This window comes from Panicum virgatum, chromosome 4K (assembly GCF_016808335.1).
Source record: "Panicum virgatum strain AP13 chromosome 4K, P.virgatum_v5, whole genome shotgun sequence".
NCBI lineage: Eukaryota > Viridiplantae > Streptophyta > Magnoliopsida > Poales > Poaceae > Panicum > Panicum virgatum.
Window position 1 is genome coordinate 23,057,958 of NC_053139.1, and position 60,948 is coordinate 23,118,905.

At 51.2% G+C, this 60,948-nt stretch overlaps 1 protein-coding gene and 1 pseudogene across 1 annotated transcript; one reads left to right on the top strand and one right to left on the bottom strand.

Moving 5' to 3' along the window:
• Positions 1–35,674: 35,674 nt before the first annotated feature.
• Positions 35,675–55,825, top strand: LOC120703488 (annotated as a pseudogene).
• A 3,469-nt stretch (positions 55,826–59,294) lies between these two features.
• Positions 59,295–60,565, bottom strand: LOC120705136 (late embryogenesis abundant protein D-34-like). The gene is made up of 2 exons (XM_039989642.1): positions 59,767–60,565; positions 59,295–59,664 (listed from the first exon to the last, which is right to left on the bottom strand). Exons 1-2 carry the CDS (start codon positions 60,448–60,450, stop codon positions 59,491–59,493), a joined length of 858 nt encoding a protein of 285 aa, XP_039845576.1. The 5' UTR covers positions 60,451–60,565; the 3' UTR covers positions 59,295–59,490.
• Between the last annotated feature and the right edge of the window lie 383 nt (positions 60,566–60,948).

Sequence of the window (60,948 nt, forward strand, 5' to 3'; positions counted from 1 at the left end):
ATTGTTGAGTTTCCTATAGTCAATACACATCCTCCATCTAGAAGGGAGACATTGAGCGATCAGCTCAATCTTGTCATTAGGAACAAATGTCATCCCTCCCTTTTTAGGCACTACCTGAACGGGACTAACCCACTCACTATGCGGCACGGGGTAGATAATCCTAGCATCTAGGAGTTTCAGGACCTCCTTCTTGACAACCTCCCTCATCGCATTATTCAAACTCCTCTGAGGTTCCCTCGAAGGTGTGATGGTGGAATCCAAGGGAATGCGATGGGTACAAAGAGTTGGGCTAATTCCCTTGAGATCTCTAAGGGAATATCCCAAAACGGTTCGGTGTTTCTCTAGGACGGTGATGAGTCTCGCGGAGTCTTCTTCCGAGAGTTTGTCACTAATGATTACGGGAGACTCGGTATCACCGTGGAGGAAGGCATAACGGAGGCCTGTGGGTAAGGGCTTTAACTCGATCGAAGGTTTACGGGGAGTCTCGTACTTGGATAAATCTATGGGTTCGACGGAATCATCCTCCTCCTCGACAAATTTTTCAGCGTCTTTTTCAAGGAGGGATTCCGGTGAGTCAATTGGGAAAACTCCCTTTACTTCTTCGATCGGTTCACAATCTAGGGATGAATCTGCCATGGAATTCGCGGCCCTAGTGATTTGGACAGAAAATGTATCCTTCCCTAAATGGACATCGATCTTACCCTGAGTCGGAGCATCCATGAGTAATTTCTCGATGGGGTGCCTGATCAAGAGATCGAAGTCTCGGACATCGAAGATGTGAAAGTCAAGGACTACGTCGATGTCCTCGTGCCTAATTGACACGTTCTGCAGAATCCCACCTCCTTTTAGGATTTCTCCAGAAGAAGTCCGAAAGGTTTTGTCGGTACGAACCAATGGTACATCTTTCAAAAGGTAGAATGCACATTCCTCAGAGATGATGTTGGCTCTGACTGTGGGACTATAGAGGGTGTCTACCGGGAATCCTCTTATGATGCAAGGAATAGTTGAAGGAGGAGAGCTGATCCGAAGAATTTCTGGGGACAGCTCAAGCTCTCTTGACCACTCACTGCTCATAATGGTCGTCAGCTTCTTAACATTTTCTCTATGGAAGGCGGCTTCCATAGGATCTGTGGAGGCAACGTGAACCGGTGGTTTCCTCTTGCAGAAATAATTCGAGGTGTTTCTGAAGTCTTCAAAAAGATCATCCTCAAATTTGAAAGGGGGTTCCAGAGGTTGAATTTCTTCATCCTCTGAAACTCCTGATTCGGGAGAGGATTCTGGAGCTGAATCTGAGGTTGTGGCATGTGGAAGATCGGATTCGGCTACTAGATTATCCTTATGGCTTGATAAATGCTCTTTTCGGGAGGGTCTAGACTTCGATACGAAGGAATTGTTTTCGGTGATATGATCTAAGATTCCCATGCCTTTGATCGGAGTCTTATGGGAAAAAGACCCTCCAGCACTTGCATCAAGATGATTGGTGGATTCCTTGTCGAGTCCCGAGTAAAAGTGTTGAAGCAACACATGATCGGGTATCGACAGGACAGGGCCGGATTTTACTAAGAGTGAAAATCTAGCCCAAGCCTCACCTATGGTTTCCTCCTCAATCTGCTGAAAGCAGAGGATATCCTTTCGTAGAGCGACGATATGGGACTCAGGAAAAAATCTAAGACAGAACTTGTCTCTGAGTTTACTCTAGCTTCCATTCACACTCTCTACGTCTTTGGTGTACCATTGTCTAGCCTCATCTACGAGAGAAAAGGGGAACAACTTCCACCGAAGGGTATCATGTGTCATGCCCACAAGGGCATAGCATGAACACATCTGCTCAAACTCTCGCAGATGATGGTATGGTTTCTCGCCATCTAACCCAGAGAAGGAAAACTCCCGAAACATAGCGATAAGATTGGGACAAAGTTCATAGCCGGATGAAAAGGATTGGATGCTCAGATGGTGGTGGCTCGAGGAACTCGGCCCTAGGAGCAGAAAGGTCTTGAATAGAAGGTTGCTCCATGATAGCGGGGGTAAAGATAGCAGAAAGAAATTGAAAAATGATACGAGAAGCTTTTAAAGGATAGCTTCTTTATGGATAGCGGGGGTCAAGGTAGAAGAAAGGAAGAGCAAAGGATACGAGGACGACTAGATTTGAAGAAAGATATAGCAACCGTTCCCCGGCAATGGCGCCAGAAAATTTGTTGGGTATTTTAGCGTCACGAATAAATCCGCAAGCTCATGGATACCATTGTAGCTTTCACCTCAAAGTATTCCAAGGGTTATCAAATCCACAGGGAACGTGTGTGCACTCTCTTTTATTCTAATCGGTCCAAGGACACACCAAGATAGGTAGAGGGATAGAGAGAATTCCTAAGATAGTGCTACTGCTGAGTTAAAGGTCGATCTCTCGGGCACAATACTGGCTTCGGGCACCGGCTTACAACTGGTCTGCCAGTCGACTCCGGCCAATAGCTCTATGCTATATCCGAACGTGGAGGATTATGAAGGACCGATAGGGCTGTCACCACCTACGGCCTACCTCTAACAAACCGTGCGATATAAGGCAAATGAAGGATAACCCTTAGCCTAGACACCACGTCTACGCTATTGATTACTGCTGTAGTCTAACTACGTATGGATCCCTGTAGCAAACACAACACTCTGTACGAATACAGAGCGACGAACCCGCGAGTAAGAGAACTGATCTCACTCGACTACAAGCACTACTAGCATCTACTATAGCAAGTAAAATACTAGAGAAAGGAACCACGAATACTTACTAAATACCGAAGAATGTAGCAGCATCCACAGAGGTCCGGTGACGCCACGTGTCCCAGAGACGGAAATGCTCAGCACCTGTGGCCGAGGACCCGGACCCTCGCAGATGGGTCCGGGACCTCCACGTACCTATCCGGACCCCCGTGAGCTCACGACTCAGCTAGCTGCTCGGGAGGGGTCCGGAGCCGCCACGTGTCATCCGGACGCGGGCGCGGGCACAAGCCTTCCGCTGGAAGCTCCCTCACCCACCCGTATTAAGTGCGAGTGGTTGAGGCGTGCTCTTCTGACGCCGGGCAAAACCAACCCTCAGCAGAAAGGACAAACGGCCCTTTCGTTCACCCGCCCGCCATACGAAGGCATTAATGCCAACCACTCCTCCACAGCGCCCGGGTCAGACGACGTCAGGCCGCCATCCCCCACAGTGGCTGTGACCGGAATCTTGTCCACCAACTCCGGTCATTCCTCCGCCATTCCGAACGCTGTGGTGACGCTGTGGGAACCTACGGCGCAGTGCAAGACATGCTCGGCACTGCTCCAACTACTATGCTGCCAACTCCCCATGCCTCTTTCGTACTTTCCCTTCCGCGGAACCCCCGAACGGCATGGGCGCAACTCTCGGAAGCGACTCCGGCCTTGACCAGCTTGCAGGACCCTCGGAATGCCACCACGCCGCCCGCTAGAGCCGCCAGGACGCCGGTGTGATCTCCGCAAGACCAAGGACGATGCCCAGGACGACTGCCATGCCCGGTGCCATACCACACAGTGTACTTCCCACAGTGTTCGACCACTGCACCCCCGCGATTCGGGGAAAAGACGATGATTTTCATGACCCCCTGTGCATGTACACCATCCCTCCTTGTGTCTATAAAAGGAGGAGGCGGACGTTCCCTTAGAGGGGTCGGCCCATTCGGTAGAACACCACGCTTCTCACTAATAGCAGAGCACACACGCTCCTCAGAACCCCGATATTGGCACTCGCCTCAATCAACTCCTCCTCTAGCAGAGACTTGGGAGCTTCCCTCCCTCTCTCGCCTCGCCTGTACCCCCTACTACAGGCACTCCCGGTGCAAGATAGTACAGTGCTCTCGCACACCCATTTGCTGGACGTACGGCCCCACGGCCGGAAACAGGATAAACCCGTGCGTTACTGTATTACCTCTTGCATCAACATCTGGGACGAGGACCACGCAACATCATCACTAGTTGGGTCGGACTGCCGGGTCAGGACACCGACAGTTGGCGCGCCAGGTAGGGGACGCGCTGCATGACATTTCTCTTTTGTTCCCATTTGATCTCCAAGGATGGCGAGCAGATCCAACCCATTCCCCATGGGCATCTCAGATCTGCTCCCAGCAGGATACGTGATCTGGTTTGGGAGTCTTGAGTTCAGAGCAACTGGTAACGGTTACCTCATGGAGCTCCTCTCGCCCAGAAGCAACCCTGACACTCCGACTTCACCAGCCCGGCGCAACAGGCGCTCGGGCCAGCACTCGCGACAAGTGCGCGTGGAGCAGCGCCGGGCGACACGCCTCAACTCCCCCACGTGGGTTGAGGTTGTCATGTCACAGCTCAGCGTCGCGGCCGATGGGGCCACCGCTTCATCATCACGTGCCTCGGCGTCACCTACGCCGGCACCATCATTGACTGCAGCCCCAGTGCCTCTCAGGGGGGCGCGAACACACCGTCGCCCTTCCCTTTCAGGATGCGCAACGCTGCCTCCTACGCCTCTTCGTCCAGCACCGACTTCTCCGAGTACGAGGATATGCCGGGTCATCACCTCCTGTCGATCCGCAACCTCATCGCATCGTCTCCTAATGACTCCTACCCCGAGACGGCGAGCTCGATCGCCGATGACATCAACTTCTTCATGGACAACTTCACGGCCGAGGAGACCGAGGACTACTCCAGGGTTTTCGCTCGTTCCAGCTCGCGACGGCTTACTACCTCACCTGCTTCATGGTCCAGCTCGCAGACGGGCAAGAGGACAACGCTCCGAGTGATGACGGGAACGGCGGGGCAGACGCGTAGGCAAACCAACCGGTGGTGCCGGCTGCGGCCCCTTCTTCTTCGTCAAGTTCGGCGGCGCGGCAGGCCCAGCTGGCGCAGCTCAAGGAGCTTCAAGCCAAGCTCTACGAGTAGCGTCGGCAGACTCAGGAACTGCGCACCGCACTCGAGCAGCAGCGCACCGCGTGTGGTGCACATGCCCAGGCGGCGGCACGCGTTGCCCGAAAGCGGACCCTAGCCGACGACAACATCGACAAACCTCCGGAACTGAAAACGGCCAGCGAAAAATTCGTCGCTGCGGCCTACCTACTCCAAGCAATGACCGAGCCATCGATGACTTCGGGTCGCAACCTGCGCCGCGAGGCACAAGCGCTCATCGAGCAAGCTATTGTATAGCAGGCCGAGAGCTATGCGTATCGCATGCGCTCGATAGTCCCGAAGCAGCACGGTGGGACTGCACGGCTGGACCACGAGGTTTTGGTGCACACTCCACCAGGAGGGAACGGAAAGGCAGCCGCAACACATGATGCGAAGGCACCCTCGGTGCAGGACCGCATTGGAAACACTCCCGCAAGGGAGCGACTCCACAACACGCGCGGACATGCCGGCATACAGAGGGAGGTCGCCGAGCACTCCCTTGATATCCAACCCAACTCCAAGCCGGTGAAGCAGCGCTTGCGACTCCACGACACGCTAAAGATGCCGGGTCCAAGGGGTGTCATCACCGTCGGCTCCTCTTTCGAGCACGCCTACGATTGCGACGTCGAGTGTGTTGAGCACACGGAGGCTCAAGCGGAGGACGAGGCCCTCGCAGCCACTCTCGACAAGATGGCAAGCGAGGCCTTGAACTCCACGCACCGACACGCGGCAGCTTCGAACCCGCCGAAGGTATCAAGAAGGTGCCCCTCGACCCGAATCACCCCGACGACAAGGTGTTGCAGGTCAGCGCCACCCTCAACAGCAAATAGGAAGTGGTGCTCATCGACTTTCTCCGTGCCAACACAGACATCTTTGCGTGGAGTCCCACGGACATGCCTGGCATACAGAGGGAGGTCGCCGAGCACTCCCTTGATATCCGACCCAACTCCAAGCCGGTGAAGCAGCGCTTGCGACGCTTCGACGAGCTCAAACGCCGGGCGATCGGCGAGGAGCTACAGAAACTTCTGATGGCCTGATTCATCAAGGAAGTATTCCATCCCGAGTGGCTAGCTAATCCTGTATTAGTAAAGAAAAAGAATGGGAGTTGGAGGATGTGCGTAGACTATACTAGTTTAAATAAAGCATGTCCGAAGGTTCCCTTTCCTTTGCCACGTATCGATCAAATTGTATATTCAACTGCGGGATGTTAACTTTTATCCTTTCTTGATGCTTATTCCGGTTACCATCAAATCAAGATGAGAGAGTCCGACAAGCTCGCGACTTCTTTTATCACACCTTTCGGCATGTACTGCTACATCACGATGCCCTTTGGCCTCAGAAACGCCGGAGCTACATATCAGCGGTGTATGCTCCACATATTCAGGGACCATCTTGGGCGGAACGTAGAAGCATATGTCGATGACATCGTCATAAAATCCAGCAAGGCGGACGACCTAGTAGCCGATCTCAGGATCGCATTCGATTGCCTAAGGGCCAAAGGGGTAAAACTCAACCCCGAGAAGTGCGTGTTCGGAGTCCCTCGAGGCATGCGCTTCGGCTTCATTGTCTCCCAGCGGGGCATCGAACCCAACCCTGAGAAAGTCTCGGCCATCACTCGGATGGGACCGATCTGGGACCTAAAGGGGGTACAGAGGGTGCCTAGCGTCTCTTAGCCGATTCATCTCGCGTCTCGGCGAGAATGGCTTGCCCCTGTATCAACTCCTGAGGAAAACCGAGCGCTTCACGTGGACCCCCGAGGCTCAAGAAGCCCTCGACAGGCTGAAGGCATCGCTCACTCACGCCCCCATTCTCACACCACCCATGGATGGCGAACCCCTCTATCTGTACGTAGCTGCGACGACCCAAGTGGTCAGCGTGGTGGTCGTTGTCGAAAGACAAGAGGAGGGCCATGCTCTGCCTATCCAACGGCCGGTGTACTATATCAACGAGGTGTCGTCTGAAACCAAGACACGCTATCCGCAGATTCAGAAGCTGCTATACGCAATGGTTTTGGCTCGGTGCAAGCTGCACCACTACTTCGAGGCCCATCCCGTCACCGCGGTCTCATCTTTCCCTCTGGGAGAGATAGTCCGCAACAGGGAAGCCGAGGGTAGAATTGCCAAGTGGTCCGTGGAGCCCCCCGCAAAGCGATTAAGTCCCAAGTCTTGGCTGACTTCGTCGCTGAGTGGATGGACACTCAGCTACTCCCACCACAAATCCAAGCTGAATGCTGGACCATGTACTTCGACGGGTCGGTGATGAAAACCGGCGCCGGCGCTGGCCTCCTCTTCATCTCACCCCTCGGAGATCACATGCGATACATAATACGCTTGCACTTCCCTGCGTCTAACAATATGGCGGAGTATGAGGCCCTCCTCAGTGGCCTCTGCATCGCCATCGAGCTTGGTGTCAAGCGCGTCGACGTACGCGGTGACTCTCAACTCGTCATCGACCAAGTGATGAAGGAGTCTAGCTGCCATGACCCGAAGATGGAGGCATACTGCAATGCAGTACGCCGCCTCGAAGACAAGTTCGACGGCCTAGAACTCAATCATGTCCCACGCAAGTACAACAAGGATGCCGACGAACTAGCCAAGATCGCGTCAGGGCGGACCACCGTCCCCCCAAACATCTTCGCTCGTGACATCACCAAGCCCTCCATCAAATTCAAGGATCCGGCGGAACCGGGCCTCTCGAACGCCGGGCCCTCCGGCGGGAACCCCTCGGCGGACGAGGCCGAGCCCATGGACATTGACTTCGAGACCTCCTCCCTAGACGAGGCCGAAGCAATGGAGATCGACGAGGCCCCAACTTCGCAAGATTGGCGCACCCAGTACCTCGACTGGATGATTCGAGGGATCCTACCCTCGGACCGCGCTCAGGCGTGGCACCTCGCTAGGCGGTCCAAGTCCTTTGTCCTAATCGACGACGAGCTGTACAAGCACAGTCCCTCGGGCATCTTGCAGCGATGCAACCCCATCCACGAGGGCAAGGAGCTGATCCGTGACATCCACACTGACACCTGCAGTCATCACGCCACGCCGCGCACCCTCGTGGGTAACGCGTTTCGACAAGGCTTTCACTGGCCCACCGCGGTCGCCGACGCCACCGACGTCGTGCGGACCTGTGAGGGTTGCCAGTTCTATGCTCGAAAGACACACCTCCCGGCCCATGCTCTGCAAACCATGTGGGGGCTGGACCTCGTCGGCCCGCTGCAGAAGGCGCCCGGGGGCTTCAACCACTTGTTGGTGGCAATCGACAAATTCTCCAAGTGGATCGAGTCCCGACCCATCGGCAAGATTAGATCCGAGCAAGCCGTTCTGTTCTTTACTAACGTTATCTTCAGGTTCGGGGTCCCGAACTCGATCATCACCGACAACGGCACCCAGTTCACAGGCAAGAAATTCTTGGCATTCTGCGACAGCTACCACATACGCGTGGACTGGTCGGCTGTGGCGCACCCACAGACGAACGGGCAAGTGAAGCATGGCAATGGCATGATCCTCCAAGGACTGAAGCCAAGGATCTTCAACAAGCTGAACAAATTTGGCCGGAGGTGGCTCACAGAGCTACACTCGGTTATTTGGAGCCTGAGGACGACCCCAAGCAGAGCCACGGGCTTTACCCCTGTGGCAGAACCACCTGAATTATCCCGGCTCAAGTGTGTAGGCCATCACCATAAAGGCAACACCGGCTCAAACGCACTTCAAACGGAACAATTCTTGGTCTGTCGGGTAACGTCCCGATACAACCACCGGTTCTCGGATCGAACAAGCATACCCCGCACGAAGGCGAGTCCAGAGATATTACAACCACAATTTTACAACACAGGCAAAGTAGTGATTACAACATGTTTCAAAGTGCTTATTACAAAACCAAACTTTGTAAAACAGATATACAAGCCATAAGTGTAAAGGTTCAAAGTTTAAACAGCGGAAGATAACACACAACGGCTACAACACGTCGCAAAAGTATACCAGGCTAGCCCAAGCATGGTATCATTCGTCAGGGTCATTGCCGGCCGAAGACGTATCCCACTCTATGGACCAGCCAGGAGGCAAGGAGCAGGGCCAAGACAAACTAGCGACCTGGTCCTCAAAACTCATACCTGAAAAAGAGTTTCAACTGCAAGGCTGAGTATTCTAATACTCAGCAAGACTTAACCATCAACGGGTATACGTAGCCCACCTAACTAGACTATGCAGGGTTTTGTGAGGCTCTGGTTTTCCTTTTTGCTGAAAAGCAATAAAGAGTAGGTCCTTACTTTCAAATTTTAGCTTCCAAGATTCTAGTTGACTACCATTCTATGTAAGCAACTACTATTCAATCATGGTAGATCTTTAAGCAAACATCAAAATTGAATATCATAATGTTGCCCTTGTTACACTGTGTGGCAAAGGGATCAAGCAGTCCCAAACTGTGAGAAGCAGATGATTAGAATCGAATTTGTTAACCTGGCCAGGCAGACCTAACACACACGTTTGGAACACCGTCGGGTCGTTCCCAAACAACCGCTGACCTTTCTTTCCGGCTTGTGGATAGGTTCACTCTCCCCGACTACAGGGCTCCAAGGTCCAACCTTGTCCCTCGAAGTCGCATTGTTGCGCAACATAAAAATAAAACCTATCCCTAAGAGAGAGTGAAAGGTATATCCACTCCCCGGTCCAATCGGCTACTAGGCTTACCGCGTACCATATTTACGGCACGTGGCTAGTACTTTCAAAAACTTAACCACCGCTACCAAACACTGTGACCTTAGCAAGTTCATCAACACAGACGGGGTCTCACACAAGGTCATGATATCGAACACAACCCCGTCCGTCGTCCTTATATTGATAACAGAAAGTAAACGAGCAATTCCTATAGAGCTCGCGAGTGACAGGCAATCACTCGACTTTTACCGGTCCTATAAGCTTAGCAAATATTCGAACTCAAGTCTAGTGTTCAGTACATAGGTTCCTAGGATCATGCATCTAGGGTTTCAATTCAAATCCTAAGAACTGTAAATGCACAATTAAGTAATAACAGTAATTGGTAATAATTTAAAATATAGGTTATGTCTGGGGCTTGCCTTCTCGGTAGTCACTAACTATTTCAGCACTGGGCTCTTCCGAACTTTGGTCCGGGGCTTCAGTTAGTACAGCAGTGTTCACTTGAGCTTCAAGATCACCTCCTTCGGAATCCGGGATCAGCTCGTACGTCCCGTCCAATAGAGCAGACGTATCTATATGTGATGCAAAAGATGAAATTATAAACACGCTCACGATGTGGTGAAGCTAAGCAAACAAAATTAATACACACATGGGCAATCGTTTATAGAGTAGTAACTCAACATATCTAACTACACAAGGCATCATGATCAACGGCACAAAAAAAGTTTACTAACTTCATAAAGTAAGTTGTAATGGTTTCCTATAACAAGTAAACTATGTTTTGCTAATAAATAAACAACTCAGAGCACAAACAGTAATAAATTTATAAAAAATTACACTAAACATAATATGAACAGAGTAAGCTATCCTGTAAATTTCATGCGAAAACATGTAGTGATTTATTCAGAACAATTCATTCATTCAGACAACACCTAGACAAAGATTGAATTATACAGGTTAAACCAGAGCAAAACAGAAGCTCAAAATTTAACAGTAGGTCTACACAGGGATGAATTAGCTACTGTGAATTTTTCACGATTTTATTTAGACATAAGTAATTCAGAGAAAATAAACAAAACAGACATCAATTTAAAAAGATTCATTTTTAACTTCTGTTCTAGTCATGAACTGGTGGTAAAAATTTACATGCATGAAGAAAAGTCTCAAAAAAAGCTCACCAAAAATTATCAAGATTTTTTAAACAAGGAAACTATTTATCATGATTAAAGCTCACTTAACGAGCATTAAATCAAAGAAATAGCTAAACAGAAGGAATGACCACGAAATTTTTATAGAAATACTAGAGTCACATTAACATCTCACCATAAAAATTTCACTGCAAGACATGGCTTCAAGCAATAGTTAAGAAAAAGATAAAACAACTAGCCTTTATGCACCTAGTAACATAAATCTAATTTTCTAGCAAAAAGTTTCAACTAACACCCAGCATATTATGATTCTACTACACAGAGCTACTCTCAAGGATTCCAAAACAACTGGATTTGCTATTTTACGAATTTTCTACGAATTTCTATTGAATTTCAAAGTTTACAGCTAGAAATTACAAATGGGCCCTTGCTGCTACTATTCAAATGAGTCTAGGGCTATTCAAATAACCCCCTGGGGTTTCTTGAATTTCATACTCGAGGTCCTTGACTGGGGAAGGAAAACAGAGAAGGGTTGGTCGGCCTTTACCGGCGCCTCGGCTCACCGGCGGCGAGGGCTGGGTTGGGGGAAACGAAGAAGAGGTCGAGCCGCACCCTCTGGTGCTTGTGGCGCGACGAGAGATGGTCGGAGGAGGCGGATCGACGGAGGAGGGCGGTCGGTGGCGGAGGAGCTCGTCGGTGGGGGTACTCCGGTGGCACTGGGCGGCGATGGTCGAGTCAGTGAGCACCGGTGGGAGTGTGGGATGCTCGTGGGAGGGTTGATTTGGGCGGAGGAGGGCCGGAGCTAGGAGCTCGACGACGCTGGGGCGTTGGGGACGCCGGTGGAAGTCTGGCGATGGTTCTGGGCGAGCTGGGGCGAGTTTGGTCAGCAAGGCTTTGCCGAGAAGTAGCAGTGGCGGGTGGAACAACTAGTTTGGAGGTCAATTCGAGCAATGGATGGCTAGGGTGGTGGCTCCACGGCGAGACCCTGCTCGGCGGCGGCAATGGTGATGACGGGTGGTGTTCTGGAGGTTCGGGGCTGGAAAACGGCGCGTGAGCGAGTGGAATGGAATGCGGAAACATTCCTGAGGTTGATGCGTGCGAGAGAAAAGGGTTCGGGGTCCTCTGCTGGGCTATCCACGGCGGCATCGAGGTGGCGGCCGGCGGGCGACCTGGGGCGCGTGGCAGAGCGGAGGGGGCACCAGCGCAAGGGCAAGAGCGGCGAGGAATGTTCAGGCGCGACGCGTGGAGTGCTTGGCAAGCAGGAGGTGGCCGGGAGTCGGCCTAGAGCGGTGGGCGGCGCGGTTCAGCGTCGGCGACAGAACAAGCAGACAGGCAGGCTGGAGGTGGGAGAAAGAGGACCTGTTTGCAATTTCTGCAATTTCCAGGGACCTTACTGTAAAATAGATGTAACTTTTAAACCAGGGGTCAAATGAAAAAGTGCCCAACATGAAAGTTGTTCAACTTTTCGAGATCTACAACTTTGATGTTGTGCAAAAATTTATTTGATCAAAGATTCAAGAGCTATTTCTGAAAACATAGGAGGGATTTTGAATTTCAAGGAATTTTGTCTTTTTCAATGTAAATTCACTTTAAACTTAGGCTAAAATGAAAGTTTTCCTGCCAAGCAATGATTACACTACATTTTGCAAAAACACCCTCCACAAAAGCTATAATTCCACAACCTATTCAAATATAACTATAGAAAGGACCTTGCATAAAATCATAATTACACATATAACCTTTATATTTACAAAAATATCCTTCTTTCAAGCAAATCAAACACATGATGCATAAAATAGATACACAACTACTGTGCAGACACCTAGGGTGTCACAACCCCGTTCTTCCTCGTCTATGGCGCCGAGGCCATGCTCCCCACAAACCTGGAGTATGGGTCACTGAGGCTCAAGGCCTATCAAGATCAGCAGAACCAACAGGCCCGCGAGGACTCGATGGATCAAGTGGACGAGGCTCGAGACGTGGCGCTCCTACACTCTGCGCGTTATCAGCAGTCCCTGCGAAGATATCAAGCACAGAGAGTTTGGTGCCGAGACCTCAACAAAGGGGGCTTGGTGCTGAGGCTTCGACAAAACAACAGGGGCCGCCACAAGCTCTCACCACCATGGGAAGGCCCATACATCATCGCCGAGGTGATCAAGCCCGGCACGTACAAGCTGGTGAACGAAAACGGCAAAGTCCTCACCAATGCTTGGAACGTACAACAGCTACGTCGCTTCTATCCTTAGAGTTCCGAGCTATACGTACATCGTTTGTACTCGCATTTATGATTTCCCGAAACAATAAAGGAGTATCCTTTACTTGTTTATTTTTTGGGAAACTTTCCGGACCCTCGAGGGCTCGGAAGCGCACGAACACTGAGGAACGCCTGGCTTTACCCTCAGCAAAACCAAGCCTCCCTCGGGGGCTACTACGGGGGGAACCCCCAAATGTCGCCCAAAAATCGCCAATGTTTTTCCGAAAAATTTCCGTATCTAAGTTTCTCGTATACTTGGCAAAAACGGACGCGAGGCATAAGCAACTACGGTACGAGGCCGGCCGAGTCGTGGGGCCACCTACGCCTCCGGGATGTGGCACCCCCCTCACCACCTCACGTCTAAGTCGCTTATGAATGCGAAATTCCTCGCAGAAGTTTACCAAAGTCTCATGCGAGAACACGGAAATAGAGTAGAGAAAACGAGGGCTCGAACGCACAAGGCCTCGATGGGCCACATTGTCGATTCATAAGTACGAATTACTTAATCTAGAAGTACTATTACGATAAAGTACTAACTCATTACATGGGCTTCGAGGCCCAGACTACCTACAGGTTATCATCCCCCCTTTGCGGGTCCCCAACGACATCGAATTCGGCTATGGGGGGGATGTCGGCTTCCAGCTTCGCGGCCAGGACGGTGGCGAACTCCTCGGCGGCGGCATCGGCGTCATCCATGATGGTCGATGCAGCATCCGCATCAGCGTCAGTTGGGATGACGTACCCCGACGACACCCTCTGGAGGTCCATGATGTAGTGCGTCAAGGCCATGAAGAGGGCTCGCAGGACACGAACGCAGAAGGTGCTCTTGGTGTGCTCGGCGATCCGACCACCTAGTGCTCGCAGGCGGCTGATCACCGAGCTACCAGACACGGCGCCCTCCTCCTCGAGCTCCTGGCACACGCTCACAGTGGTCCGCTCCAGGTTAGCATATTCAGCCTGCGCTGCCATGAACGTAGTGTTAACTACCTCCTACGCCACAGTCTCGTCCGCCACTCTCTGCCTCAGCTCTGGTCAAAAGAACCAAGATAATCTGCGATAAATTAGGATCCGACAACAGCGAAATCTCGAGCACTCACCCGTGATATTCTTTTGCACTTCCTCCTGCTGGACTCGAGCGGCCTCTTCGAGCGAGGACAAGGAGTCCTCCTCCTTGAGGGCGGCCTCCGCGTTACGGATGGCCACCTCCTTTTCCTCGAGGGCTTTGCCCTTTTCCTCAAGGGTCCCGGAGAGCGTGGCGACGGTAGCCTTCTCGCGTTGGAGCTCGGCCTCCTTGCCTTGGAGCTCGGCCTCCTTGTGCTGGAGCTCGACCTTCTTCTGCTCGAGCGCCGCTCTCACACGCTACTGCTCGGCAGTCCGCACCTCGGCCACCTGAGCCTTCTGCTCCACCGCGGCCCTCTGGACGTCGCGCTCGCTGGCAGTTCACGCCAACTCTTCCTCTAGCGCCCGCTGACGCGCCCCTAGATCTGTCATCTTGGTGATGGCATTGATGTTCTTCAGCACCAAGTCGGCATTGTGCTGCCCAAGCCCGCGCATTTGGGAGTACAGCCGGTTCAGCTCGTCGCTTTTTTTGCGCGAGATGTCCCTCAGCCACTGCAAGTGGAAGAGCGTGAATGAAACGAACAAAATCAAGGCCAAATACTAATGATTCCGGGGAGAGAGCTACCCACCTGGCTGATCTGGAAATCCATCGTTCTATGAAGCTCCAAGGCGCGGTCGAGGTGGCCCAGAATCTGGGATCCGGCCTCAATGTGCGCCTTCCATACGGCTTCCTCCTCCTGCTCGCTGCGGAGAAACTCCAGAGGGACCTCGGACTGGACGATCGCCCTGGGACGGGGCCCCTCGGATGTCCCTGCATTGGGTACCTCCTCGGAGGCCGACGTGAACTCGGCAATCCGGTCGGCGGCGCTGGCAGCAGCAGCAGGGTCGATGTCCCTGGAGTCCCCGTACTCCTAGCTGCTCTCCGGCAGTTGCACCTCTGGTGCCACGTTCTCCGGCGCCGCTTGCGCCGTCACCGCCGCAACAACCCCGCCGTCCCGGGCCGCCGCAGGCTCCGGGACGCGGGTTTCCCCCTTTGCCGGCGCCCCTGGCGCCGGCTCCTCCTCCGCGACACCCTAGACCCCAGCCCTCAGGGGCTCGAGGACGAGGGTCTCCACCCCTATTTGGTTGGCGGGGAGTTCCTGCGCGCCCCCACCAGTTTCCGCTTCTCCTACGACCGGCCTGGCGGCGCTATCCGCGTCGTCCCGACCGGCCCCGACTTCGACGTCCGGCCGGGTGGTGTCATTTACGCCGCCCTGGTCGACCTCCCCTTCGGCGTCAGCCTGAGCGGCTGTTATAGTGCCGCCCTGGCCAGCGTCACCCCTGCTCTCCGGTGCTCGAGCCTGTTGGGCCTTCTGGGCCCCTCGAGCCATCGCCTCCTGGAGCTTCGCGGCCTCCGCCACAATATCCACGACGGGCAGGGGCTGCGGTGCTGTGTGCGGTGTGGCACGCACCCCGGACTTAAGGGCCTTGGTCGGCGCAAGCGGGGCTGCATCCCTGGCGATGGCCCCGGAGATGGTAATCGGGGAAGAAGCGCTGAAGTCAGCAGGATTGGGGGGGGGCCAATTAAACGAATGCGAAGGATAAAATCAAAATCACTCACCCTGATCGGGCGCTCATGCTGCGTTTGCCCTAGCCGCTCCATCGGGCCCGCAGCACACTGACACCTCTCGATGACTGACCCGAGGGCGTCGTCCTTGGACTGGCCTGGAGCCTCGAAGCCGTCTACACGGGCGTCTCCGCACTCGCTGCAGACACGCCGCCACCCATCGACACCGCGAGCATGGGAGTCTCCCTACCCATCGCCGGTAGAGACGACCTCTATCCTGTCGCAGGCGCAGACGACCTCTCGCCCACTTCCGGCGTGGGCGATCTCCGCTCCGCCCCTACGAGGGGCGGATTCACCAACGACCCTGGTGTGAGCCTCGCCTCACCCAGCGTCACGGGAACATCCTCGTCGCCAGCCCCTCGATAGACCAACAGGGAACCCGCGCCTGTCGCCGCCTTGTCGTCGTCCGAGAAGTTGATCTCGGCGTCCGAGCAGCCCTCCTCGTCCTCGGTGGACTCGGGCATAGTGGGCCGTGGCTTCCCCTCCGCGTGCGCCATTTTGCATGCCTTATCGTGCTTTTCCGTCCTCTTCCTCTTCCTGGCGGCGGCCACCTCTGCCGCGTCCTTCTGCTTCTTCACCGCCTCTGCGTACAGGCGGTTGACTTCGCGTTCCTCCAGGACCAGAGGCCTCGATGTGTAGCCCCTGCGGCTAAACCCATACGAAACGCAACCAAGTCAGAATTAGAGAGTGGGGAGAGGAGGAGCACAAATCGGTAACGAATTGAAACTGGAACTCACCACATAAAGGTACCCCGCCTCGGGACGCATCTTGATCTTCCAAAGATCCTCGGGGTTGTCGGGAAACTCCGCCACCGCGTTCCTCGCCCTCCGGGCAGCAACATCATGGGGGAGCAGCACGAGCGACATCCTCGAGCCCGAGGCCCTGGCCTCGGGGGCGAGATCAAAAATCGGCAGGCTCCTCTCCATGAGAGGAATCACCCTCTGCTGGTGAAAGTTCGCGATGATGGCTGCCGCCGTCAACCCCTTCCTCTCCAGGTGCCGCAACGCCTCGGTGAGCCCTTCGAGACTGGCCTGATGCGCTGGGAGCGATACCCCCCAGTCCCACTTCTCCGGCCTCTCCCGGAGCACCTTATTGGTGAATGCCGGGAGCCGGTTGCCGAAGTTGCGCAGGTAAAACCACCCTCGAGTCCACCCGGCATTGTTCGTCGTCATCCTGTTAGGGATGTACAAACTCCTCTGGGTTGGGCGCAAGTGGAGCATCAGACCGCCGGCGCGGGCGAACCTCTTCGGCCGACCCCACACGTTCTCGATGAAGAGCTCTCCACGGAATAAATGGATCCACAGATCCCAGTGCGCCTCGATCCCCAGATACCCCTCGTAGACAGCGCCGCCGCCTGTGAGATGGAGTTGGGGCCGAAGTTGTGCAGCTCCACCTCGTAGTACTCGCACAGCGCCCGCATGAATCTGCCGACGGGGACGCTAAATGCCCGCTCGTGGAGTCGCACGAGACTCACGACGTAGCCCTCGGGGGGATTCGGTTCGGTCTCCTCTGGCCGCAGGGGTATCCACGCCGGCCGCTCCGAGTTGACGTTCACCGGCAGCAACCTGTCGTCGACCAGCTGCTCCAAAACCGCCTCGGTGGCGGTGGACTTCCCCCATGACAACGGCTCCTCGACATCCGACATCGCTTAGAACCGCTGGGGGTGCAGGAAGGCAAGCTTTACGGCAGCTAAGGTGTGCTTTCGCTCTCTCCTTCTTCCTCCTCTCGCTCTCGGCTCTGGGCTCAGGATGCAGAGGAGGCGGAAAAGGCAGGGAAGACGAAGGCAAAATGGCCAGGAAAGCCCAAACAATCCCCCCTTCCCCGTTTTTATCCATCAAAACGGGCGGATTCACCGCCGTGGCCCGAATCTGCCGCATTCAATGCGGTAGATTTCGCTGTCGCTGACGGCTGGGCCACACGACCGCGGAGTCTCCCACGCGCGCACTTGGCAATAAATACGGCACGGTAACCGACAGGCGCGGCACAACTGTAGCATTGTACTATCCGTCAGCTGCCGCCCACGCCTCTTCGCCTACCTAAGGCAGCCGCCTGAAAAGGCGCGCCCGCACTGCACCGCACGTACTGGGCCACATCGCCCACGACCAGCGAAAGACCTGTGCGCACAACCTGCGACTCCGCGCCGTTTTCGAACCATGATGGAATATTCCTTTAGGGACTCTTCACCCTCGAAGGTACCTCATTCCGAGGCCTTACTGATCAGGGGTTCGAAGCCTGGCCTGTCGAGGGTTCGATAGGCGCCCCAGATCACCAGAGTCAGGGACTGCATGGATGTGCCATACAAGCTACCCTCGAATGCGGAGTTCGAGACATCCTACGCAGTGTTCAAGGCCAGTCGATGGTGCCTAGCAGGGGGATCCCATCGAGAGAAAGCATCGAGCCCTCGGACCCTATCGAATGGGTCCGAGCCCCGCCTAGCGAACCTTTGCGAGCGCTTTATGTGACATGACCATAGACCACGAGCCGACCCTTATCGAACGGGGCACGGACGTCCACTTGAACTACCCGATAACAGCTCACTGAAGCAGCCATAGCTCGCGGCCCGGGCATGGATAGCATGGTGCGCTTCACCCCTCCTCCCTGCGGAAGGGCGATGAGGGTCATAATAAAAGTCGAGGGTTCCCCGAATGCCTTTACGCAGGCCGGGGCTCGGGGGCTCCTCGCACACTGCGGCTCAGGCCGCACCGTCGAATGGATCGACGACCGTCGATTATGAAGTTCCATGTGTTTAACCAAAACTCCCACTCTTGATGCGCGCCTGCCATATGGTTCAGCTGGACACTGGGTCGCTGTGCCAGCACGAAAAATGCCGAGGCCGGCTGAAAGGAGTACCGATGCCGGCTGAAAAAGAGGCTGGACGGCCACCTCAGTGAAGCAACCAAGCGGGTCGACGTTTATAGCCCTTGGACGAGTGCAAACACTACTCCAAGGCCTCGGGTAAGGATGGATTCGGATGTTTATTCGAATGTCAGATTTTTTGTCATTTTTCTTCGATTATGGACAAATAAGATATAGAATTTACTATGTAAATTCATAACCTTGTATTTAACATTGATCTTGTAAAGATTCATAAAAACTAAACCTCAAATTTGTCATATATGTTCTCAAATAATAGATATAAAAATTCGAATACGGATCGGATACGGATTCGAATCTTTTTTCACCTTTTTAATTGTAGGGAGCAAATAATACATAAAAAAATCTATACAAAATTTTATTCTTATGTGTAATAATATGCTTGATAATATAAAAAAGATTAGCATAAAATTTTAAGCATATCTATTTTAAAATATCAAATTTGTTCTAAGAATTCAGATGTCTAGATCCATCCTTAGCCTCGGGGGCTACACCCACGGGTGCGCTGACGCGCACCCACGGAGGAAACTTCACACATTCGAGGACCAAAATCCCCTGCAGGGGTGGTGCCCACCCATACACTTTCGGTCGTCCTCTCCACGAAGGAGAAGGAGACTTCATTGCTCTTTGCAAACAAAGACTACAAAGGGTTACCGGCTCGAAGCCGTCGAAAAGTACAAACACGTTGCCACCTACATGGAAATTTTCCCTGTCTTGGGGAGGAGCGAGCGCCAATGAAGAGCACCGAGTCCTTGGCCGACAACACAACCAGGCTGCTCGGGATTGCTAGGAGCAACCCCCAGACCGCACGAGTCCGGCGGGATGCCCTCCTCGCAAGCTTTCTTCTAGCGTCTCCTCCACCGAAGACCTTGCGGGGGGTCAAGCTGTAGGACAGCACCCTCTGCACCATCTCCCCAGGAGCGACGTTGTCGCCAAGAGGGACAATGCGAAGAACGGCCACCAAACCTGGCGCCGACGCCGTGGTCAGGTGTCTCAACGCACCTTCAGGCTGAGGGACATCGCAGAGGCAGGACCCCTCGGGCCTAGTGTTCTTCTGCTAATCCCACTGAAGCCGGGGGATGGCGAGCATGCCCTCTCCAGCTTTCCCCTGCCGCTCGCAAGCATTCTTCGAGCACCAAAGCCTAAAGAAGCCAGGCCACCCTGTCCGGGGGACGACCGTGAAAGGCAGAAGGAGACATTACTAGACTTAGGCGATGCTAGAAGTAAGAACAGGGAAGTTGGAAAGGAAAGGGAGTCCCACGATCCCTATTTATAGCCGCATCGGGCGCCAAGCTTTAAGCCTGTCGCACGGGGAGGGCTTGGACCGCCCATGACGGTGCGACAACCCACAAGCAAAAGATGCCCTCGGTCACCGTGCCGAGACGTGACCAAACAACACAAAGCCGAGCCCCTGGGCGCTGAGCAGCCCAGCATCGGCGCTGGCCGACCGCCCTCGAACGGCGCGTCATAAGGCGACCAGGGAAAGCAGGGCTGAGACCTTGAGCGCGGGACAGCGCAGCAATAGCACCAGCTGCAGACCAGGAGGCGCCATCATGGCCCTGGCCCGCTCAGCGCGCTGACGCGTCTCGTCACCGAAACAAGACGAGAAGGCGCGTGCACGCCTCGGAGTACTCTTTCCGCAGGCGCACAACCCCGACCGGCGAGTTGTCACATCTGCCAGACCAGCACCTGGATGCGCCTGGCGGGAACGCAACGCCGATCGACCACATCATGGGGTAAAATCGCTGAAGTACCCTTTGGCCGAATCCCCTGACTCGACCAAAGGCTCGGGGGCTACTGTCAGGTACCATGATTAGGGGCACCCTAATCAGGGGACTAAAATTGCCCTAAAAACAAACGCATGCTGGGCAACCGGGCCCACGAAGGCCTGCAGACCCCTTCTAATCTGGAAGAAAGGAAAGGAATCAAAGGAGCCCAGCACGCGGCCCACGTACGCAGTGCGGCCCGTCCGCACCCCCCTCGGACCCGCGGGGTGATCTCCGCCTCGCTCAAGGGCTCCCCGCCGAAGCCCTAGACCGCGCCCCGTGCCTACGCCTCGCTCGAGGGTAGCGAGCCTGCCCTCGAGAAAGCAGATCGTTTACGCCCTAAGGAGCTGAGCAGCCGGGCCCCTGGGATCCGACTCCATCTCACCGGACCAACGGTCCCGGACCCGCTTCCCGCTCGGGGACGGGTCCGGTGTCGCCACGTGTCCCATAGAAGGAAATGCTCAGCACCTATGGCCGAGGACCCGGACCCTCGCAGATGGGTCCGAGACCTCCACGTACCTATCCGGACCCCCGTGAGCTCTCGGCTCAGCTAGCTACTCGGGAGGTGTCCGAAGCCGCCACGTGTCACGCAGACGCGGGCACGGGCACAAGCCTTCCGCTGGAAGCTCCCTCACCCACCCGTATTAAGTGCGAGTGGTTGAGGCATGCTCTTCTGATGCCGGGCAAAGCCACCCCTCAGCAGAAAGGACAAACGGCCCTTCCGTTCACCCGCCCGCCATACGAAGGCATTAAATGCCAACCACTCCTCCACAGCGCCCGGGTCAGACGACGTCAGGCCGCCATCCCCCACAGTGGCTGTGACCGGAGTCTTGTCCGCCAACTTCGGTCACTGCTCCGCCATTCCGGACGCTGTGGCGACACTGTGGGAACCTGCGGCGCAGTGCAAGACATGCTCGGCAATGCTCCAGCTACTATGCTTCCAACTCCCCATGCCTCTTTCGTACTTTCCCTTCTGCGGAACCCCCGAACGGCATGGGCGCGACTCTCGAAAGCGACTCCGGCCTTGACCAGGACAAGACCCTGGCTTGCAGGACCCTCGAAATGCCGTCACACCGACCGCTGGAGCCGCCAGGACGCCGGCGTGATCTCCGCAAGACCAAGGACGATGCCCAGGACGACTGCCACGTCCGGTGCCATACCCCACAGTGTACTTCCCACAGTGTTCGACCACCGCACCCCCGCAATTCGGGGAAAAGACGACGACTTTCATGACCCCCTGTGCATGTACACCGTCCGTCCTTGTGTCTATAAAAGAAGGAGGCGGGCGTTCCCTTAGGCGGGTCGGCCCATTCGGTAGAACACCACGCTTCTCGCTAATAGCAGAGCACACACGCTCCTCAGAACCCCGATATTGGCACTTACCTCAATCAACTCCTCCTCTAGCAGAGACTTGGGAGCTTCCCTCCCTCTCTCGCCTCGCCTGTACCCCCTACTACAGGCACCCCCGGTGCAAGATAGTACAGTGCTCTCGCACACCCGTTTGCTGGACGTACGGCCCCACGACCGGAACCAGGATAAACCCGTGCGTTACTGTATTGCCTCTTGCGTCAACATCTGGGACGAGGAACACGTAGCATCATCACTGGTTGGGTCTGGACTACCGGGTCAGGACACCGACACTAATGCAAGAGGAGGCTTGAGAGAGCACTTGTTGAGATGTCTTCAAATGGAACCCCTCCCCTCATATTTATAGAGGGTGTACATGGTGCTTTCGGCCGAGGATTGCAGCTCTACCCCCTGGAACCGACCTTGGGAGCCAGTGAGGAGCTGCCACACGTCAAAGATGAGGCAGTGGGGCCCATGGGCTAGGTCAGCCGACCTAGCTGGTCGGCCGGCCTGCCCGGGGCTCCAACTGCCCCCAAACTTGATATTTGGGCTGTCCTGGTGTCCCTTGTCCTAAACCCATGGGGCATGGCCTATCCTACGCTTGTTTGTTTGGGTATTTAGGCTTGTTTTGATCTATTTCAACCTGAATCTCATGCTCTGATTGGTTGCTCCTTTTGCCTTGAACTAAGAAGTGTGTTTTCAGCCTTATTTCACCTGCATACAAATAATTACCAACACTCGTGGAAATGGTCAGTAATAAATCCCTACCACTATGTTGATGTTTACATTTCATGTGTTTATGCAGGAGTTGACGGCCTAGATTTGGTACTTAAGAGCCGTCAGCACTATACCACTCAGTTGTCTGATAGCCCCACGGTTTGTAGAGGTAGCCGGAAGGTGGTGACAGCCCTGTTCGAGCCCTAGTAATCCTCCACGTTCGGATATTGGATAGAGCACATATTATTGGAGCTATCGGCTTGCATAAGCCGGTCGAAACCAGTATCTCGAAGTATAACGGCGACGTAATCTCTTTTTCTAAACATAGATTCTAGATCTTAGAAAGTCCTATCTTTCCTATCCCTCCTACACCGGCGTGTGTGTCCTTGGATGAGCCTGAATCCGTAGATAGTGTACTCACGTTCCCAGTGGATATGATACCCTAGAATACTCTTGGGTGAAAGCTACAGCGGTATCCATGCATTTGCGTATTTTATTTGTGACGTTATAAAGTACCAACAAGCTTTCTGGCGCCTTTGCCGGGTAACGGTAGCTACATTATCTTTGGACTCAGACGTCCTCGTATCTTTTTCCTTTTCTTTATTTCTACCTGAACCCTTGCTACCCATGGAGCAGCCATCCTTTTCACGGCTCTCTAACCCCCAAGGGCGAGTTCTGGAAGCCATCATCCTCATCGAATCCATTTCTTTCAGCAAGCGGTGAACCCCGTCCTACCTTCAAAGCCATGGTTCGAAATCGACCCTTCTCTGGAACGATTGGTGAAGATCTTTGTGATCATTTGAAAGTGTTCCAGGAACTATGTTCGAGCTTGGTAATCCCAAGCATGACATAGGAGGCCTTGTGGTGGAAGTTATTTCCTTTCTCTCTCACAAAGAGGGAGGAGGAATGGTGCACCCGCACGATAGGAATTATGTGTGGTAGTTGGAAAGAGCTTCGAGCTGACTTTTGTCACTCGCTCTCTCGCGATAAACGCATAAACTCCCTACCGATAGATATCCTTGACTTCAAACAATTAGAGAAGGAGTCCATAGGTGCAGCTTGGGCCAGATTCTTACACCTTTTGACGTCTAGCCCAGACTTGTCTCTACCCGAGGATGTATCAATGAACATCTTCTGCTCGGGTTTAGGCATGAAATCTGCCCTGAATCTCGACATCGCCGCCGGAGGTTTGTTTGCTCAGATAACTCCAACGGAAGGAAGAGAGATCTTAGATTTTTCTCTTAGCAAGCTCTTCATTCCCTACCAACCACAATGAACCCATCCAACAAGAGTGCGAGTCATGCCAAGAGGATCTTCCAGCAGCTGAATCTAGTCCTTCAACTTCTACATCCTTAGATTCAGTCGTAGAAATCATGCCCGACCTAGGAACATCGGGGGAAGAAGAAATTCAACCTCTAAAGTCCTGATTTTGATTCGAGGATGAACATTTACGAAACATCCAAAAACACCTCGAATCATCTTAGGCACGAGGAGCCTATGAAATTGATATGTCTTTATGAGACCCTCAATAAAATTTCCCGCCATACACCAGCAGTGGATTGGTCAAAGGAGGCAAAGCGTACTTCCGAAGCAATTCGGATTAGCCCAACCTCTGCAACCATCACTTGTTATATGAAAGGAAATATCGTAGAAGCTCTTCATGACCCTGCTAGTGAGGTTTGCATCATACCCGAGTGCCTCTTGGATACTCTTGTGGGTAACAAGCCTTTAACTCCGACCGACAAATACTTTAAAAATCCATCCGGACTGTACTTTGAATGCTGGGGGATTGCAAGGGACATGCCTATCACCATAGACAAAATCGAGCTGCATTTAGATTTCACATCTACGATATCCTTGATTTTGATCTTTTTCTAGGCTACCCGCTAGAAAAACTTTTGGCATCTCATGGGAGCCTAGATGAAAAGCTTAGGGAAACTGACTCTGCCACTGCTACTCCTCGTTTGGACAATCTTCTGGCAAAGCCTCTTCCCAAGCAAAACCCGCTCGAGGAGATAATGCATACATCTCCGTTCATATCATCTGATCCCATTCTCTTGGGAGTTCTAGAATCCTCTGAAGAATACGACTCGGAGGGTAGCCTTCACTCTTAAAGATGAATGATCATCATCATCCTCAATCGAGTTTGAGCCTCTTCCTGCTGGCCTAGAATCTGTTGTTCTCGATCTTGATCGAGATACAACTATGATCTTTTATGATGAATCCCTTGAGATAGAGAATCAATGGGCCATGGAATTTTGTGAGGCGCCGAAAGTCTAATGAAAAGGATTCCTCAAATGAGCATGGGAATTTCACTTTTGACATACCACGTAAACCATGCTCATACAATACAACTTCAGAGTCAGGCATGCTTAGTGCATCGTGAACACACGAGGACTACAACCAACTCAAGGTGCTCTTTTGCAAAACTTTCAGAAGGTTGGTTGTGGATGTCTATGTTTATCGTAAACATTGCATATTTCGTGAGTGCACCATGGCAATAAACTTGTAGCTAGTATCAACAATTGGTGGTGAAATAATGACCCATCACCAATGATGGCTGCAAGGGTTATCATGGGTGAGCTTATGACCAGAAACAAAGCACTACCGGGAGATAGCCCGGATTATCACTTATTTATTTACTTATTTATTTCCCTTTTAATAAAAAGCAAGAGCATGTTCTAGGATATAGTTTTTCTTCGGGTATTTTTGGTCGCTAACCTTTCTAGGGAAAGATTAAGAAGAATGACGGATAGCAATGCCTACGAATATGAGAGCTACACCAACTACAACACCTCGATATGCCTTGATGAAGGAACAACTACAAAAGGAGACTTGAACTCCATACACTTGAAGTTTTGCAAACTCCAAGTGTGGGGGAGGTATGTGAGTACCCCGAAGTAAGTTCTTTTCTCAATTCATATCTTGTCCTGGAATTGGTTTATGTCCTCGCATCTTGCTCTATAAAAAAATGAGAGGAATTGCCATGGTGACAACATTGAGTCTTCATCAACGAAACGCCATGGTAAGTACTCTCAATATCCTGCTTTTGACATTAAACAAAGCCCTGTCAGAAGGTTGCCCGAGGATCACCTGGTTCGTGCTCATACCTATCTCTCTTTGAATAATGCTCAATCATGCTTCGTGCTCCCTTTATCTATCCTCGTACGCTCCGGTTTGAATGTATGCTGCAGCACACACTCATAGGCCTTTTAAACCAAGCATGGTATTTGGGTTAATATGTCTTCTTCGGTCAAACTAACATGGTGTCAAGTTTGATTGATGTTCCGGAGTTAATACCTTTATAGATATTAGTTGCATATGTGGACTAACCCCTGCAGGAAAGTCAAATCCAATTGGGTGAATCATTGAGCTGAATTCAAATCGAAGGGTATGCCAAGGTTTTGGATTAATGTTGCACAACATACTCATGTTGGTGCAATCTTAGTTCAGCCTTGCTTGAGTAAGTATCTTGGTAAGGTTAAATTTCAGTTCAAATAAATTTTGGGAGCTCCCTGGTTCATAAAACCAGTAGAGCTATTAGTTTGTTTCCACCTTTTTGTTTTTGAATAAGCACCAGGTACAAAAACAAGTGTGGGCGAGATCTCTCGAAACTTTCATGCATATACACTTGATATCTCCCACAACACATGCACAACACCGAATGAACCAGCACACAAAAGGCCAAGACGAACTGGTGCTAGCAAGATTTGGCCAACCGGTACTACCACCGTTCATTCTTCATAGCGACGGTTTGCGCACCCTAACTATCACTCTCCTCAACCTATGAGTTTAAATGGAAGCCATTGCTTAATCATTAAAATTAAACTCAAGGGTATCCTCTGGTTCTGTGCTTCTCAATGATTGGCTTGCATACTTTTTATTCTTTGCTAAGCCTAAGCTTGTGAATCATATCTTAGGGAACCCATAATTGTTAAGTTGTTGACTAGTGAGAAATGGTTTGATGGAAGAATCCTTGCTTTATCTGCTTATGTGTCTGGGAAATTTTTATCAAAAAGAAAACCCCCATAGCTTTACAACTCCACGTGTTTGTCCTACCAAAGCCATATGATGATCTTCATGATACAAATCTTTACACATATGTGCCTTGTTGTTGCATTGAGCTTCTTCAAACTTTGTGACCCTAGTGAGATGTCTTTCATACTTGCTTGATCAAGATCACGTGCACTCCACCAGCTAAATTTCTACATTAGAAGTTAGCTATGCCATTCCATCCATCCACAAAATAAACTCCATGTTTAATGGTCTCTCTCTCCAGTATCCTTCAAATGAGGCATGGGCTATCAAAAAAAAAGAGAAAGATGGCATGCCCAAGAAGCATGACCCAAAAAAAAGAAAAAAAAATTGGACACATGAAAGTCCAAGAAAAAAAAGGAGATATACAATAATATAGCCATGTCCTCATGTTATCCAAATAAAGGAGAGAGATTCATAAAAGGAGTATTTCATTCCATCGTCCACCTCCCACATATGTGCACACTCTTGATCAACTTATTTGATTTGTCGTCTCCATGGATCTATTGTTTGATTTTGCAATATATGTGACACAAGTGCATGCTCCCACTTCTCCTACCATGAGCTCCACATAAGCTATCTTTAGAAGTAGGATGAAAAGAGGTAATGCCTTGGTGAGGGTATATATACACATTGAGCGACATGAGAGATCCTATGGAAAGTAAAGCTATGGTTGGTCTCTGCAAAAATATTTTCAAAACCCCAGACATATGGCAGAAAAGTAGAGGAAACTGAAGTCAACACCGTTCCACTCTTCAACTTTTCAAACAATTAATGGTAGGCACAATCAAAATTCACAGGTAAGGGTGAAGTTTAGAGAACTAAGTGTGGGGGATCTTGTTGACCCTCGCTAACGACTCATTTCAAGCATCACTTGGAGCCTGAAATCATGAGAATAAAGTCTCATACCTGTCTATGTTATCAAGAAAGAGCCAATTCCATGTTTCGTCTTAGAAATATTGCTACATTGGAATTCGGGCAAAAATGCAGGTAAAACAGGCTTCAAGCGTCAAGATACAAACCCGACCATCAGAGCAAGCCATCAGCTCCTGCATGTGCGTATGAAAGACGAGCGTCAACCTAGTGGTAGGAGTTATTGCTAACAAATTCCACAAAGTGTTGGTGTACATTTATGTGCAGGTTGCTTATGCTTGGAAATGAGAGGAGAATGTACCCCAAAAGCAAGGTGACACGTTGTTGATCCAAGGCGACATCTTCTTGACGAATCAGACATGTTCACGAGGATCTACAGGCCCACCAGAGCACCCAAACTAACTCAAGACAAGCCCATACCCATATATATGACATGGGGGCCCTCCTAGCTGCCTTCCGACCAAAGACCGGGCCAAACAGACCCAGCCCACGGTCGGCCGACCATGTGGTGGCGGCCCACGGGCCCTACCGACTCTCAGTGACACGTGGCGTCTCGTGGTTGGTGCTCCATGGCAGTTTGGCTTCATTCCCGGGCGAGATGAGGGTGGTTCCCTCCTATAAATACAAGGGGAGGGGCTCCAAATGAAGACACTCCACACCACACATCACTCACCATCAAGTGTAGAGCCTCTCTAGCATGTATTTAGTAGGGGAGAGGGGTAGAGGTACTCAGGAGGGGCGCTCTTCTCCAATTTGTACCTCTACAAGAGCATGAGGAGGAGTCGGGGGGAAGTACCGGGCTTGTCGGCACTTCTAATGAGGACATCGTCCACTATTACCCGCTGGCAAAGACGCAATAAAATGGGCCAAGTGGCCCAGTTGTAGTCGGGCGGCGATCGTGTGAGCCTCATAATCCCATCTTGCTTAGCTTGGGAGGAGGAAACCACCTTAAAAGAGAGAGCCACCCTTCCCCTATTAGACTAGTCTTTTAGGAAGATTGGGCCTTTCCCCGAGTGGGTGCGCCGGAGTGTGGTGCTAAGATTGCCGAGGCACAACAAGAGGCCCTAGTGGCGTTGTAGGCCGGATCGGTGTGTCGTAATTTCGGATGCCGGTGCTAAGATTGCGAGATTCGAGGAATCCGGATCGGTGTGTCGGGCTTTTCATCCAACCCCACTATTGGCGCCTACCAACGTCACCACAAGGAATCAGCGATGGCGTCCGCAGACGTCAATGGAGTAACAGGTAATTCATGAGCCACGAATAAATCCGCAAGCGCACGGAGTACCGCCGTAGTATTTTACCCAAGAGTACCCGGGGTGTCATTTATATTTCCGCAGGGAAGGCGGCGGTATATAGAAATTTAATTAAGTTAGGAGGAACAACTATGGATCAATGCCGATGACCCGGACAGGAGAATAATAATCATGGTAAAAAGGGGGTAGTGATCACACAAGCACAACCGGATAACACGCCTAGGATATCGGAGGGGGGAAGAACAAGATCAAGGATAACTAGGGTCGTACTCTATCGTACTCTCGCGAGCAACTGAACTGAGTCATTCATAGCAAAAGGAAAAAGCCAGATCAATGGACTAGGGAGACCGCAACCAGATGAACAGGAGGAGCCTGAACATCCGACGGCTTTATGCACCTCCTACTCCTCTACCCGAACGTGGAGGTTTACTCGAGACCGGACAGGGCTGTCACCACCTGCCGGCTACCTCTACAAACCGTGGGGTAAAGTTGCATTCAAACATGGTCATCAGCCTAGGCACCACGCCTACGCTTACGAGCACCACTCTAGCCTTGCGCAAGGACACCCTTGTCTATCCGGCGCCTTAGTTCTAGAGCGCCCAATTAAGAAAGATGAAACAAAGCCATGATACACGACTAGTCTATGCATATAAATCGCTCAAGACAATCATAACTCACAAGAAGGATCACATACATAACAAGAGCATATGAACCAAAGTACTGAATAGAATAAATAAGCATCTAGTACAAACTTAGAGAATTACATAAAGAGAAAGTAATAAATATACCGGACTCTCCATGAAGACTCTAAGACCTCAAACTACGACTTGAACCCAAACTCCTCTAGTCCTAAGACCTCTACAACAGAAGCTAACTACATCTTGCTTGTATCAATGTTGTGTTGATGTTGTGATGAGATCATAGAAACGGAACCCCTCCCCTCATATATATAGTGGGGAGCCACCCTCTCCTCGGCCGTGGAATCAGCAGGTAACCTCGGGAACCGATGTTGTGAGCCAATCAGAGAGTGCCACGTTGAAGCCTGAAGGCGGTGGGGCCCATGGGCAGGGCGGCCGACCTATAGGTCGGCCGGCCTCCCAGTGGGCCCACCGACCTTCAACTTTTTCCTGTGGGCTGTTCTCAGGGCCCACTTGTCAATGGTGTATGGCTAGGCTTCGTTCCTGCTGGATTTCTTCTCTGGTGGCCTTTTGGTCCATGAGTGGCGACATCTGATCGGTCGGTGTTTGCTCCTCGGTACAAAGGTTGTGATTGCCCTCCATTTTTAGCTGAATCTTGTACTAATAGAAATCTAGAGGGACATGTGGAATTCGGTAATTTATTAATGGCATGAGTGTAAGAAATGCAAGTCTGTCCATTTATTATGGCAATATTGACGCTCAGAAATGGTCGTTAGTGAGCGTCAACACCCACCCGGGCCGGACTCATCATTTGGTATCAGAGCTAGGCCCTTGTTAAGCAGGGGAGAATGATGAGGACATCCTCCACTATTACCCGCAGGCAAAGACGCAACAAAATGGGCCAAGTGGCCCAGTTGTAGTCAGGCGGCGACCGTGTAAGCCTCATAATCCCACCTTGCTTAGCTTGGGAGGAAGAAGCCATCTTAAAAGAGAGAGCAACCCTTCCCCTATCAGACTAGTCTTTTAGGAAGATTGGGCCTTCCCCCGAGTGGGTGCGCCAGAGTGCGGTGCTAAGATTGCCGAGGCACAACAAGAGGCCCTAGTGGCGTTGTAGGCCGGATCGGTATGTCGTAATTTCAGATGCCGGTGTTAAGATTGCGGGATTTGGGGAATCCGGATCGGTGTGTCGGGCTTTTCATCCAACCCCACCTAGGCCAGACTCATCAACTTCTCCGCTTGTACCTCGACGGATGCTTATTCGGTTGTAAGTGTTCGAGACTTCCTTATTTTGAATTAGAGTTTCGATTGCAAGTTATTATATCTGACTTATATAAGTTGAGTGTATCCTTAGAGAGTAGCATTTGACTCTAGAGTTGAGCTCCGAATAGAAAAGGGCAACCCTGATCGCCTCTAGAGTTAGTAGGGAATAGCGTAGACGTGGTGTTTAGGCTGGACTATACCACTCAGTTGTCTGATAGACCCACGGTTTGTAGAGGTAGCTGGCAGGTGGTGACAGCCCTGTTTGAGCCCTAGTAATCCTCCACGTTCGGATATTGGATAGAGCACATATTATTGGAACTATCGGCTTGTATAATCTAGTCGAAACCAGTAGCTCGAAGTATAACGGCGACGTGATCTTTTCTTCTAAACATAGATTCTAGATCTTAGAAAGTCCTCTCTTTCCTATCCCTCCTACACCGGCATGTGTGTCCTTGGATGAGCCTGAACCCGTAGATAGTGTACTCATGTTCCCCAATGGATACAATACCTTGGAATACTCTTGGGTGAAAGCTACAGCGGTATCCGTGCGCTTGCGGATTTTATTCGTGACGTTACATAGTACCAACACCCTACCTGGTCGACACTCCATCCTTTGGTGCTACTAAAATTTTACAAGAGTCTCAATAAGGGTTTCGCCGATTATCTTGACTCCTTCACTGGGAGATTACCCCTCTTTAAGTTCCCGGCTGAGGTTAATAAAATCCTAGATTATGTTGCCGAGTACACCTCCTTGTCAGCCGAGTCTGATCCTCTTTGAGAGGAGCGTGAGTCAACCCATGAGGATTTTCTAATTGTTGAAGCCAATCCTTCATCTTCCACAACCTCAGATTCAACACTAGAACCCTCACCAGAACCAGGAACATCATAGGAAGAAGAAATTCGACCCCCGAAGTTCCCTTTCCCGATTCGAGGATGACCTATTTAGAAATCATAGAAACACCTCGAATTTCATGATGCCCAATCAAAGAAGGAACCTTCCTCTGTCTACACTTATCAATCCATAAATCCCATGATAGAACCTTCCCTCAGGCCTACGGTACCTTATTCTTCTCCTGATCCTCCCAAAGAAGCATTATTCGAGGAGGCCATGAAGGAAGAATGGTCAGATGGAGTAACACACCTTTCGGAAGCAATTTGGATTAGTTCACCCTCCATGATCACTTCTTGTTCTATAAGGGGAACTACCGTAGAAGCCCATCTTAACTCCGTAATGGAGGTTAATATTTTGCCATAGCACTTAGCGTACACTCTTTTGGGCAATGTTACGCTAAGACTATCCAACAAGCTCCTCAAAAGTTGTCCCTTTGGGACACATCCTTGAATGTAGAGGGGTCGCAAGTGTCGTGCCGCTCACGATAGACAAAATGAAGGTCAGCTTAGATTTCCACGTCTTCGATACCCTCGATTTTGATCTTCTCCTATGCTACCCGCTTGAGAAACTGCTCGCACCTCAAGGGAGCCTAGACGAAAAGCTTCGGGAATCTGTTTTTGCTGCCGCTACCTCTTGCTTAGAGAATCCAATGGCGAAGCCTCTTCCCAAGAAGTACCCACTCGAGAAGATGATGCATGGGCCTCTGTTCATAATATCTGAGCATATTCTCCTCGAGGGTGCAAAATCCTCCACTTCTGAAGAGTATTACTCAAAAGTCAGCCTTTACTTTTGTGAAGACGCACGATCATCATCCCACTCAGCGAGATCAAGTCTCTTCCCATTGGTCAAGAGTACGTTGTTTTCAAACACGATCGAGATTCAACTATGATCATGAACATTGAATCTCTTGAGATGGAGAATATATGGGACATGGAATTTTATGAGGCACCGACTCTGGAGCCCGAAGGAAAGGATTCCATTGACAAGCATGGGAGCTTCATTTTCAAAATACCCCAAGATCCATGCTCGTTCAATACATCTCTAGAGTCAGGCACGCTTTGTGCCCGGAATGCACAAGAGGGTTACAACTGCCTTAAGGTCCTCTCTTAAAAAACCTTAAGAAGGCTAGTTGTAGACGCATATGTTTACCACAAACATTGCAAATTTCGTGTATGTTCTATGGTGCTAATCTTGCAGCTAAAACTTAATGACACATCAACAATTGGTGATGAAAGGGGAACACATCAACAACAACAGCTGCATGAGGATGTTCCCATGGTCGAGCTTATGACCATAAACAAAGCACTGCCGGGAGATGGCCTGGATAATCATTTATTTTTTCTTTTGAATAAAAAGCAAGAGTATGTTCTAGGATAAAGCTTTCCTTCGGGTATTTTTGGTCACAGAAACCACTTCAGGTGGAGATCAAAAAGAACAACAGTTAGGTGATGCCTACGAGCATGGAAGCTACACCAACTTCAACACCTTGGTATGTCTTGGTGAGAGGACGCCTATGAAAGGGAACTTGAACAACACACACTTGAGTTTTGTTGCCCAGCAATGCAAACTCCAAGTGTGGGGGAGGTATGTGAGTACCCCACGTAAGTTTCTCTCATGACAATTCCTGTCTTAGTTTAGAAATGGTGTTATTTTACCTTGCTTCAAAATAAAAAAAATAAAAAAGAGAGGAGTTACCCCAGCAAAAAATAAGAGTTTCATCAACAATAGACCAAGGTAAGCGCCTCCAGGTATGCGTTGCTTTTGACTTTGAACAAAGCCCTTCTGAGAGGTAGCCCGAGGATCACCAGAGTAAGTCTCATGGTGACAGTAAAATTTAGTTCCAATGAAATTTAGAGACACTGCGCCAACAGACCAGTGCCCCTCCTAAGTACCTCTACCCCCAGCCTTTGCAAGGTAACTCTAAACTCAAGAGGAAACTTGTTGTTGCTCTTGGTGGTGTTGGTGGTGTGTCTCCATTTGACAACCCCCCCCCCCCTCATATTTATAATAGGGAGCCAAGGTAGTGCACGGTGAGTTATGCAGCCAAGCCTTCTGAAACTGCCATTGGGAGCCAATGAGGAGGCGCCATGTCAAAGCCCAAGGTCGGTTGTGACAAAACCCGCTCGGCCGACTGGGTCGGTCGGCCGATCTGGTTTTGGCTCCAAACCGGCTCAACTGTGGCTGGGTGACTGCTATGTGGGCCCTAAGGTTAGTTTTGCTTGAGAGCCCGCTGTTTTAATTCGGTTGCATATGTTTGTGGGCCCTTTGATCGATGTGAAGATGATTGACGCGCTCTAATTGGTCGACGTCTTTTGCCTTGGACTGAGGAGTATGTTTTCATGCACTTGAGGTGTGTTTTCTGCCTTATTATACCTACATACAAATATTTGTCAACACTTGTGGAAACGGTTATTAATAAACCTCTACCACTAGGTTGACATTGACCTTTTATGTATTTATGCAAGAATTTACGGCCTAAAATTAGTATTTAAGAGCCGTTAACAGTATTATTTTTTAATTCTTCTATTCTTTGTTTATATTTTATCCTTTAGAGTTGGCTCTGTGTTTGTGTCACATTACCCTTATTATAATTTATCATGACTTACCGAGACGTGGACTAGATTAATGTACAATGTCATGATTATGTACCAAGTAAAGTACCTTTATTTCAAGTCATTCTTTGGGAAAAATATAAATAACGATACCTAAATACCCTCTGGGTGAAATTCTATAATGATATATCCGTGCATTTGTGGATCTTCCTGTATATGTTAAGACATAACGGGCACAAGCGTTTTCTGGCGCCATTGCTGTGGACTAACAATCCTAGTGATGACATTAAAAATGCCAACACCCGCACGGAGCACGAGGGGATGTTTGAACACTGTGCATATGCATTGAAGCAAAAAGGCAATCATAACTCGAGAGAATTTTGCAACAAAAAAATTTAGTCCGAAATTTGAGGGCATGTGTTGATATTGTTTTTGTCACATGTCAATTTGATACGGTGGAATAGGCAACCAATGGAATCTGGCCGATGATACGGCAGCAGAATGAAATGGAAGAGAATTTGATGACTCGGCATAATAGCTAAGTCGAGTCTTGTTTGTTATAGAAATTACAATTTTCTTTATTATAATGTTATGTAAGTCGTGATCGACTAGAAATCCTAAGTTAGCCTATAAATAGTAGACCTGCGGGTTCTGTAAAAGATGATCAACCACAATAAAGAAAACCTTTATCTTATTTTGTATTTACTTTTCTGTTGGTGATTTCACCGAACACTAGTTGCAGTAGCTTTTTTCTTTTACAAATTCTTCCCGTCAAGCAGGGCTGCATCAGGTTTGATCTCTAGCACGTTGGTAAGTTCTGAGTCAAGTAACGTAGATAGGTTAAAGGTTGACGACGCATCACTTCTTTCTCTATCTATTTTGCTCAAGTTATCGAATACGTTAGATCTTAAGACACATCACTTTTTTCTATATCTGATTTATTCACAAGATACCAATATTAGCTTTCTCTTGTTAGATTAATCCATTTAGTCTAACTTGTTTTTAGCTTTTATCACAAGTTATCCAGCTTAAATATAAAGCTTCTATCAACTTTTCCCGTGATTTTATCATCATAGCCGATCGGATCTGGATCTACGTGTTGCTCATAAGCCTTGTTAAGCAATTAACACCACTTGCACAATTAAATTGGTTGTTCCATAGCCGATATCTCTATGGAACATTCGGAACCTTAGCCGATACGTTCCAGTATTTGACATTTTCTATCATTTGTCAATTGCAGGTCAAATTGACTGGCACGTCAAGCATCTACGCGACGCTAAGTTGTCTTATAATTTGGAGCGAAGCAAATCTCTCATGTCCTCGCGTGTGGCTGCGCAGAGATCCAATTAACGAATTTTTGCATCAATAGATGTACATGGGGTTGAGGTGGAAATTTTATATCTCAAAATTAGATGTCATAGTCAATTTTATATATAATTCTGTATGTTGTAGGAGGTGATATCCGATGTTACATTTGTGAATTTTCAATACTGTGATGGAGTGTTGGGCGCCAGCAGTACCGATTTCTTTTTCATTGCTCACAACTGGCACTAGGGATATAAATGGTACGAATATTTTCTAATCATATTCGAATTCGGTACGGTCTGAAAGAGCTTTTATCCGTCCATATTCGATTCTGGGTATTCAATATCCGGAATCGATCAGTATTCGAATTCTAAAAAATTACACTTTTATTATGTTAATATCCACTATAATTTTATCCAGCAAAAAATAACATTATCCGCATCCGACTCCGTATTCAAATAAAATATAAAAACAAATAAGATATAAATAATATCTGTCCGTATTCGATTTTATATCCCGACCCGGCGCAAACGAGTCGCTCTCTTCTCCATTTCCAAAGGGAGCAGAAGGATTTTAGCTTGCGGCATGCTAGGGTTTTAAAGCTCATCCCGCCGGTCGCCGCCGTGGCCATGGCCCTTAACGCCCAGAATCCGCTTACCCTGCCTCCGATCGGCCTCTTACTCTAGTTCCCCGCGTCTCGCAAAATGGCTACCGTCACCTCCTCGGCGTTCCTCGGGACTCCTCGCTTCTCCAACCAGATCGCCGCCAGCCCCACCACATCCGCACCAGGGGGCGCCCCCGTTCTCAGAATCCGTTGCTGGAGGCGCTTCGCGGCTTCCCGATGCGAGGTCTCCCTCATTCCTGCGCGGTTTCCCCGGTCGCTGCCCCGGCGCCGGAACACGCTTCGGGATAAGGCCTCGCTGCTCTGGCAGCCGCCGGTTGTTCCACATCAGGTGCGTCATCCATATGGTGAGCCCCACAAGTTAGAGTCTTTGGACAGCCAGGAGCCGAAATTTGGTTGCTTGGATGCTGACCCGTCGTCTGATCTAAAGGAGAAATGGGAAATTTGTGGTGGTCTGAGTTCTTCTCGAAGTGGTAATGTGGATTCAGAATCGGAATTGGACTGTGAGAAGGATGCGACTGGAGTCGCGGAGGAAGACTGCAGAACTGCGGCTGGTCCTGTGTTCAGTGTTTATAAAGGTCCAGATGGAAATGCTGTCCACATTGAGGTGGATGAGGATGAAACCATTGCCAGGAGTGAGGCTGCAGTGGGCGAGGGAGGTGTTGATTCAGAGTATATGTTGTCTCGTGCAAGAGTGATGGCTATTGAGCTTGAACACGGTGAGCATGTAGCCCCAAACAACAGCTCACTGGTTCAGTTTGTAGCAGCTGATGGGGTCGAACCAGCAGTTCTTAATGGGGAGGTTTCAGTTGCTCAGAGAAATGTGACTCCTTTGCGGAGCGTCGCATGGAGTGGTTTGGCAGCATTATGCGGTGTCTGCCTTGTGTTTGCTGTGTCCAAGTTGATAAAGACAAATAGCAAGGCACACCTGCTGAGGAGATTGCTTTATATGCGTATGCCTGGGATGGAATGGGAGGAAGTCAATAATGAGAACATGGCAATGCTAAAAAATGCACATGGGTTTCCCTGTAGTTTACCTAGAAGGCCGCATCTAGACAGGAAAGAACTGATGGATAACATCAAACGAGCCAAGGAATCGAGGGAATGGTTCATCGTCAAAAATTCATTTAGTTGCAAAACAGCTGCTGATGGTGATGATGCAAGCATTGCAGAAATTAGAAGGACGGTTACAGAGGGCCAAACACCAGAAGGAATCCTTGAACAAAGTAGCATTGAAAAAAATATTGATGTCATCTTTCCACACCTATTCCCTAGTGAGGAAGCAGTTTTTTCGATCGATGTTAGTCAGTCCGATTTTGATGATGTGTCAGACTATAGCAGATTACCTGGTTTCAGTTTGTCAAGTGATAAAATTGAGGAGACTGTTGAGAGGACTGTGGATATGAAAAACGGAGCAGCAGTCATGAACTATTTGGTAAAAGATGAGAATAATATTGCAGAAATAGAACTGCCTGAGCCTGCTTATGACAATGATACTGCAACTGGTGCAAATGACGGAAACTTCTGACATCAACACAGCAGAGAAAGAAGTGCAAATCGGTTCTGCAGATTCTCATAATCTGGATCCTAATTGGATTAACAGAACATCTTGTGAATTGGAAAGTGAAGAATTTGCAGAGATATGTGCAAACAATATGGACATCATTCAAGGAACAAAATCATCACTGCGGTGCATTACTGACCAACAGATAATTTATACAGAGGATAGTGCTCATGAATCTAGCATCAATGTAGTTTCAAAATCATCTGAGTTGAGGAACAACAAAACACCAATGGACATTAGTGTGTGTGATGTCAATGCAATTCAAGAAGTTGGAGTTCCCAGGATTTCTGCAAAGGATACTCTGACTGCTCACTGCAAAGAGATTGCTAATAATATGAGCATAATAGGTCACGAAGCATGTAAAACTCCAATAGTGACTGACACCGTGACTGCAACATCACCTCATGGAAGCAGCAAAGAGCCTACAGATCTGAAGAGAGATAACATGACATTAGTACAGGAACCAAAACCATCCATTTCCACTAGGAATGACAAACAGCCAAGTCATGTGAATGAGAAAGAGCATAAAGAAAAAACAATACAGAAAGAAGCACAGGCTCGGTCAGAAATAGAGAACACTAGGATACAGATACTTGATAGTGCTTGCAGATCTTCACTATATGCTCCTGAAGAAGAAACTGCTCAACACAAAATTTCAAAATGTTCTACATCAGAGAAGAAGCAAGGAAAAAGAACAACATCCAGCAAAAAATCTAGAGTGCATCTTTCAAAAAAGAAAGGCAAACTACAAAAAGTAGTATGCAGCAATAAAGAAGCAGAGGCAAAGCAGTCAGAACAAGGTATACCTGGAACCAAAATTGTGAATGATCTAAATGGTGTACAGAAAACAAAGAAACTGACAAAAAAACGGCTAAAGAAAGTGCAAAGCAATATGCATAGAGTAGCCACAGAAGATGATGTTCAAAGTAGTATGGATGTTCAGAAAAATAACAGCCAGAATATTACAAAGCCAAGGACAGCAAATGTGAAAAATGCATTTCGCAACCAAGAGGCTCAAACAAGAGATGAAAATCCGGAAACAGCTCATGAAGTCGGTTCGCCTTATAACTCACCAACTGACAAGTGAAATCTCTTGCTGTGGCAGCTTTTTCTGCTCAGTCTAAAGTTTCAAAGGTAGCCATTTGCAGGTTTCAAGATCCCTGGTAGTGCTGTTTTCCTTTTCTGTTGCCTTTCTCTATGGTAGTTTCTGTATTTACAACTTACGGTGGTTGCAAATGCTTGTTATAGGATATATTCTTACTTGTTGGCTTTCCAGTGAAGGAAAGTAGCTTTGCATGAATGTAAACTGAGTAGAAAAGTAAAATTTCATAACAAAATTGTGAGCTCTGTATAACTTGTTAGCAAGGCAAGGTTCTTTGAAATAACTCCCAACTTAACATGAGTATCATTCCGTGGACCAGTATTCATTGCTTTCAAAAGTCAAAACTATTATGGAACAGCTTTGTTTCTTTAAATGAGTTTCTTGACTCTGGTTTGATTGATAACGATTAAGAAAACCATTGCCTCGTCTTGAAATAAAGGTTGTACTAGACTACTTGTATTAGCTAGGAACTGGTTGGCTTATAATGAAACCAAGGAAACTAGCTGTGTTATGGCTTTTGTGGAATGTGGGAGGAGGGTAAAGAAGATTGTGGGTCTTACTGCAGATAATGTTCGAGGCAAGCTATTCTGCTCTTGACTCGACCTGGGCTACTGGAGTTGTTCCAAGTTGTGGCACTGGATGCTTCCGATGCAGCCATCTGGAGGTAGAGTGCAAATTCAAATTTACTGCTTTAGAAATAACACTGGGCTTTTGTCTAGGGTTATGAAAACTGGGGAAACCTGCTGATAAATGTTGTTACTTGTCAGTTCAAATGTGGCTGCATTTATTAGATGTGATTGTGTTATTATAAAGGAATGAAGAAGTTGCTGTCTGTTATGAGTTAAGGGAACACAAAAGACCCGCAAAAAAAAAAAAGGAACACAAAAGAACTTTTTTTAATAGTTGGTTATAAAACAGCCAGAGCTAGTTGATCTCAGGTCTACAGCTTGAGTATGGTTTTTAGGAAGGGGATAGTAAGGAGCCAAGCTCCTGCTTGTTTTTCATCAGCATTTTGCAATGGTCCACATTGCATCTAGGAGCTGATATGAATTTTCAGGTGAAATATGCCTCAACATCTCCGCTAGAAAAGCTCTTTTGTAGGCTGACGTCCTTTGACCTGTTCAGCCAACCCAAATTATATTTTACATTTACTAGCATTGTCATGAGTGCATTAATGTTCCTCTTGACTGCCTCTAAAAGATGTAATGCTGGCTTGAAATATTTTTAGCAAGGGTGGCTATTAAAAATAATCACAATTTTGTCAAGTGCTCCTGTCCGACAATAGAATGCGTGGTTGGGGCATGGTATTCGAGACCACATTTTATCTGCTAATCTCTTATGGCAACAAAAGTTTGATCATTAGAAAGTATGTCTAAACTAAAATCTGATGTACAGCTTTTCTAGCACAAACTTTGTCGTGGTGTGGCAAACCACAGCCGGGTGGCGGAACGCACCCGCCTAAGCCCAGAGGGTGTGTACTCGGGGGTTAGCTAGCGACCAATTCGATCTCGCTCAAGAACACGATGAACATCAAGGATTTAGAGTGGTTCGGGCCGCCGGAGCGTAATACCCTACGTCCACTATGTGTTGTATTGCCTTGCCTCGAGAGAATCTGCGAGTGCTTGGGCGAGCCTGTGTGTGTGATCTGGGGAGCCTGTCCTGTACAGCGAGCTCTTCTCTTTTATATCTCAAGGGAGGCGCGTACATGGCTGCTGGGAACCCGACAGGTGGGCCCAGCGATGTAGTATAAAATAACGTACTGTTCATACATTATGGCATCGCAGGCAAAGGAGATCTTTCTCCGGATATCCTTGCCTGCTCCTGGAGTCCCCCGTTCAGCATGTCCAGGCGCTGTCTTGTCGGAACGGTGCCAGGCGTAGCCAGCGGCGTCGCCTGCCACGTAGCTGAACGGCCGTGTAGCTTGCGGCGTAGGTAGCATGATGGAAAAGTGCCGTGCCGTCGTATCCAATTAATGCGGCAGACGAGCTCTGCGCGGGTGCGTCGCATGCGGCTGCACTGTGTACCTTGGTAATACGCGGTGCATAGTGAGGTCTGGCAAAGGCTGCCCCGCGTGCCGTGGTGGCAGAGCACGCCTCAACTATCAGCATTGAATGCGATGGAAGGGCGAGTCTTCCAGCGGAAGGCTCGCACATGAACCCGCGCCCGTGCCCCTAGGACACGTGGCGGCTCCGGACCCCCCGGCGGATATGTTGGTTCTACTGCACGGGAAGTCCGGATGGGTGCGGGTGGTCCCGGACCCCTATGGGGGTCCGCGGCCCCCGGCTACCAGCTCGGAGTTTCCTTTCCTCAGGGACACGTGGCGTCTCCGGACCTATCCCAAGCGGGGAACGGGTCCGGGGCCGTTGGCCTGGTGAGGTAAGAGCCTGACCCGTGGGGCCTGGCTGCTCCGTTCTTTGGGAGTAGTTACGGATAACTACGCAGGCCCTGCCTTGCTGCAGTAGGAGTGGGTATCCCTGCTGCAGGGTACCGACAGTGGCCCCGGGCCCACCTCGGGGGAGGTACGAACCCGCAGGTGGGGCCACTACTGCGATTTTGGCTCTGCATAGCTTGAAGCTTCTTACTGCTGGGGTCTTGACCAGCTTTGACCATCTATCGGGTTGCTTGCTGCCTCATCACATCGCAACGGCTTACTGACTCATGGCCCCCACATACAGTGGTTCACCTAGTCACGCGCGCGACGCTCGGCATTTTTGCGGCCGGAGTAAACGGGATATTTACTACCGGCGCAGTTCCCGAAGAGTTTGGCCACGCCAGCGCTTAATACGCGCACGTCAGCTTAGCTTCCGCCTTGCTCCGCGCGCGGGCGACGGTTCGGATCCCGCCTTTTCACACCTTTGTCTGCTACCCGCCCCTCCCTGACAGGTGGACCTGGGCCCCCTTGTCATGGGCTGGGCAGTCAACACCAGGTGCGAGCGTCGCTTGGGTTCCGGCGACAGTTTCGGGGCGCGCTGGTTGAGTCAGGCTTTAAAATGGGGTGAACCGCATACCGCGGTTACTTTCCCGCATTCGTCTTCTTCCTTCCAACCTTTGCGCCCCTTTGCCTTCGAGCTTTCCTTGCCCCTTGCTCCCCCACGCAGGCTGCTCCTCACCTCCACAGAGAGATGGCATCCGTTGCTCATCCCCGCCGTTTCCAGTCCGAGGAGGAGTTGAACACGGTGCGCCGCCTGCTTGGGTGGAGTGCACAGGAGACCGGCTGGGGGGTCCGAGCAGGCTCGGTTCCCCTTGGCAACCTCCGCGCCGGGGAGTTTGTGCTATTCACCTCGCACATCTCCACCGGCGTGGGACTGCCGATCTCTTCGTTCCTGCTGCTGCTGCTGGAAGACTTCGGCCTCCAACTTCAGCACCTGACGCCCCACTCCCTCCTCCTGATGTCCATCTCCGTGCATTTGTGCGAGATGTTTGTCGGAGTGCGGCCCTGCGTCATCCTCTTCCGCTACTTCTTCATATTGGTGAAGTCCGGGAGGGCGAAGAACGAGGTGGGGGCGTATTACTTCCAGACAAGGAGCGACCCGCCGACGCCTTACATTCCCGGCCTTACTGACGGGAAGTGGGAGGAGTGGCGCAAGGATTGGGTGATCGCCACCACCGAAGCCAACGAGCGCCTCGCCTTGCCAACCGAGGGACCCGCCACCGACCGAGCATCCTGGAGGGCCAAGCTGTCCCTACAGCCGGAATTCGACTCCGTGCTGGACAAGATCAGGTCGCTGGCGGAGAGCGGCCTTACCTCGTGGCACGTGCTCGGAGATTTCGTGAAGCGCCGGATCGCCCCCCTGAAGCAGCGGCCGCGCCCTGCTTGGAGCTTCACCGGCCTCAACGACTGCAGCAGAACCCACCGCGGAGAGGGGAGTGACCTGACCCGGAAGCCTTGGAGGTCCTGATGAGGGCGGTGACGGGGGACGCCTTCATCCCGGAGAACCTGATCCTTCCCCAGGGTATTGTCCCCCTCTGCGAGGACTCTGCGAGGGTGGCGGTGCTGGCTACCCTGCCAACTCTTGACGACGGGGGGCTGGCCCCACGCCAAACCGGAGGCGACCCGAACCGTGGGCTCCGGATCCCTGGTGCGTCCGAGGATCAAGCTGCGCTGAGCTCCGCAGGGGCCGGGCCCACTACGAAGGGCAAGCAAGCCGTGGCTAGTAGTGCCGCCACAGTCGGTCCCAGCCAGGTACGGAGCAGCTCCAGTGCGTCGTCGGGGGATAGGAGCCGGCGCAGGTTGCAGCGGGGCGACGGGACCCTAGTTGGGGAGCCCGCCGCGAAGCGCCAGAGGACTGCTGAGGGCGCGGGTTAGGGCAGTTCCCGGTCCACCGGCCCTCGCGGGTCCTCCGGGGCGACCGCGCCGCCACCGTCACCGCCGAGAGACAGCTCCCGTCGGCAGCAGCGGCGGCGGCAGCCACAGGAGCGGTTGCAGCAGCAACAACAGGAGCAGGACCAGTCCCGGGTTGTGCCTCCGTCGCCACCTCGGGAACAGCGGCAGCAACAGAAGCAGTCTTCGGGCCTCCGTGGTCGCTGGATACCCGGTGCTCCTGGGTTAGTGCCATTCTGCTCACTCCGCTTGTTCTGGGTGCTCTGTTCTTTATTGAAGGCTTCTCTTCTTTGTTGCCAGGGCTCGACGCCCAAGCAGTTCTTTCGCCGCCGCTGGTCCGTCAGCGGGGGTCCAGGCGTCAGTGGCCTCGGCGGCGACGGTGGGTGCGACGACGGGTGCGGAGTGCGCAGGTGCAGCGGCTTCCGCAAGCCCGGTGGCGCCCGACACGACAACGGCTGGTGCGCCAACGTCAAGCGCTGCTACGCCCGACGCGGGGGCAGCTGAGACGCCGGTGCCGGACACAGCCACACTTGATGCAGCGGTGGAGGTGCCGGTGTTGGGTGCAGCCGCAGCCGTCGCGGCGGCGACGGAGGCGCCGGTGCCGGGCGCAGCCGCACCCGACGCGGCGGCGGCGGAGGCGCCGGTGCCGGGCGCAGCCGAACCCGACGCGGCGGGAGCGGCGAGCGCAACGGCTACTGAGGCTCCGATGCCTACACCGGAAGCTCCCACCTCCAGCTCCGGTCCTGTTGCAGAGGAGTTAGGTGGTTTTTGGCAGGCAACTTCTGCAGCTTCAACCCCTGGAGGAGGAAGCGACTCCCCTTCCCCAGGTGCTGGTCCAGGTCCGGCGGTCGATAGAGGAGGCAACCTCCTCCGCCGAGGCGGCCTTCCGGCGGGAGTGGGCTGCTCTGGAGAGCGAGCGCCAGCGCCTCTCCGACTGGCACACCCACCTGGAAGTGCACACCAAGGCTGAAGCCCTTCATGCTGCGGAAGTCCGGTCCAAACTCAAGGCCGACCAAGAGGCCTACCGGGTCAACCTTCGGAAGGTGTTTGACCGGGAGTTCGCAGTATCGAGCCGGGAGAAAAACGTGGCGCAGCAGGAGGAGGCCTTCGCCCTGGAGGTTGTTAGCTTCGCGGCTCAGCGGTCTGACCTCGAGACTCGCCTTGCGGCCCAGCAGTTCGAGCTGGAGACTCGTAGCCAGGGTCTCGAAGTCCGGAGGCAGGAGCTCGACGACCTCTCTGCGACTCTGCAGGGATGGCGCGAGCAACTGCAGGATAGAGCCAGCAAGCTGACTGTTGCCGAGGCGGATCTGGAGGAGGATCGGAAGTCCCTCGCTAAGCGGGAGTCCCACGCCTCCAACATGGAGAAGGAACTTGGACGCCAGCGGGACTCGCTCAAGAAGTTGAAGGAGTGGGCGGAGCAGAGGAAGGCCGAGCTCGAGGAGAGGTCCCGCGAGGTGGAGGTGGCCAAGGCGGCTCTGGACACCCGGGTGCAGGAAGTCCAGGAGGCGGTCCGGAAGCTCCAGGAGAACCAGCGCGCGGGGGGCCAGCGAATCGCTGATTGGGCGACCGAAGCGAGCTTAGCACTGGTGCCGCTTGGAATGAGCCCAATCCAAGTGGCAGAGCCGCCAGCTTCGATAGCTGACGCCCTCCCAGTGCTGAACTCTGCTTCGGATAGGCTCCTGCGTCTGGAGCCGGTACTTACTGGCCAGCTCGAAGCCGAGGGTCGCGAGCTGATCCGGATGGTGGCGGAGCACATCCTGACCTGCCTCCGGAGCCACGACCCGGCCATCTCGCTGACTCCCGTGGTCGATGGCCCTGTAGCGGAGACGGAGGCCGCCGCTCGGGACAGCGTGCGGGAGGTCGTCGACTTCGTCGCCGCCTACTTCAAGCGGGAGCCTGCAGACCCTTGAGCCGGGCATTGTATCTTTTTCCTTTTGCGTTATGTAACAAACATTGTACTAGTTGAAAATTTTGAAATAGAAGAAAACTTCAACTTAGTTGTTTGTCAGTTGCAATTGCTGGTTTGCAGTATACAGCACCCCGGCGCCCTGGCCCCCTGGCGGATAGGTTCAGTTGTTTGGACCTGTCTGCCACCTGAGCCGTAGAGATACTCCGGACCTCCTTGGGCATAGGTGTCGCATAGTTTGCAAGCCGCTGTGTAGCAGAAAGAACTACAGAGAGAAGAATCAACTTGTTCGCATGGTAGTAATGATACTGCGACTTAGCTGTTTGATGCATGCAGGATCGATCTGGCTTGTGGCTGAAAGCAAACGCCCCGGGCCCCCTGGGAGACAGACTCAGTTGTTTTGAGTCTGTCTACCATCGAACCTGGACCTCGATCTGCATGAAACCTTAAAGCGGATGCCGGGACCCCCTGGTAGGTAGGCTCAATGGTTTGAGGCTGGCTACCACCAGTCAGGGCTTAACCTATGTACTGCTTCAAAGTTACAGCTTAGTAGTAGACCCGCGGGACTTATCCTAGACCGGCCCCAGGCTAGTACCAGGTCCGGGCTCTAGATGCACAGGTCCAGGTAACTTAGTGCTTGTTACAGAGTGGTGGAGTGTGTAGGCTTAGGGTGCGGAACCAAGCTAAAGCGCTACATAGGGCTCCGGACCACTCCAGGAAACAACACGATCTTCCCGGACCTGGCTTCAATGCTCCAGACCCTTCCCAGCTGTGGGTGAGGTCACTCTGTCGTACTCGATCCTTTGAGATGTGGAGCTGGACATGCCGTGTAGGACTTAGGAAGCCAACTATTGAGCCAGAAGGAGGTCCGAGCCCCTAATTACCCGGTTCCAGGTACTAGAGCACTCGTTACAGTGCGGTGGAGTGTGTAGGCTTTTGGGTACGGAACCGGCTAAGCGACTACATAGGACTCTGGACCACCTCAGGAAACAAGCACCCTCTCTCCAGAGCAGGTCCCTAGGGGGCCGGACCCCTTCCCAGCAGCAAGATGGTCCGGTATCTGTACGACAGTCCAGCAACTGAATACAGATCTTTAGTTGTAGCGACAAGAGTGCAAGTCCGCGCAGGGGTTAGAAAAGTAAAATCTCAAGAATTAAAATGCGAAATTAAATTTTGACACAAAGACAGAACTTAGGAGAAAATCTTTCCTTTGCAATCCTGATGTATATGGCTTGCGCGATGGATGCCAGAGGCCAGGTTTACGAGGTCGGACCTCTACCGCTCTGAGCCGCACATTAGCCGACGGTGCGATGGATGCCAGAGGTAGGGTTTACGAGGGCGGGCCCCCAACCGCTCTGGGCCGCACGCCAACTCTATCTTATTACAAAGGAAAAGTTTATTTCCCTGCTCTGCCTAGGTGTAAAACTTACGCAGATGCTCAATGTTCCAAGGGTTGGGCAGCGGCACTCCATCTTTTGTGGCAAGGCGAACGCATCCGGGCCGGCATACCTCTGTAACCTTGAAGGGCCCCTCCCAGCTAGGGGAAAGTTTGTGGAGCCCCGCTCGGTTCAGGATCCGTCTGAGGACGAGGTCGCCAGCCCGGAGCTCCCTACTGTGCACGAACCGTTGATGATAGCGCCGGAGCGCCTGGTTGTAGCGTGCGTTTCGGATTGCTGCTCGCCATCTTCGCTCGTCGACGAAGTCGATATCGTCACGCCGCTGCTGCTCCTGCATGGGTTCGTCAAAAGCCTGGACCCGTGGTGAGCCCAGGTGAATTTCTGGGGGAAGGCGTGCTTCAGCCCCGTAGACCAGGAAGAATGGAGTCTCCCCGGTGGCTCGGCTGGGTGTGGTCCGGTTGCCCCATAGTACGCACGGAAGCTCATCGCACCATGCTTCTTCAAGCAGTTGTAGGTGCGGGTCTTGAGTCCCCTGAGGATCTCTGCATTCGCTCTCTCAACTTGCCCATTGCTGCGGGGATGTGCGACGGACGCAAAGCATAGCTGGATGCCGATGTCCTCACAGTACTCTTGGAAGAGTCTGCTTTTGAATTGGGTCCCGTAGTCCGCGATAATGCGGTTTGGGACGCCAAATCTGCACACAATGGACTTGAGGAATGCGACTGCTGACTTTTTAGTGATATTCACCACAGGGGTAACCTCCGGCCACTTCGTGAACTTGTCTATGGCGACGTAGAGGAACCGGTACCCGCCGACAGCCCGGGGGAACGGCCCCAGGATATCCACACCCCACACGGCAAATGGCCATGAGGGTGGAATCATCTGCAGATCTTGAGCTGGTGTGTGTATTTGCTTTGCATGGAACTGGCATGCTTTGCAGGATTTTACCAGCTCAGCCGCATCCTGGAGTGCTGTTGGCCAGTAGAAACCATGCCGAAAGGCCTTGTCAACAAGCGTGCGAGATGAGGAATGACTTCCACACTCGCCTCCATGGATCTCCGCGAACAGCTCGCGGCCCTCTTCCTGGGAAATGCACCGCATGAGGACACCATTGGCGCCACGGCGGTAGAGATCCCCTTCTACCACCGCGTAGCGTTTAGCCAATCGGATTATGCGCTCAGCGGACACATCGTTATCAGGAAGGATGTTATCTTTCAGGTAGCCCCGGATATCGGAGATCCATGCATCGGGAGCTTCCTGAGTAGGTGGGGGTGGCTCTATGAGGTCTCCAGGATCCTTAACAGAGCACACAGCCCAGGTTGGGCACCATAGGTGGAATGCCGCCGGGACCGCTAGCTTCGAGGTGCTAGTTTGATCCCCTTCACTCAGTTCGGCAGGCTGGGCGGTAGGTCTCAGCAGCCGTCTTTCGAAGACGCCCTCGGGCACGGGTGCCCAGGTAGATGCTCTCGCGGAGAGATCATCTGCTGCTGAGTTACAGTTCCAAGGCGTCGAAGTCCTTCTCGAGCTTCCTCACGTGGATGAGGTATGCCGCGAGCTGGGGATTGTTACAGCTGCAATCCCCTCGGACCTGCTTGATGATTAGCTGAGAATCCCCCTTCACCAGAAGCTGCTGGACCCCCAGGGTGAGGGCTTGTGTCAGGCCAAAGATCAGGGCCTCGTACTCCGCCATGTTGTTGGTGGCCTTGAACTCAAGGTGCACCATGTACTTGAGCTGATCTCCGTTTGGGTCGATGAGAACCACACCAGCTCCGGCCCACTTCTCGCGGGCGGACCCGTCGAAGTAGAGTGTCCAGTGGGGTTCGGTGAGGACTGGTGTCCTGTTCTCCGGCTCCGGGGGTCTGGCGCTGAAGTCCGGACCCCCAGAATTGCTTGGGGAAGGAGTCAACTCTGCTATAAAATCAGCCAGGATCTGGCTCTTGATTGCATGGCGAGGCTGGAAGTCCAACTGGAACTCAGCTAGCTCCGCTGCCCACTTGGCGATATTTTCCGTGGCGTTGGAGTTGTGCAGGATCGCTCTTAACGGGTAAGAGGTTACTACGACAACTCGGTGTGCCTGGAAATAGTGGCACATTTTCCTGGACGCAATAAGTATCGCATAGATAAGCTTATGCGTCTCAAGATACCTGGCCTTCGCCTCGTGCAGGACTTCGCTGACGTAGTAGACTGGCTTTTGGATGGTCCGGACCCTGGTGACCGGGTCCGGCTCGTCCTTGTCCGTTTTGTCAAGTCCTTGGGCCCCCAGTGGTTCTGGGTTCCCACTGGGACGAGGCTCCTCCGGACCCCCTTGGCCGGGTTCCGGAGCTTCAGGCAGAGGTGAGGCTGATGGGCCTCCGTGTCCGGCGTCCGGCTCACCATCCTTGGCCGGGGAAACCCTGGTGTCTCCCTGGCGAGCTTGCTCCGTCCTTTCGGCGACCAGCACCATACTGACCGCCTCCGTAGACGCAGCAAGATACAGAAACAACGTCTCACCCGGCTCTGGAGCCACCAATACTGGCAGCGAGGTGAGATGCCGCTTCAGTTCCTGGAAGGCTTGTTCAGCCTCTTCGGTCCAAGAAAATGGACCGGACCTCCTCAATAGTTTGAAGAAGGGGAGGGCCCTCTCAGCTAGCCTCGATATGAAGCGGCTGAGAGCGGCGAGAGATCCAGTAAGTTTCTGGACATCCTTGACGCGGCCAGGAGGCCTCATTGCTTCGATCGCCTTGATCTTGGCTGGGTTTGCCTCGATGTGAGACCAGGAAACCCAACAGCTTCCCCGTCGAGACGCCGAAGATACACTTCTCGGGATTCAGCTTCGTGCGCGTGGCGCGTAGCCGGTCGAAGACGAGGGACAAGTCCTCAACTAGTGTTGACCCTACCATAGTCTTGACCACAATGTCATCGACATAAACCTCAACAATATCTCTAATTAGATTACAGAAAGTTTTGTTCATAACTCGTACAAACGTGGGTAAGGCATTCCGTAGACCATATGGCATGACAATATAGCAATAAAGCTCATCTACTGTTACAAAAGCAGTATGCTTCCTATCCTCTCTAGACATCTGAATCTGGTGAAAACCAGAGTATGCATCTAGGAAAGACAAAAGGTCACACCCGAAGGTGGAGTCCATGATCTGATCAATACGTGGAAGAGGATAGGGGTCTCTAGGACATGCCTTGTTGAGACTGGTGTAGTCGATGCACATTCGAAGCTTCCCGTTGGCCTTTGGGACGACGACCGGGTTGGCCAACCACTCGGGGTGGTGGATCTCTTCGATGAAGCCAGCATGTAGGAGCTTGCGGACCTCTTCACGGATGAAGTTCTGCCGCTCCACGGACTGCTTCCGAGGCTTCTAGCGTACCGGCGTGGCATCAGGGTAGATCCTTAGATTGTGCTCGATCACTTCCCTGGGGATCCTGGGCATCTGTGACGGTTCCCAGGCGAACACGTCCACATTTGCCCGGAGGAAAGCGATGAGCGCGTCTTCCTATTTCTCCCCCAGGTTCCCTGCGACGCGGGTGGTCCTGGTGGAGTCTGCTCCGATATGCACCGACTTCACAGGAACATCGTCCGGATCAGACGGCTGAACCCTAGGTGCCTTTGCAGGCGCCCTGGGTTGCGAGGGGGATGGATCCTCCTCGGAACGTGCAGCCTCTGCTGCCAAAGCATGCAGCCTCTCAACTGCAGCGACGGTAGCGGTGCGGCTGCGGTCACCCCGCACGGTGAGGACACTGGTAGGGGAAGGCATCTTCAAGACCAAGTACCCTTAATGGGCAATGGCCATGAAGCGATAGAGAGCCGGCCGGCCAATGATGGCGTTGAACGGGAGGTTCACCTCCGCAACATCGAACTGAACGCTCTCTGTGCAGAAGTTCTCCTCGGTCCCGAACGTGACCGGCAGTGTGATGCTCCCCAGAGGGAACACCGGGTGTGGGCCCACTCCGGAGAATGGGCGAGAGGGAGTCAGCTTGGACTCTGGGATCTGCAGCTGCTTGAATGCTGCATAGCTGATGACGTTGAGGCCGGCTCCACCGTCGATCAGCACGTGATAAAGGCTTACGTTGGATATGATAGGGGCGGTGACTAGAGGTAGTACACCGGCCCCAGCCATATTCTCCGGGCAGTCGGATGGCCCGAAAGAGATGGTGGTGTTCATCCACCTCTGGTGCGGCGCTGCTTTCGGGACCCCCGGTTTCGCCGAAAGGACCTCTCGGCGAAGAGTCTTCACGTCCCGCCGGGAGACAAGCTCCCAGCTTCCACCGTACATTACGTACAGCTTCTTGCGGCGGTTGCCGCTGTCAGAGTCGGAGTTGTCGTCGTCGTACACGCCCTTCAGCTCCCGAGCGGGGGATTGGTACCCCAGCTCCTTCTTCCCGGCCGCGGCCCCGGTGTCGGAGGCCTTCTCCTTGCCGGGCCGCGGGCGAGGAGGTGAGCCGTCCTTAGAGGACTGCTCACGTCGCCCACTGACCCGCTTTGCGAGCTTCTGGATCTCACGGCAGTCAGCAGCGCTGTGGCGAGCGGTGGGATGCACCGGGCATGATCCTCGCTGCCACCCTGCGGGCGTGGACGCTTGCCATGCACGTTCTGGCCCCCAGCCGCTGCCGCTGCAGCTGGTGCTGCAGTAGCTGGTGCCGCTATGGCGACGGCCAGTCCGCCAGGCTGCGACTCCGGTTTTTGTTCTTCTTCTTCTTGCCACCGCCCTGAGCGGTAGCAGCGGAGCCACCAGCCTTGGCATCTCCGTCTTGGGGGGCTGAGTGCCATGCGCGGCCCTCAGCAGCCCTGGCACACTTGTCTGCCAGGAAGAAAAGCGTGGTAACGCTTTCCACCTCGTGCGTCGCGAGCTTCTCGAGCATCTTCTCGTCTCGTACCCCCTGTCGGAAAGCAGTGATAATAGATGCATCGGAGATACGAGGAATAGTACCCCGTACCTTGGTGAAGCGCGAGATGAAGGCCCGGAGCGTCTCTCCGGGTTTTTGCCTTACAGCGTGGAGGTAGGCCTCCACACCATGCTGCTGGTATGCACTGGCGAAGTTCGCAGTGAACCTCGCACAGAGCTCCTCCCAAGACTGGATCGTCCCAGGAGTAAGGTTCATGAGCCAAGTCCGGGCTGGCCCAGTCAAGGCTACATGAAAGTAGCTCGTCATGACGGCGTCGTTACCACCAGCTGCTGTGATGGCGGTAACGTACACCTGCAGGAATTCCGACGGGTTAGTGGTGCCGTCGTACTTCTCCGGCAGGTGCGGGCAGAACTTGGACGGCCATGCCACCGCGCGGAGGTGATCCGCGAGCGCAGCACAGCCTACCCCAGCCACCGGGGCGCCCGTCTGTATCCGGGCATTCACCGGAGGCTTGGGTGCCACCGCCTTCAGATCAGCGTTGAGGTTGCGACCATCGATGTTGAGACGGCGCTCTCGCGCCCTCTCCACGGAGATGCGGGCGTCCTCACCTGGAGGCCTGCGGTTGAGCTCCGCCCGCAGGTCTTCTGTCCGTGCACCCCTCACTGTGGGGGAGCACACGGATGCCGACGCACCGCCTTGTCGCCGGTGGTAGGGCACCACCGCATTGCCAGGCGGAGGTTGTTGCCCAGTCCTTGCGGAACTGGGGGAGGCCTGAGCCAGATGGAGGAGACGGTCAATGTCATCCCGCCACTGCCTCAGGGCGTCTGGCGAGGCTGCAGCAGCCGGAGGGTTGCGAAGCAACTCCCTGGCCGCCGCCAGCTCTCCGCCGCTCGCGGCTTGTGAGGGGCCCTTGATGGGCGCCCTGACTCCTGCTGACGAGCAGCGCGCGCCGTCGCCGACGGTGGCTGCTCCACAGGCACGGTTGCCCCTGGAGCAGGAACACGAGAGGCATGTGGAGTGGAGGACGCCACACCCTCTGTCATCTCCACGTCGTCCACCCGAACCATGGAGGCGAGCAAGAGATGGACCAAAACCAGCTATTTCCCCCTACCTGGCGCGCCAAATGTCGTGGTGTGGCAAACCACAGCCGGGTGGCGGAACGCACCCGCCTAAGCCCAGAGGGTGTGTATTCGGGGGTTAGCTAGCGACCAGTTCGATCTCGCCCAAGAACACGATGAACACCAAGGATTTAGAGTGGTTCGGGCCGCCGGCGCGTAATACCCTACGTCCACTATGTGTTGTATTGCCTTGCCTCGAGAGAATCTGCGAGTGCTTGGGCGAGCCTGTGTGTGTGATCTGGGGAGCCTGTCCTGTACAGCGAGCGCTTCCCTTTTATATCTCAAGGGAGGCGCGTATATGGCTGCTGGGACCCCGACAGGTGGGCCCAGCGATGTAGTATAAAATAACGTATTGTTCATACATTATGGCATCGCAGGCAAATGAGATCTTTCTCCGGATATCCTTGCCTGCTCCTGGAGTCCTCCATTCAGCATGTCCAGGCGCTGTCTTGTCGGAACGGCGCCAGGCGTAGCCTGCGGCGTCGCCTGCCACGTAGCTGAACGGCCGTGTAGCTTGCGGCGTAGGTAGCATGATGGAAAAGTGTCGTGCCGTCGTATCTAATTAATGCGGCAGATGGGCTCTGCGCGGGTGCGTCGCAGTCGGCTGCACTGTGTACCTTGTTAATACGCGGTGCATAGTGAGGTCTGGCAAAGGCTGCCACGCGTGCCGTGGTGGTAGAGCACGCCTCAACTATCAGCATTGAATGCGATGGAAGGGCGAGTCTTCCAGCGGAAGGCTCGCACATGAACCCGCGCCCGTGCCCCTAGGACACGTGGCGGCTCCGGACCCCCCCGGCGGATATGTTGGTTCTACTGCACGGGAAGTCCGGATGGGTGCGGGTGGTCTCGGACCCCCCATGGCCCCCGGCTACCAGCTCGGAGCTTCCTTTCCTCAGGGACACGTGGCGTCTCCAGACCTATCCCAAGCGGGGAACGGGTCCGAGGCCGTTGGCTTGGTGAGGTAAGGGCCTGACCCGTGGGGCCTGGTTGCTCCGTCCTTTGGGAGTAGTTACGGATAACTACGTAGGCCCTGCCTTGCTGCAGTAGGAGTGGGTATCTCTGCTGCAGGGTACCGACAAACTTTTTATATGTTTAGATTACTTGACAGTTAACGAGTACAAAGTTTGAATTTTAAAATGCGGATGCACATTAGATTTTGAGACAGAGGGAGTAGTTTTATGGTATGTTCAGAACTTAAAATAATACAACTCCCCTGCAAAATGTAAAATAATGTACAAGTACCAGATTTTTGTCGTCTGATTACTGATGTTTTATGCTTCTCCATTTTGTATTGCAGGATGCTTTTAGTGAAGATGAGACAAATGGTTATGGTGTCACTAAGATGAGGTCATGAGGAAGAGTTAAACTTAAAGTTGAACTTCCAAACCATGGAAAGTGTAGAGGATTGAAATTAATCAAACATGGGCGTAATTGCTCCCAAGAAGATAACAAAGAGGTAATATCAATGACCCTCTTCCCATAAGCTAGTAATAATTACACTCTCTGTGCAAGATGTCACTGTCAAAGCGTAGCAAACCACACATTTTTAATATTGACAAATAGGAATTGATGATCGACTTATATGCTAATAAAGAATATATAAAGCGTCTCAAGCATTTACCTACATGTTAAAGATGTTTCTGCATAGTTGTGCCCAATTAAAATGCAGCAATAACAATAGTACTGTCAAACTGTCCTTGTTGCATTGAACAAGCATCAGCTAAAGAGGATTACTTCTCATCCATCTGAGCAGCCAGTTTCATCATCTTTCTTGCTTCTGGAAGGGTATTGAGCTAAAGAGGTTGCAGGTGTAAAAGAGTGGTAATGTACTGTCCGAGTGTTGACTAGTACATACTGTTTGAGCTTGAGCACCCGATGAAATTTCACTCACCTTCTTAGGGTTCCTGATATTTTTCAGTTTTGCATTTCTAGCTGAAAGTATGAACATTTGCAATTACATTATTTTCACTTGAAACATTTGTTAGTTTAGAATGTGTGTTATCAAACTTGTAGAACTTTGGCCGATGATATCAGTACAGCTGTTATACAAGGTACTTCCTAAATAGCCATGTTTAGCACTGTCAAAACCTAACATCTATTAATTGAGCAAGCACGGTTCAAAACCTTGTTCATCTATCCAAATGCATAATACAAAACCAATGATAAAAGTAGTATGTGCTACAAAGCCAATCCTGCAAGGCACACACATCAACATTCTGTAGGATCCCTACTCGCAGCTGTGTGGTTTGAGTGTAGAGAATTGAGGAAACACCACACACCCTAGGAGGGGGGGTGACCTTCATTATATAGGCCGTATAGGCTTGGGTTACAAGAAAACATAATACAAGCACATATACAACTCTATTTATCTAACATTGAGATACCAGTAACCAATCAATTTCTGCACGATGGCATTCTACACTGATACTGGTGCATTGGTGCCTGTGCTAAGTCCGAACTGATAATGCGGGAAAGACCCTTGGTGACTTTTGTGGTTTCAAATCATGAAATGGATGGTGTGGTGTGGTGGGAAAACGGGGTGCCGATCTCGTCGATGGTTCAGGCCAATTCGAGCTCGAGAACGTGATCAGGTTGCATCCTCCTGCAGGTAGTGCTTATGTCGAGCTCACCACGATATACCTGACCCCTTGGTTTTCTTTTATTTTTCTGTTCTCTTTTTACATCTTGTTGAATATAGGATGCACAACAGATCCTGGTGATTGTCCGATCCGTCATCCTTTTCAACTCCGGATTCTGATCGTCTTTATGAACCTGTCATGCTGTTGAACCAGAACACAGCCATGGCCATCGCGAAGGTCAGCATGCTCGATCTCCCCTTGTCGGAGCTATGACTTCGGGGCGCGTCGCTATGGCTGATGACATGCTCCGCTGCACTAGGAGCAGCGCTTCCCCTTGTCCTCCTGTCGTCGTCAGCCTGCTCTCGATCTGCGTGCTTGTTCACCCGCGGCATGGCGGCGGCCTGTGCCGACGACGGAAGCGCCGCCGCACCAGCACTGCCTCCCGTGATCGCAGCAGCTGCCGGTGGCGCGCTCATCTGCTGCATCAGCCTTGCTGAAACGAATTAATCAAGGTTAACTAGTTGTTACTTAATTACTTCTGTTTATTTCACCTCAGGACTGCCGGCGATAGAGGCAAACTAAGAATCCTGCAGACCTTGGCAGGCGGCGAGGGAAGGCGCGTAGAGGAAGCACCCGGGCAGCGGCAGCACGAGCGGGAGGGTGAGGAGGCTGGTCACGAGGGAGGTGAACACGCCGTTGGACAGCAGCAGCGAGCACACGCAGCGGTGGCCGGCGTCCAGGGCACTGCTCAGCGACGAGCAGCAGGCGTCGCTGATGTTGCCGCTGCCGACTCCTGCGCTACCGGCGGACGCCGCCGCCATGCACGGCATCAGGTCCACCTCCTGGAAGTTGCAGTTCGGCAAGACTACCACCTGGGCCCTCGCTGTGGCTGAGATCGCCACCAGTACCCCAACAAGTAGCAGATGGAGAGTAGCGGCCGCGGCGTGTGGTAATCTGCTGGTAAAGGTCAGCATAGTTCACTTGCTGAGGTGTCTGGATCCTGTTCAATGAAACAACTGGCTGGCATTTGCGTTGTGAGATATCAACGTTATATGCTATATGGTAGGCCTTTGGTTGGTTTTGTTACGACATGCAGGGAGCGCCATGGGTAGGTAGGTGTGCTCGGTCAGTCAAACACACGCTTCTGTTGTAATTCAGGCATGAGCAAGAAGGGCACATGCTGCGCATGAGTCAACTGCAAACTTCATTTCGCTACTACTTGGAGGTTTCAAGAATCAACAAGGAGAGACAAACGCAAAAGAAAAACGATTCGAAATTCATGTTGCCAATGTAATAATAATAATAATAATAATAATAATAATAATAATAATAATAATAATAATAATAATAATAATAATAATAATAATAATAATAATAATAATAATAAAAGCGAAAGCCTAGAAGGAACACTCTAAAACAGATTAATAATGCATCATCCTTGATTTGAGAGGCAACTGCACTTATGCACAGATATTGAATAAAGCTACTCTTTCCTAACCTATTATAACATCGCAGGCAGTGTTTATTTAACATTTACTATGCATCATCTAATATCAAGTATGGAGTTTTTTTAAAAAAATCATATCTTATGCATCACAAACTGTCGAAGATGTATAGTCGTCTTTTTTATTCACACATCCATGAAACAAAGATGTTTCTAAGATGACTATATATGTCATATATATAGTCGTCTTCGAAAGATTTTATTTAAATACCGTCTACTACTCAATATAGATAGTTTTTCACATTGAAAAAGTCTAAATTACTACCCTCAACTATAGTTAAAGTCTAGATAACCTCCTAAACTATCATTTGGTTTATTTTTGGTTCAAATTACTCCTTAACATAATTTATCTTTTTCATTTCTTCATGCATAGGTGGAGTTTTAAGTTGAAATTTTACAAAATGATAATACACATCATAACACATGTTAGAAAAATATATCATAAACTTTTATCATTATTGTGATATGTTAAAATATTTAGCAAAAATTAAACATTGGAGTTCAAAATTATATGAAAAATAAAGTTCAAAAATTATAAACATTTTCTAAAATATGCATCCTGATGTCCACTACCACCCTGCAAAATTTGAGGTTAAAATTCAACTTGTGTATGGAGCAACAAAAAGAACAAATTATATTATGGAGTAGAAGGAACTAAATGTCATAGTTTAGGGGATAAATTAGACCAAGTTATACTTTATGGGGTTATCCGAACTTTGGCTATAGTTGAGGGGAATAATTTAGACTTTTTTCTTTCCACGTTAGAATGTACAAAAGTAAACATATATACTCATTACTTACAGGCAGCAGTTCTTTAAAACCATCTACAGTATATAACAGATGGTTCTTCCTATATACTATAAAAGTTGAAGTAATTGAAATCTTTTCTTACCAAGATTAGACCACAGTACTTCTCATAGAGGTCCCACTTGTTTGGTCTACAAGTTTGACAAAAGGGGTTGGAGACAGATTTTTTGATAGAAGGAAAATATTTCTACTGAAATGCTAATATTTTTACACCAGTAATTTTTTATACCCACTTTTTGTACCCGTATATTATTTACCTTCGGCACACACTTTAATTTCCTTTGCACATGTATTCACCCATATTTCGCATCATTATTTATTTTGGAAGAATAATAATTGACATCATTGTTTTATGGAAGGGAAAGAAATGCGTGTATTATTTTTGGAAGGAAAATAAATGACACCTTCATTTGATAGAAGAAAAATTAAATATGTGTGCTTATGGAACGTACATCTCCACTAATGTAAAAAACAATTATATGTTTGCTTTTGCTACCATTTCAGACAGCTTTCCAAAAGCCATTCATATTTTTGTCATCTTGGATGATTTTTTCAGAACCCCGTTTAAATTCATAGCATTCATTTATTTATTCTTTATCATCTTAACCAAGTTATCAGTTTTGAGTTGAGATTGGAGACTTTGATCGGAAAATTATTTATATCTGGTCCGACTAAAATGTGGTGCAAATTGGACTTTTTTTACTGCAGGTTGTAAGTTGGACTTTTTATTTCTGCCTCATGTAAAATTGGACGCTTTTTTCTATGAAAAATACGACTGTAAGGGTGGCCATGGAGACTAAAACTGTCGTGGAAGAGCTTGGGCGACCTACGTAGCTGCAGCCTGCTGCAGCGGACTTTTCTTGCTCTTGCACTCTCCACTGCTCATCAATCATAATTCATTTTGTCACTTGGCTAAAGCCTTTTATTTCGTCCTGGGTGAAATGACACAATGAAGGAAGGCATTCGTTCTACTCGCTAGCAATCCAATTTTCTTCCCTCAAGATGCCATTCTCAAAAAAATAAAAAGTCTGATTTACACTCTCAAATTATCACAAAAATTTAATTTTTAATCTTCAACTACAAAATCAGATAACAGAGACCATTCAACTACTGAAATCGAATAAATTTAACTCTTAGAATGATTTTGAAGGTGATTTTGTATTTTTAAAGAAATCAAATTAGATCTTAAAAATCAAAACTATTTTATTTTAAATTATAAAATATGAAACTAGTATAAAAATTTTATAAAAATGTAACCTATTTATTATTGCTCTTTTTGAATATTAGTTATTAAAAAATAATAGGCATAATTGCATACGAGCAAACATTATGAACATTAGAAAATTGATCTGAATAGCTAATATGTACCATACTTTAAAAAATTAATTTGAATGGCTGACAAGTATCGTAGTATATATATTGATCAATAGCTGACAAGTATCAGATATATGTCAGTATCATATAGATATATTATATTTTTAGAAAAAATTTGGTACCCATTTCGTTTTTTATTTAAAAATACTGATAGAATTTTAAATTTAGATATTTTTAATTCTCATAAAATGTAAAACCACCTTCAAAACATCTAAAAATTTAAATTTGCGAATTTACCCAGTTTCAAACCACCTAAAAGGTCAAATTTGCAAATCTACCCATTTTCATACCCATTTTCAATTGTTTGATGCTCTTTATTACCCGATTTCGAGCCAAATTTGCAAATTTACCCAGTTTCTAACGGTTTGATGTCCTTTATTATCTGATTTTATGTCCTTTATTAGCCAGTTTTATATTTAAATGTTAAAAATTGAACTTTAAATTAAAAATCAAACCTTTTAGTTCGAGGAGGTCGAACCGACTTTTCCATTCTTTCAGATGCAAGATTTTGTGCGATCACAGGAACCGACTTTTATTTCTGCCCGCAGCCCACCTACAGTACCAAACTAGCATACACATGCGTGCACACTCGCACCCTTGAAAGATGCAAGATTTTGTGCGATCACAGGAACCGACTTTTATTTCTGCGACCGTACGAGTGGACATGGAAGCTAAAACTGTCGTGGAAGAGCTTGGTTGACCTGCATAGCAGCAGGATAAGCGCTTGCGGAATTTGCTCTAGCTAGGGACATTTGCGGAACTCTACTGCTCATCAATCATACTTCATTTACCACTTGGTTAAAGGCTACTTGATTAAAGCCTTGGATGTTGATCTGATGGTCCAGATTGAATTTTTTATAATTAAATTTGCATCTGATATGTTCCCTTCTTTAATTTTCTTCGGTGAGAATGAAGATATATGTACTCGATCTTGTGTGAAATGACACAATGAAGGCAGCCATTCGTCCAACTCGTTAGGCGTTAGCAATCCAATTTCCTTCCCACAAGATGCCATCCTCGAAAGAAGATGCAACATTTTGTGAGCATAACAGAGCGTCATGGCAGAACAGACGATCCATCACAGGAACTGACTTTTTATTTCTGCCCACACACACCTGCACTCCTACAGTACCAAACTAGCTATACACATGCGTGCATACTCGCACCCTTGAAGCTTGCTCCATCTGTCTCCTACGGTTCTTGGGACAAAATTCAGGCGTCGCCGAGGTTGTTGTCTTCGTTGAGCCTCGCCGCCGTGGCCACCGCCGCGCCCACCCCGCCGGCCCTGGCGTGCGCTTCGGCGTCGTTGAACGTCTCCGCCTGCACCACCCTCGTCGCGTCCTCCGTCGCCGCGGCCTTGTCTCCGGCCAGCTTCGCCGTCGCGTCCTGCGCGCCCGGACAAGCACGGGTCATGTCGGGTCACGTCACGTTCCATGGTTCGGAAGCTTGCAAGCATCCAGCGCTAGCTACACTACAGCGGTTGCTCACCGAGAGGACGTCGCCGATCTTGACCTTGTCGCCTTCGCGCGTGGCCTGGGCGTTGGCGCGCGCCGCGGCGCGCGCCTGGTCGCCGAGACCGCCTGGCATGGCGACGTCCGCCCCGTGCGCCCTCATCTCCGCCGCGCGGATGGCCTCCGCGTCGGCGCGGTCGACGGGGCGCCCGCCCCCCGCCCTCGCCGTCGCCTCCAGCGCCTCGCCGATGGTGATCTTGGTGGCGTCCTCCTCCGCGGCCGGCGGCGGGTCCGCCACGGAGTACTGCCCCACGACCTGGCCCGCCACGAACTCCGTGACGACGCGGCCCCCCGGCTCGGCGGTCTGGGTGACGATGATGCCCTGCGCGGCGGCGGCGTCGCTGGTCTGGCCCGGGCGCACGGCCCCGACGGCCTCGTTGTAGGCCGCGGCCGTCTCCATGGCGGTCGCGGCGCTGAAGCCGCCGCCGGCGCCCTCCGGGGCCTGGACGCCCGGCACGCTGTCCTCGGCGGACCGCATGGCGGCCGCGTCGCGCGGCGCGATGGGCTGCCCCGCGAGGTCGCCCGTCACGGCGAACACGTGGCCGTACCTGATGGCCGGCTGCTCCGGCTGCTGCAGGTCCTGGCCCTGGCCCAGCAGCTGGGGCGAGTCGCCCTGCGCCTGGAGCGGGTCGTCTTCCCTCCTCGGCTGCGCCTGCGCCATTGCTCCTCTCCCTCGATCTGTGCTCGGTACCTCGGTCACGGTCTCTAGCGAGTTCGTGCAGTGGTTGCTCGGCAGAGTGAATTGAAGCGGCCTGCCTTTCTTCCGCCCGATTTTATGTACGTACAGGATTGCGGCATGGGCCTCTGTATTCGGATATGGCCACCAGAGGTCGGCCACGGTGACTCACTCGGTGAGCGCGCAAGGTGGTGACGCGTGCGAGCACCGGCTGACGCGCCGTGCCCGCGTGTCGTCGGCTTAAAGGTTGACCGGCGAAGGCATGAGCTGCACGTGTACAGATGCTTCCTGTAAGCTTGCCTTCGTGCCGTCTCGTCGCATAATTGCAAATGCACAGAATGTACTGGATGCGGAGGATACGAATCCACCATACCGTACCTACGACTTTAGAATTTTGGGCCCTTGGTTAAAAAAAACTCAAGAAAAAATAGAGCCTGCACAAGAAGTATGGAATTTCATTTACTGCATAGTGAAATTTCTTCT

Bases quoted from the DNA above. Each gene is read 5' to 3' on its own strand.
- LOC120705136 (XM_039989642.1), bottom strand. From the start codon at position 60,450: ATGGCGCAGGCGCAGCCGAGGAGGGAAGACGACCCGCTCCAGGCGCAG. The intron at 59,665-59,766 runs GTGAGCAACCGC...CCGGGCGCGCAG, and splicing joins AGATCGGCGACGTCCTCTCG to GACGCGACGGCGAAGCTGGC.